Below are 72089 nucleotides of genomic sequence, written 5' to 3'. Positions count from 1 at the left end.
CTTTCCAGAGGGGTAAAAGTCCTCGCCTCCCTCGTCATTAACCCACATCTTCATCCGCAAACACCATACCACTGTGACTCCACCCACGGGTCACACTCTAACCATGGGCTATATACCCAATTAACGCTTCTGATAATATCCTCTGACTTGACCAGTGCTAAGGTACGAACTTATCACATTCAATCCAAATAAAGAAATTTGAAAACTTAGGGAGACATCCATTATACTACAGCCCGAGGTATAGTACCAGCTACTCACAACACATCGCTCCCGATACAACAATCACAACCTTATATAGGGACTGACATCCCTTCACTTGAAACGGCCAATCAGTACACCTGCAATCTTGACAACGTTACTTACCACGAAGGTACGAGTCCAACCTTGACAAAATTATGTGCCATGCCCCCGCAGGACACCATATTAAATACGTGTTACATCTAGTATTAATCGTACACTTCACATCCTCTCAAGTTCACCCGACAGTGGATCAAAAGCTATACCACGCACAAAACTTTAAATGGGTAGTACTCATGTAATTCCACACACTCGGCAAGTAAAACAGTTCTCGCTCCAATATTACTTTGGCTAGGACACGTACCCCTCAGTGGTTCTTCCAAATTTTGAAAACATGGCTCTCTAGCCCTCATCCTCCCCAAATCAAGTCACAAGCAAAATTTTTTTTTTATAGCAACTTTATACATTAATAAAATTTTAGAGCTACGACATGCTCCAATTCACCCACTCTAGGGAAATTAACAAACAAAGCATATATGTATATATATATAGATAAACAAACAGTTTAGATGTTTCAACCTTCCCAAAACACATTGGTTACACAACGGAACCCAATGATCACAAAACAATAATCCACTGATTACAAAACGGATTAGTCAAAACAAAACCATCCCATCAGTATTACTACTACTACCGTCCCTTGTTGGACCGCCGAAGTTGGTCATCCCCGAACATAAGGCAACCTACGAGCTTACAAGTCACGGACAAGAACCACTGGTATGCCCCCTCTGCCCACACCTGGAACAACTACAAACTTCCCTAGCTGGGGCTTGGGAACTCGACTCTACTGAGGCCCTCGCAATCTGGCCTGCTAGTTCCCCAAAACGATACTGTTCCTGCCCAGTCGAAAGAAACTGAGCCTGGTTAGGTTGCAAAACCCCTAAAGAAGCTCCCGGCTGAGTACAAGAACGTCGAATATGACCCGGCTGATTACACACCCAACAGGTAGGCGGTGCCTGAGCACGAGATTGGTTCAGAATCTGGGCTGATGAAGACCCCAACAACTGCCTCCCCACTGAGCATTTAATCGGTCCAAAACCCGACTGGTTGGATGATCCTGGTGGTACAACTACTGGTTGAACTGCTAACCCCACCCCTTTCTTCTGTGGGCAAACCGAAACCCTGTGGCCCAGCAGACCGCATCTGAAACAAATGATGCCCCTCTGCTTACTTTCCCCCGAACCCAAATCTGACACTAGAAGGGCAGTTCTAGCCCGTCCTCCCTGTTGCGAGTTTAAAACCCTCTGCCTCTTAAAAGGCCTACCAACACCCTGAGTCACAGGAGTCGCCGAGATGGGTTCCTCCCCACTCTGCCCCATTGCTAGCACTGCAGCCTCTACATGGGCGGCCGCCTCAACAAGCGCCCTATATCTTTTATGCCAAGACCCCGCTATCCTTACACGGATGTCGTCACGCAGCTTACTCTCAAACTCAAAACAACGTAAGTCCTCTGTCTCCACCAATTCTGGAGCAAACCTCGACAGATTAGCAAACCATCTTTCGAACCGTACCAAAGGTGTAGTACCTTGGCGTAATTCCACAAATTGTTTCCGCAGCTCTTCCCGAGCGGAAGGAGGGAAATCGCAACTTCCTCGCCTAGGCATCCTAGTAAAAGTAACGGAGACACGTTAGCACACTCATACATGTGCCGAAGCTAAACACTTACATCCTAACACATGGACAACTGTAATTCACTCCACATAAGCACATAATCATGTAAGCACTTACGAATTTCATTTCCAGATAATGATAGTCCCGAGGCGTTACTAGAGTTCCGATCAGAAACAGCATTGATCAAGTGCCTTTCCAACTGGACTCCCAGAAACCCAAGGATCCAATCAACATCCAAGAAACTACATTCCATACCCAAATAGTCACATAAACATGTTATCACAAAAGTACGTAACATTACGTCTAAGTCTCTAACAAGCGAGAGAAACCCATTGTGATACTAATCACTTCCCACGTACCCAAAGTATTCGAACCAGGTACGCTCTGATACCAAGTTGTAACGCCCTCAAAATAATAACTTTAAACCCATTAAATAAGACATGCATTGATATTCAAAAGCTTCACGTTTTTTCATTTATCAGAGTTTCATTACAAAAAGTATTACATGTTAACAACAAAAGCAAATGCCCTATGGGCTTACAGCTTTCCAAGTTAACACTTGGTTACAACAAAAGAGTACTAACTCAAACACGTTAAGCCCTTGGCTTGAATTTGGATGTAATACATCAAAAGTAAAACAACAAAAAGTCCGCCTCTGGCCTCCCAAGCTACGTCCTTGGAGGTGGCATGCTACCTGTACCTGGAAATGATATTCCCATATAGGGTGAGCCACAGCCCAGTAGAAATACACTAAACCAACCATGAACAATGACTAAAAGATTAGCAACTGATAGACGGTCAACACTGACACTTCCATTTACATCTCCCTACGTTACCATGACAGCCAAGTCTATGTTACAATTCACTTTTCATTTTTGTTCAACTTTGAGTTTGAAAACAAGGCTCAGTACTCTGGCCAGAACGTTTGATGAGATTATAGTTCATCACTAGAACACTTTCGAAATCCAAGGTGGATACACATTATTTTGTTGTATCAATAACACATAAACTACTCCCATACTTCGCAAACAATGATGATATACATTTTAGTGCTATATCAAATCAAACAAACTTTTTAATAGATAAGCATATGAGCTATATCACTACTACAACAGATAAGCATATGAGCTGTATCAACATTCCGATAGATAAGCATATGAGCTGTATCAACACTTCAACCGATAAGCATATGAGCTGTATCAACACTTCAACCGATAAGCATATGAGCTATATCAACATTCCAACAACCGGTTTAGAGGTACATCCCCCATCTTCCCCTAAACCATTAACCGGTTTAGAGGTACATCCCCCATCTTCCCCTAAACCGTGGAGTACATCCCCTATCTCCTCCCATACACAAGTAATGCATATAAACACAGAATCACATATGCAATCAATCAATACATAAAATTAATGTATTCTATCAACCGACATGCTCTATGACACATCCAATTGATTAGTTTTAGTTTGCCTAATCATCAAGCATTGTCTACAACAATCAACACTACCCTCCACCGGTAGCCCAAAGCAATTATTTCTAAGCAGGAAATAAATGCACAATGGATATTCAATCGACATTTCAATTCGGTGAGTAATAAATAATTCAACTACACCCTTTAACCCCATGCACTCCCAATCTCGGCAATTCCATTTCATTTCCTCATTTCCCACAATTAATTATCTCAATTAATTAAACAATGTAATTAGGTCATTTTCCATAATTACCATTACCACCCTTAGGTCCCATTTTCATCAATGATTCAACATTTATTCCATTTCTCTATACCAAACATGCATCTAGGTTTATTACAAATAAAACCCCAACTTTTGTAAAATAACACAAATGGCCCAAACTTTCACAAAATTACCAAACCAACCCCAACCTCTCAAATTACCAAAATTTAAAGACAAAATCCATAGAGAGGAGTAGGATATCCCTACCTCAAACTCAGAGCTCCAAGGGAGAAGATGAGTAAAACTCAGAAGTGCTCCAAATCCCAAATTTCTCAGATCTCAACAAAGCCCTCGACGATCAACACACTTCTTACAAAGGCCCAAGGTGAGGAAAACACTCTAGGTAGATCAATCCTAAGAGAGAAGTTCGGTTTTAGAGTGAGGTGCTCTCCAATGGAGGTTTTGAAAAAGTAAGAGAGAGAAAGGAAATCAAAAAGTGATCAAAAAGGTGGTTTCACGAACTGATATAAAAGCAGGTCCGCTCGAGCGTACAACACCCCGCTCGAGCGTACAGACACAGGTTCACGCTCGAGCGTACAACGATCCGCTCGAGCGCCGGGTGCACTCTCCCAGAATTTTCTGCAAACGACCAAAATGCTGAGAGAAGGAAATTCACGCTCGAGCGTCCAAACTGCCGCTCGAGCGGAGAGACCAAAACCTGGGCAAAATTTCAAAGCTTTAAAACACAACCAACTAATTCCCAACTTGCCCAACACAACCCAAAATTAATTAAAAGAGTAAGGGATAGAAATGAGGATAAGATAACAACGAATCTACGGAACTGAGTCCGGTTTATAGTTAAACAACAACAGGAAATATCGGGACCGCTATAACAAGAGAGAGGTCACCCCTCTCTGATTTAGGCTCTCAAAACCACATTCTAAACACTGAAAATCTGCTAGATTTCAGTGGTCAAAAGGCCAAGCAAAGATTAAATCAAAGGCCTTATAGCATGGCACAAACAAGGCTAAAACAAGCATGCAAGAGGGTGAATGAACTTTAACACCAAAATAGTCTTAAAAAAACATCACAAGGACTTTAAAACAAGACTTTTTTCAGTTGACAACAAAGCTTAAATATGCATGCAAGTATGGCTTATAGAATGATCAAGATAGAGCTTAAAAAGGGGGAAAGGGAGTTACCCTTGTAGCTCAGCAAAACCAGCAGCCTTCTAGACCAAAAACTCAACCTTTGAGACCTCTCAAGACACTCCAAGAACTCAGTAACAATGATGGAGGTGGTAGGCTATGAGGTGTGGTGCAAAAGGGTCAAGAACAACACACACTATGAGCCAAAATATAGAGATATAGAGAGAGAGAGATATATATATATATATATATTTTGCCTTAAACAAATTTTTTGGAACCTGGTATAAGGAGAGGGACGCCCTCTCTTATAGAGGAGCAAAGGTTCAAGCTTCCTCAAGAAGCTAAAGCAAGGGTGCAAATCCTCCATACATGTTCCAATGTATGGAGGATACAGTCTGTGCCTTCCAACTAGCATAGCTGGCAACAACTCACAGAGACAAAACTGGAGGGAGCAGGCCGACCAGTTAAGGTGGTCGGCCGACCACTTTTCCTAGTCGGTCGACCAGTTCAAAAGGTTCAACTCAATGAAAGGTGGTCGACAGCCCCATTTGATGGTCTCCACATTGAATGCAAGCTAGTGGTATGGTGGGAGACCAGTAAATGTGGCTCAAAGACCAAGGAGACCAGCTTCCTGACAAGAAAACCGGCTGGCAGGAGAAAAGTGGTCTCCAAGGAGAAAAGGTGGTCTCCCATCCTTGTACGACCTCCCAAACAATGAAAACAAGGTCCATGCCAAAAATGAACCAAGACGAATGCAAAACGAGGGTTCGGGGGTCAAAACGCACAGCCGGATGCCCCGAAAATAGGCTGTTAAGCAACGAAAGTGGCGTACGACCACAAAGTTGGTCTCCCGGGCCACAGTGTCCCTCTAGACAGAGGAAACATGGTGTGTTCCAAAAACCGGGACAAACAGAGAATGTTAAGCAGTCCCGAGCCAAGGCGCACGGCCGACGGCCCCAAAAATCAGAAACTAGTCTCCAAATGGGAACAGTGGCCTACGACCATGAAAAAGTAGCCTACGACCACAGAGAGATGGTCTACAAGACCTCTCCCTCCCTCCGGGAAGAGAAGACAAGGTTCGGTCTATAGACCGATCCGAAGCACAAAGAGTTCGGAGGCCCGGAGGCAAGGCTCTCAGCCAAAACTCCAGAGACTCGAAACGAGCACAATATGCACCATCACCGAGGGCTTAATCGATGACGTCTGAGTCTTAAGGTTGGTCAAAATGGGGTGTCTACAGATGTAGCAAGCCCGCGGAGGGGGCCTCGCCACAGCTCGGACTCGACTTTTGCTGTCATGGTTCTAAGTCTGAACCAAAGAGTCCAAATCCGACAAATCGTTTTGAGAAAAACTGATTTTCGAAAGAAGTGCCAAACATGGACTGCTTTGCCAGATACAGAGTCGCCACCTAAATATTTTATTTTGGGAAATTTAGGAAATCCTGACTCGGTGCCAAAAGGCCACGTGTCCGTCATCACCAAAGTTGCCTCGGCTCGGGAACTTGGGTACGATTGGGGAAGGTCACTTCGTGAGCACCCCCGCTCGCCCGGTCATAGACCGGCCTCTACTAACCATGATATCAATTTTTGAAAACATTGTGAGTTCTTATTCCGGTTTATTAGCCTAGGTTACTATGTGATGCGCACAGCATACAAGTATAGACCGGATCGCCTGAATTGGAACCAAAACATTTCATGTTCGTTTTTTTGAAAGAGGTTTTGCTACCCGCAGGTAGGCTTGAAACATTTGATGATTTATTCCAATTCAGATAACCCAACCTTCACCCACAGGCATTCAGGTAGTTATATCACATAAGCAATTAGCCTCATGGTAAGCATGCTATTCATGGCATTCACTCACACACATGCAAGGATGCTAAAGCATAAAACTCACCGGGTACTCCGAGCCAAAACAAAAAACTGTATTAGAAATCATGCATGATCCTAATTATACAGAAATGCCTAATGCAACACATGCAAAGATGCAACTATAGCAGGCTCGGCTATTCTAAGATGGTATATGAAATGCTACAACTATCATGTATTCAATTTAGAATTGAAAGTACAATGCAGTTAGTATGATGCGCCGAGCCCGGTGCGTGCAAAACAGATGAATGATGCAAACATGCTATCATACTGTATGCTAATCAAAATATGCCCTAATCTAACCATCATAAGCGGATAAATAAAAGGGAGAAAGACGTGGGGTTGGAAGACATACATCACACCCACGCACACTTATTACAGTTGTGCCCTCGCGCAGAGGGTCCGAATAAATAATACAGTCCGAATATTACAGCCCTGAATAAAGGAATATTACAGTCCAAAATGTTACAAAATCCTAATTAATTAACGAATTAACTAAGAAAATAAATAAAACTGGCATGCAAGCCAGGGACTGCCTTGCTTCTGATGGATGATGCATGTCCGGGTTGTCTTGCGCGGAAATCCATCGGAATGCCCCAATTAGCCTCTGTTTACATCTGTTCTTGAAATGCGTGCCAAGCCCCAAAAGGTTGCTGATTCTTCGTTTTGCTGCAACAGAGAGCAGGAAAGGGGCATAGCAATGTATTTGCACAGATATATGCATGTCTCGATCCTCGTGCCACCAATCACGCATACCGAGGCATGATGGCCGAGGGGTCGAAATGCACAACTCAATATAGGATGAATGCACATGAAACTACAGCTAAAACCTAACTCCATCATGGATAATCCGGAGTGTCGGTGACTGGGAAATTGAGACACATTCCGTCACTCGGAGTACGAAATGTACCTCGTTTCCCGTGCTCGGGCTAACTCCTATTCCGGACACGATGCAATATGCATGATATGCATGAAATGCAACTAAGATACAATCCTAACATACACAATGCTATGGAATGACATGCCTCGAAATGCGTGCACACAGGCACGCAAACTGAGAAAATGGCAGAATGTGATCTAAGATACAACCTAGTATGCACTATGCTATGAAAATGAGATGCCTCGAAGTGCGTGCACACGGGCACGCAAACCGAGGCAATGGTAGAATGCAATCTAATGACATGAAAACATGATATGGGCTTATACCAACATGAGTGAGCCTCAGCCACACTCACATAGGATGCCGGCGGATAAAATTGAAGTGCCTCGAAATGCGTGCACACGGGCACGCAAACCGAGGCAACGGTAGAATGCAATCTAATGACATGAAAACATGATATGGGCTTATACCAACATGAGTGAGCCTCAGCCACACTCACATAGGATGCCGGCGGATAAAAATGAAGTGCCTCGAAATGCGTACACACGGGCACGCAAACCGAGGCAATGACAGAATGCGATGAAATGACATGAAAACATGATATGGACTTATACCAACATGAGTGAGCCTCAGCCACACTCACATAGGATGCCGGCGGATAAAAAAAAAGTGTCTCGAAATGCGTGCACACGGGCACGCAAACCGAGGTGATGACAAAATGCGATGCAATGACATGAAAACATGATATGGACTTATACCAACATGAGTGAGCCTCGGCCACACTCACATAGGATGCCGGCGGATAAAAATGAAGTGCCTCGAAATACGTGCACACGGGCACGCAAACCGAGGCAATGACAGAATGCGATGAAATGACATGAAAACATGATATGGACTTATACCAACATGAGTGAGCCTCAGCCGCACTCACATAGGATGCCGGCGGATAAAAAAGAAGTGCCTCGAAATGCGTGCACACGGGCACGCAAACCGAGGCGATGACAAAATGCGATGCAATGACATGAAAACATGATATGGACTTATACCAACATGAGTGAGCCTCAGCCACACTCACATAGGATGCCGACGCATAAAAAAGAAGTGCCTCGAAATGCGTGCACACGAGCACGCAAACCGAGGTGATGACAGAATGCGATGCAATGACATGAAAACATGATATGGACTTATGCCAACATGAGTGAGCCTCAGTCGCACTCACATAGGATGCCGGCGGATAAAAAAGAAGTGCCTCAAAATGCGTGCACACGGGCACGCAAACCGAGGCAATGACAGAATGCGATGAAATGACATGAAAACATGATATGGACTTATACCAACATGAGTGAGCCTCAGCCGCACTCACATAGGATGCCGGCGGATAAAAAAGAAGTGCCTCGAAATGTGTGCACACGGGCACGCAAACCGAGGCGATGACAAAATGCGATGCAATGACATGAAAACATGATATGGACTTATACCAACATGAGTGAGCCTCAGCCACACTCACATAGGATGCCGGCGGATAAAAAAGAAGTGCCTCGAAATGCGTGCACACGGGCACGCAAACCGAGGCGATGACAAAATGCGATGCAATGACATGAAAACATGATATGGACTTATACCAACATGAGTGAGCCTCAGCCACACTCACATAGGATGCCGGCGGATAAAAAAGATGTGCCTCGAAATGCGTGCACACGGGCACGCAAACCGAGGCGATCCAAAAATGCGATGAAATGACATGAAAACAGAAAGCAATCATTCTAATAGAATTTCAGCACTAAAATATGGGGGAAAACAGTCCCGAAATGAGGCGAAATGACACCAAATGCATGGAATTGTCCCGAAATGCAACATTGGGCACCCGAAATGGCCTATAGCTATGCCAAACATGCACAATATGGACATGCAATGCAAAGACAGAAGCTAGACAGTCCCAAAATAGGTATTTTCACAGTTATAAACATGGCCAAACAGCAAGCATAGGTAGGGCAAAAATGGCATGCAAGAATAGGGGCCAAGAGAGGAGTAATGAAGCAAGTGATATAAGAAAAATCCAAACTGAAAAATTTCCTTCTACAACATTGAAGAGGGACCAAAAATATGAATTTTTACAGTATATGACAAGCCTCAAATCAATATACAAATATGCTAAAAAAAAGGCACAAGATTGAGGCTCAAAAGGTGCTATAACATGAAGTATACAAAATAATCACCAAACAGAAAAAAAATGTTAATGAAACATGAATTATAGGCCAAAATAAGGCCACTTTCAGTTCGGACCAAGGTCCAAAAACAGAAGCAAAGGGGGCTGCCGATTTATGCAAAAATGGGATCAAAAGGGGAGTATAAAGGTAAGTACAACATGGAAGTCCCAAATGGTGTTGAGCCCTTCTTCAATGTTGAAGAGGGGCTCAAAATAAGCCTAATATCAGTTTACAACATGCTCAAAAACAGATTACTCATGGGCCAAAAATAGCATGCAAGGCTATGACATATAAGACGATCAATGAAGCAAGTGCATCATGGAGGGCTCAAACAGGGTTGAGCCCTTAATGAAAAGTGAAGATGACCTCAAAAGAGGGCCCCTTTAAGTTAGGGCCGGAGCTTGAAACAAAAAGCATGTGGGGCTTACAAATAGATCAAGAAAAAGGGTCAAAGAGGAGAAATATTACTCACCCTTCAAGACCAAAGCTTTTGTTGCTTCTTGGATCAATTTGCAGCTCCTTTAGCCTTTGAGAAGCCTTCCTTGTTGCTGGAAATGAGGTGGTGATGGTAGAGCTTGGTGGTGTAGAAGAAATGGTGCTTAGGGACTTAGAGATTTTCAAGGAAATGAGAGGTATAGAGATGGAGTTGTGTATGGAAGCTTGAAGGTGAAGTTTTCTAACCCTTGAATGTGATATAGCTTGCTTGTTGTAAAGGCCAAGACGGGGGTGTAAAGGTGGGGGAAAAGGAGAGCAACTTTCCCCCACAAAATATCCCCCGGATAAAGATCTTTTCTGGGGGATAAAGCTCCACAGCTGTAAAGTGCACAGTGCAAGGAACACGGCCGGCCAGTTACTTTTGCTCCAGGTGGCCGGCTGGCCACACCCCCTAGCCGGCCGGCTAGGGGTCAAAAGGGTCAATCTGATTTAGTGGCCGGCCACCAACTGATGGTGTCCTCCTATTTGTGTAAAACACAACCCTGTGGTTAAAAGTCCAAGAAAGTGGGTCCAAGGGGTTCAACATTAGCTCGGAAAGAGGGGTTCAAAAGGGTCAAGCAACATTAATGGCCGGCCACCACTTTTTAGGATCCTCTCATGTGTGTACATCACAAAAAAGTGGTTCAAAGTTCAAGAATATGGGTCCAAGGGGTTCAACATTAGCCCGGAAGGAGGGGGTCAAAAGGGTCAAGTAGCATTAATGGCCGGCCACCAACTTTTAGGGTCCTCCCATGTGTGTACATCACAAATATGTGGTTCAAAGTTCGAGAAAATTGGCCCAAGGTGTTCAACATTAGCCCGGAAGTGTGAAAAACGGGCGCCGGAGGGCGTCGGAGGATGTATAACTGGTTGCTGCAACAATTACTGGCCTCCCACCCTTCAGTGACCTCCCCGGTGATGAAACAGAGGTACCTGCCAAAAATGAACGAAAACCGTTGCAAAACGAATGCTCGGGGACCAAAACACGCAGTTCGAGGTCCCGAAAATGGGCTGTTAAGCACCGAAAGTGGCATTCGGCCACGAAGTGGGTTTCTCAGACCCCAGTGTCCCTCAAAAGGGAGTAAATAAGGAGTATACCAAAAATCAGAGCAAACGGAGATGGTTAAGCGGTCCCGAACCGAGGCACACGGCCTGACGGCTCCGAAAACCGGAAACCGGACTCCGAAATGGGAAAAATGGCCTACGGCCACCAAATGTAGCCTACGGACATTGAGAGATGGTCTACGGGACCTCTCCCTTCCCTCAGGAAAAGAAACAAAGAAAATCGAGCCTGGTTCGCCAACCGAGACAAGGTACAAAAGAGGGTTCAGAAGTCCGGAGGCAGGGCTCACGGCCGCGACTCTGAAACTTCTGAACGAGCACATTATGCAACATCACCAAGTGCTCAATCAGTGACGTCTGAGTCTTAGGGTCGGTCAAAAATGGGGTGTCTACAGTTGCCCCTCTTTGACAGAACTCGAAAGTCATAAGTGACGGGAGTGAATGTCAAAGCCCAGAGACGACCCATTTTTGACAAGGCCGAAGACTTAGACAAACATACAAGGTAAGCAGAGATGTGCCCGCAGGAGTGCCCGCAGGCAGGGGCAAAATGCAAATGATATGCAAAAAGCCGGAGGTAACCCAATGATCATGCAAATGCAGCAAGCTGTAATGAGGCAAGTATTCGCAAACAGATGCAACAGTTTTAAGCAAGAATGCAAAGCAACAACTACATTTCATGTAGTTAAGAATGCGGAGGATTATTCAATCCCCGCCACGTCTCACACGGAGAAGATACGATACCTGCGCGATTCGTCTGGTCGCACCAGCCTCAATTGAACCGTACATACAATATCGTGCCTGCAAAAGAGAGAAACTCAACGAGCACAATATGCTAACAACATATATTTAATGTGATTCCGAAAGTTCGACACACGCAGTGCCGGTGAGTGAATGCATCGCAATGCAAAAGTGGAACATGCGTGACAACGTATGCTCAAACACAGAAGTATGGAAATATCAAGAAATGTGCACGGAAATGCAAGTGTGATCATGAGAATGCAAGATAACGTGACACGAGCATGAATCAGGGTGTCCGTTTGTCATGAAACAACGAGTACGGAAACGCGTGTTTCGGCGAAGGCGACTCGATCACGGCCTCCGATCCGCTCCCCTGAAAGGTTACAACTCATTCAAAAAGGATACACTTTGATTTCGATGAATGATGATGAGACATATGTCAGATCTCGAAGCCGAAGTTCCGACGGAGCAATTTCGCGACCGGAAGTGTACTTTTCTTGAACTTTTTCAGGTCCCGGGAACTCCAATCTTCCTCAAAATTTGCAGGGAGCTAGGTGGGCATGTGGGGAACATGGCCGGCCGTTTATCTTCCCAAGGGGAGGTGGCCAACCGATTTTCCATAAAGTAAATAGCTGGTCGGCCAGTTTTCCAAAAAGCAGATAGCTGGCCGGCTAGAAAAGAGGGCCGGCCGGCCATATGCCCAAATCCGGGGGCATTTTGGTATTTTCACCTCCTTTTTGATGCTCCTTCAATCCAAGACTTGGGGCCTATATAAGGCAGCCGAGGCCCCTTCCTTTCTTGCCTCCTACAACACTTTCTTCTCCAGATCTGAGTTTTATGCGCGTTTTCCAACGCCCCGTGCAAATTATTTTCGCAAAAATATTCAGTTTCAAGCACTTTGAAGCGATTAAATTTCGGTTTCGGAACTTCTTTTCGCATTTTGGCCACTTGAGGTAAGTTTGTCTCAATATTTGGAAGATTTTCTCGGGAGTTGACTTTTGTTGACTTTTTCATTTCCCGAGAGTTGACTTTTGTTGACTTTTTCCAATTTTGGCTCATTTTGGCTCCCTTTTGCAGATTCTTTGAACATGGCGGGCAATTCTCCCCACGGTGGAGGTTTTCCAGGTGCCGGAGATGATTTTGATCCCATGACCCTACCCCCGAGGACCCGGCCTTTTATTCCTGGGAGGTACAATCCGCCAGCACATGTTCTTCTGCGTGCCGTCTTCCGTCACTTCACTAGCTTTGACGAGCGAGCACCCGGGGATCTACTTCTCCGAGAGCCGGAGCATCACCTCTCTCATGAGGCCTGAGAGGTATTTACTTCATTTTCTGTATTTTTCGTACATTTCGCACCTTTGCCATGCTCGAACACGCAGTTTAGCTTATGACATAGTACTTTGCTTGCATCCTGAACATGTAGTTTCAACACTCGAATTTCTGAACACTCGGCTCATTAATTAATTGCGAACTCACAGTACACATTAGTTAAGAGGCGAACATACGACTCAAACACTGATTTGTCGAACACACAGCCCGAATTCGAAAGTGAACACACAGCCCACACTTTAAATTTTCTGAACACGCAGCCCACACTGATTGAAAGTTGAACACGCAGCCCAAACTTTAAATTTTCTGAACACGCAGCCCAGATTAGATAGTGAACACGCAGCCCACAATTTAACTGAAAGTTGAACACGCAGCCCAAATTTCAAATTTTCTAAACACGCAGCCCAGATAGATAGTGAACACGCAGCCCACAATTTAACTGAAAGTTGAACACGCAGCCCAAACTTCAAATTTTCTGAACACGCAGCCCAGATGGATAGTGAACACGCAGCCCACAATTTAACTGAAAGTTGAACACGCAGCCCAAACTTCAAATTTTCTGAACACGCAGCCCAGATAGATAGTGAACACGCAGCCCACAATTTAACTGAAAGTTGAACACGCAGCCCAAACTTCAAATTTTCTGAACACGCAGCCCAGATAGATAGTGAACATGCAGCCCATAATTTAACTGAAAGTTGAACACGCAGCCCAAACTTCAAATTTTCTGAACACGCAGCCCAGATAGATAGTGAACACGCAGCCCACAATTTAACTGAAAGTTGAACACGCAGCCCAAACTTCAAATTTTCTGAACACGAAGCCCAGATGGATAGTGAACACGCAGCCCACAATTTAACTGAAAGTTGAACACGCAGCCCAAACTTCAAATTTTCTGAACACGCAGCCTACAATTTAACTGAAAGTTGAACACGCAGCCCAAACTTCAAATTTTCTGAACACGCAGCCCAGATAGATAGTGAACACGCAGCCCACAATTTAACTGAAAGTTGAACACGCAGCCCAAACTTCAAATTTTCTGAACACGCAGCCCAGATAGATAGTAAACACGCAGCCCACAATTTAACTGAAAGTTGAACACGCAGCCCAAACTTCAAATTTTCTGAACACGCAGCCCAGATAGATAGTGAACACGCAGCCCACAATTTAACTGAAAGTTGAACACGCAGCCCAAACTTCAAATTTTCTGAACACGCAGCCCAGATAGATAGTGAACACGCAGCCCACAATTTAACTGAAAGTTGAACACGCAGCCCAAACTTCAAATTTTCTGAACACGCAGCCCAGATGAATTTGCCTATAGCTTATTTCACTTCATCGGCATACAGCCCATTTCATCTCATCGGCACACAGCCCATTCATTTCATTATTGACACATGTATTCATTCTGAATGCAGGTTGGTTCCCGCAGCGTGCGGGGGTATGGTTCCACCATCGCGCGGGACTGGTACGCTGAGCTCCCGGAGGGTGTCCGAGACTTAGTAGACTTGGCAGGGTTTGGGCCCTTCTGCGTCGGGCTGTCACGTTGTCCTGCCAGGAGGACACTGATGGCAGCCTTGGTAGAGAGATGGTGGGACACCACCAACTCCTTTCATTTCTCTGCCACTGGAGACATGACCATGACGCCCCTAGACTTCGCTGTGTTGACTGGCTTCGACATAGGAGGTTGGCCCATCCCCTATGATGAGGATATGGGCGAGTGGGAGGCCGCTTGGACATACCTATTGGGGGCTCGCCCGCCTGTTGATAGGGTTTCTGGGAGGGTCCGATACACTTGGTTCTCTTCCCACTTCCGGCGGGCGGAGATGGTGCCTGAGACTCCCGAGGAGACGGAGCAGTATGCCCGTGGTTTCCTTGTGTTCCTCTTCGGGACTACCCTGTTTGCCGATAGAGGGAACACAGTCGAGCTATACCTGCTGAGCGCTCTGGTTGACCTATCACAGGTCCATCGATATGACTGGGGTGGCGCCGGCCTGGCTACCCTTTACTTTTATATGAGCGCGACCTCCCGCGGGCGGGGCGATTTACTTGGCGGCTACTGGAGAGCCTGGGAGGTACTTTTCTGTCCCCTTGATTTACATTTCTGCTTTTCATTACTTGTACATTGCACACACAGCGCACTTTTACAGTCTGTATTTTGCTCTCAGCATTTCGTACTTACATTCTGCACTGTTTTTCTCAGCTATGGGTCTATGTATACTTCCCATCATTAGCCCCAGAGCTGGAGGTGGCAGGGATTCCCATGACCCCATATTCGTTGGTGTTCGAGGGCCCGCACCGGCCGAGACCTCGAGAGACCCTCCTTTACCTGCGACAGTACTTTGACACTGTGCGACATTCAGAGGTACCTCAGAACTTTCAGTTCCTTTCATTTTCATCTTTGATTTGCTCTGTATATTCCCGATTCCTGATTGGTTTATGCATTTATCATCCGCAGATCACATGGCAGCCCTGGGTGTCCCTGGGTGACGGTCTCCGACTTCAGTATACCGGAGGGTCAGACATCTCCCAGTATAGATTCCTGCTTGAAGGGCCGGTTGGCAGGGTATGGTTCCTGGGGGAACGCTTTCTGCGCCAGGTATGGGGGTATCTTTCTCAGGATCCTCCCGCAGTACCCCCAGCCAGTATGCGGACTGCTGACAGGCTCTCTTACTCGGAGGTAGTCGGCGCCATGCTGGGTAGTGATGCTTTACTATATATTGAGGAGGGGGACTACGCCACTTACCGTCACATATATTTGATGCCTCCATTGACAGGAGCTCGTATCCCGATGATGAGGCCTGCTGGTATGTCATCCTCGGGCCAGGCTCGGGCTCGGGCTGCAGACGCCCCTTCTACTAGCAGGGCTGGTACATCTAGAGGTGGGAGTAGACCGGTTCCTCCGACTCCGTCGGCTTATCCTCATCCTGGATGGCCAGATATGCCGACTGAGTTGATGGCGTGGCAGTATGGGGCTATCTCTCCGACCCGATCCCACTAGAGCCTCCGATGCCCAGTGATCGATACGCCATTGATCCTGACTCACCGCTGGTATGCTCCACTGTTTTTCATTCATCATTCAGATGTTTAGACATTCTTTTGTTCACTGATGATTATGAGCTCATATTTGCAGCCACCGCGAGGGTACATGGAGGAGGTGGTTGGACTGGTGGCCACACTCGAGGGTATGGTCCTGCGTAGGGAGGCACAGTTGTCTGTTGCGGGCATTCAGGTACCCTTCAGTTTTCTGACATTTATCATACTTCTGATGACATGCTGATTTCTACTGCATCGATAGACTACTTGTGTAGAGCACATCTGACACACACCCCACTTGTACACTGTATTTACATGCACCCACTTCACGTAGCCTTTGCTTGTATCTGCATCTGATGTATATATTTGGACTGATGTACTTTGAATTGAACTTTTGTTTTCAGATGCCTTCATGGTCCAGTCATCCGCAGGCCAGGCCACCTGGGCCTCCTTGGGGAGCTGGGCCATCTGGGCCTTTTCAGGGAGTTGGGTAACCCGGGCCTTTTCAGGGGCGGGGCCGTCTCGGCCTTCCCGAGGAGCCGGGCCATCTAGGCCTTTTCGAGGAGCTCGAGGAGGGCCTGTCCGCAGACGCAGGGCTCACGTTGTAGAGGTGGAGCCTGATGAGGAGGAGGAGGATGCTGAGGAGGAGGAGGAGGCTACAGACCGTCAGTCAGAGACATCTGCTGAGGAGGGGGGCTCCGGTTTTGGTTCGGGGAACAGAGGCGGGGCTGAGGGGGATCCTGAGGATGACAGCTCCGACTCCGATGATGATGATGGTGCGGAGGTTGTCCCGCAGAAGAGGATGAGGAGTGCTTCTCGTTCCCGCTCCCGAGGACATTGATGCTGCTGTTTCCTGCTTTATTTTTCTTTTTGCTAGTAGTTTGTAGCACTTTGCACATTGTTAGGCAATTTTATTTTTTGTAAAACTTGTACCTTTGTTTGTTGTAAAGCATGATGGAATGAAATAGCCTTTGAAAAGATGTTTGTATTTTAAACTTTTAGTATCGTATCGCGTCAATTTATTTCGCACAAGAATGAAATTGAATGGGAATGCGCATTGTGTAATCACCAAGTCAGGTAGTGAACCGACGCGACAAACTAAGCAACTCAACTTACTAAGATATAACAGATCCTTAGGAAGTTTACAACTCGATAAGCAAAATGCAATAATGTTGACAACGCAAATAAACAGGACTTTAAACAAAGATTGTTAAAACAGAGCGCAATGGCTCAAAAACACGAAACACGTCCGCTCGACAAACAACTCGATAAGCAAAACAACAACTCGATAATCAAAACTACAACTCGATAATCAAAGCTCAGCAATAACAGAGTGTACTTCGGACGATCTGGGCACCGGAACGCATCCGAAACGGAGGGAGATAAAGGCCTTTAACTCTCCCGTTGCATGGAAATGTTTGAAACTTTCCTCAAAGGGTAAAACAGGGCCAGGGGAATACACCGCAGCATTGCCGGCCACCTTTGGGAGCCGGCCGGCCATTTTTGTGGAGAGAGACAGCTGGCCAGCCAGTTTTGTAAAAAGTAAATGGCTGGCCAGCCAGAAAAGGTGGCCGGCCGGCCACTTAGTCCTGCAGCCACCAGATTTTTGACATGTGTCCCCGTGAATAGTGTTTTTCCCTCTATAAAAGCCCCAACTTCGGGAACATTCATTTCATCTTAGTTTTAGCCAAAGATGGAGGCGTTTCTCGCAGAAAATGTCACATCTTGGATCTCTTCTCTAGATGGCTTGGAAAAGCTGAATTTCCGGGGTTTCGGCTTGAATGCACTATTCACGCTGAGCCGTACTCCGCTACATCTCCCTTTTCTCCATGCCGCGGCAAGGTTCTGGAATCCAGTGACGCATGTTTTTAGCTTTGGCGGCCAAGAGATGTGTCCTACTTTCGAAGATTTTCAGGTTTTGATGGAGTCTGAATGCTCTGAAGTGATCTTGCCCCAGCTCCGTTTTGGCCATGCTCAGGCTTTAGGGCGGGTGTGTGGGCTCACGGCGCATGATGCTCGATCTCTGATCTGCAGTGGGGAACTGGACATCCACGGCCTGATCCATCGTTTTTCCGACGCCGGTGACCGCAGCAACCATTATTGGCAGGGTTTCCGGCAACACGCCCTCTGCTTATGTTTGTTGTCTCACTTTCTGCTTTCCTCGGGCTTCGGCGGGGCTAGCATTCGCCTGATTGAAGTCGCCCAAGGTTTGAGAGAAGGAAAGAGTGGCCGGGACACTGATGGGCTTAGATTCTGTCTATCGCCGGGAGGCGACTAGGTTTGCTGGGAGTCCACTGCTGTTGCAGGTAATGTTTCCCACCCGACCTTACATATATATTTGCTCACATCACTCGACCCTCAGGCTCGTTTTTTTTTTTCACAAAACCCTTGTCTTACTTTTCTCTCATCGTACATCTCTCTGTTCTTTATTCTCTCATTTTCCATCCCTCCCCCAGGTATGGTTAATGGACAAGTTGCAGGTTGTGGACTCTTGCCCGGCCTATTCAGCTCGAGGCTACTTCTTTCGACAGCGCCTAGTCAATGCTCTTGACGAAAGGTGGTGGTTCGATTGGATGTGCAATTTGTCCGCAGACGGCATTGCTTGGCGTTGCCCTTGGCTTAACCTCCCGACAATGAGCTATAGTATGTCCCGGCTGATTGGGATCCAATTGATTGGTCTAACCCACTGCGTATTCTATTTTCCGTTCCGGTTCCTGCGTCAGTTTGGTCATGATCAGACCTGCCCACCGGAGGGGATTGAGTATCCAGCCGCTTTCCCGGTCCGGGGTGCACAGCTTGCCCGATATGCCACAGCATGGAGGACGAGAGAGCTCCTGGCCCCTGCTTCCACTTTCAGTTGCACTTTGTCCGATGAGTGCTTGGATTGGCTCAATGAGGAGGCACAGGTTGGGCCTAGCTTGGCATCAGATGCTTCGTCCAGCTCTGGGAGGGGACGCAGAGATACTTGATTCAACTATGCCCCAAATTTATTGCTTATTTAGCATTTTCAAGTTTTCTTTATGAATGTACTAAAAAAAGCAACCTCGATTGTAATGCAAGAGCAGGAGAACTCAGTTTTGAAATCAATGAAATTGAAAGTTATGGTACTGAAAATTTTCCGCTCAGGGTCCAAAAATGGTCTTAGTCGTAAAAAGATTAATTTGAACAAAGTCAACTTTTATTAAAAATTTTCAAAACTATTTTCGATGTGGATCAGAATTGGACACGCCGAAAATCTATCACTGAGATGCACAACCCCAGATCCCCGCAACTGGAAAGTTGCCCCTAGTCTGAAGAACAATGCGGCACTGCAAAGCAACGAAAAGTTGCCCCTTGTTTGAGTAACTTTGCACCGTCGCGGCAACGGAAAGTTGCCCCTAGTTTGAACAGCACTGTACCGGAGATCACGATAAATGCTGATGGACAAAGATGACTGAGATGATCAAGATGGACGGAGTTGATCGGGGAAAAGTTATGGCTGAACTTCAAGGTGAAGTTGCCTACGTATCCCAAAGATGGGAATCAAGCCTTACGTAGTTCAGGCTAAGGTTCACTCGAGTATTTTCACTCTCCTTTTGCGCTCTAACTTTTGCCAAGGCCGCCCTTTGCGGGTTTTCAACCTTGCGAGCTCAGTTTTTATATTTTCTAATTTTTTGTGCTCTGACTTTTGCCTAGGTCGCCCTTTCGGGTTTTCGGCCTAGCGAGCCTCTCAAGGATAGTATTTCTTCAACTTGTCCATATTGATCGGTTGTGAGAACTCCAAGCCATCTAGATCCATCAGAACCACAGCTCCACCTGACCAGATAGCTTTGATGATGTAAGGACCAGTCCAATTGGGTTTGAACTTGCCCCTTGGGTCGTGGATGGGAGCTCGGTTGTCTTTGAGCACCAAATCTCCTTCTTTCAGATTCCTGGACTTAACCTTCTTGTTGAAAGCCCGGGCAATTCTGCGTTGATAGCCTTGGATGTGGTACAGTGCTTTCAGTCTTCTTTCATCAAAGAGCATGAGTTCTTCGAATCTGCTTTGCTGCCAATCTACTTCGGCTATCTGGCATTCAGCCAATACTCATAACGACGGAACCTCAATCTCAATGGGTAGAACAGCCTCCATTCCATAGACCAATGAATATGGAGTTGCTCCAGTAGAAGTTCTGATTGAAGTCCTGTAGCCCCACAGAGCAAATGGCAGCTTGTCTGGCCAATCCCGATAGGTTCCCACCATCTTCTGCAGTATATGCTTGATGTTCTTGTTGGCGGCCTCAACCGCTCCGTTAGTCTACGGCCGGTATGTAGATGACTTATGGAAAGCCACATTGTATTTCTCCAACAAGTCTATCACTTCTTTCTTGAAGTGGGAACCATTATCTGAAATTATCTCGTTTGGCACCCCGTAGCGACAGATGATGTTGTTCCTGATGAACTTTGCGACGTGCGACGCCTTCAACACCGCGTATGATTGGGCCTCGACCCACCTTGTGAAATAATCTATCGCTACCAGGATAAACTCATGCCCGTTTGACCCCTTCGGGGTAACAGCTCCGATCACATCAATTCCCCAGACTGAAAAAGGCCATGGCGAAGTCATGTTGTACAGTTTTGACGGCGGGATGTTCATGCGGTTTGCATGGATTTGACATTTGTGGCATCGTCGAACAAAACTAATACAATCCTCCTCCATGGTTGACCAGTAGTAGCCCTGTCTGAGGATCTTTCTGGCCAGCATTACTCCATTCATGTGTGCACCGCACTCCCCCCCATGGATGGCTTCCATCAGGCGTTTCGACTCTTCAGCTTCTACACAGAGCTTATGCATTCCCAGATGACCCCTTTTGTACAGCTTACCCCCGCAGATGATAAACTGAGCAGCCATTCTTCTGATGGCCCTCTTATTCTTGGCATTTGCCCCTAGTGGATGTGTCTCCTTTTCCAAGAAGTTCCAGATGTCGTAATACCAGGGGTTGTCGTCTTGAACCTCATCTATGGCGGAAATCGACTCGTATGCTGGCACAAACTTCTGATCAATAATGACTGGACACATCCGGACTCCGGACGGGATGTCTATCATAGAAGATAGAGTTGCTAGTGAATCTGTAAACCTGTTGTTCTCTCTTACGAGGTGGGTGAAATTTAGCTTCTCAAACCGAGGAATTAGCAGATCCAAGGTTTGGTGGTAAATTATCATCCTTTCCTCCTTGACTTTCCAATCTCCTTTTGCTTGAGACACAACAAGGTTTGAGTCCCCAATGACGTCCAACCGTCTCGCCCCTAGTTCCAGGGCTGCTTCAAGGCCAGCAATACATGCCTCATACTCTGCTTCATTGTTGGAAACTTTGAACTGGAGCTTGAATGCTAGAGGGATACGGGAATCATCAGGCGCTATCAGCAACACCCCTATTCCATACCCATACTGGTTTGACGCTCCGTCAAAGTACATCGTCCAAGTTTCATCTTCGACGTGCAGAATGGCTTCATCTGGGAATAGATACTCAACCGCTTCATCCCCCTCAACCGGGTGGTCGGCAAGGAACTCCGCTACCGCTCTCCCTTTTACTGACTTGCGCGTTACATACTTCAAATCAAATTTGGAGAGCAACAGCAGCCAGCGAGCCAGCCTACCCGTAAGTGCTGGTTTCTCGAAGAGATATTTGACGGGATCCAAACGCGAAACCAACATTACAGAGTGAGCTAACAGGTAGTGCCGCAGCTTCCTGGTTGCCCATACCAAGGCCAAACAAGCCTTCTCCAGCGGTGTATAGCGGGTCTCGTAATCCAGCATCTTTTTGCTCAGATAGTAGATGGCTCTTTCCACTTTGTCTTCTGACTCCTGCGCAAGCATGCAGCCCATGGTAGTCTCAGTTACCGAAAGGTACAATATCAACGGTCTCCCCGGCTCTGGTGGTGACAACACGGGTGGGTTCTGTAGATACTCTTTGATCTGCTCAAAAGCTGCTTGACATCGGCCGTCCCATTGGAATTTCTTTCCTTTCTTCAGAAGACCAAAAAGTGGTTCACAAGTCAAGGTTAATTTAGAAATAAACCGTCTTATGAATTGCACTTTACCCAGAAAGCCTCGCACCTCCTTTTCAGTCCTTGGTGGTGGCATTTCTAAGATGGCCTTGATTTTGGAAGGGTTGACCTCGATGCCCCTTTGTGTAATCAGAAACCCTAGCATCTTCCCTGCTGTAACACCAAACGTGCATTTCTGGGGATTCAGTCGCAGCCGAAACTCTTTGATCCTTTGAAAGAATTTTTGTAAGGCGGTGTAGTGGCCCTCTCTATCTTTGGACTTGACAATCATGTCGTCCACATACACCTCGACCTCTTTATGGATCATATCATGCAATATTGTAGTCGCTGCCCGTTGATACGTAGCTCCAGCATTTTTCAACCCAAATGGCATCACTCTATAACAATATGTACCCCACGGGGTAGTGAACGCAGTCTTCTCCCGGTCTTCGGGTGCCATGACTATCTGATTATAGCCTGAGAAACCATCCATAAACGAAAGCAAGGCGTGTCCTGCCGTGAAATCCACCAATTCATCAATGTGTGGCAAGGGGAAATCGTCCTTCGGACTGACCCTGTTCAAATCTCTAAAGTCTACACAGACCCGAATTCTGCCATCCTTCTTTGGCACCGGAACAATGTTGGCCAACCAAGTTGGGTATTTAGATACCAGCAGGAACCTTGCGTCAATTTGTTTGGTGACCTCTTCCTTAATTTTGAGGGCCCAGTCCGGGCGAATCCTTCTGAGTTTCTGTTTGACAGGGCGGGCCTCGGGATCAAGAGGGATCCGGTGCTGTACAATCTCAAGATCGATTCTAGGCATGTCTTCGTAGGACCACGCGAAAACATCTTTGAAATCTTTTAATAAAGCGACTAAGCGCTCGTGCTCCTCCGAAGACAACGTGGACCCGATCTGGACCAGCCGCGGGTCCTTCTCAGTACCAACATTCACAGTAGTGATTTCATCCATTAAAGGTTTAACAAAACTTTCCTGCTCTTGATCAATTAATCGTTGCAAAACTGGGGGAATTTCTCCCTCGTTGTTTTCATCAAAATTTTGAAAATCCTGATTTAAGCAATAAATCAAAGGCACAGAAAAATACTCAGAAACCACATCCACATCATTCTCATTAAATATTTCCAAGCCGTCAGATTCCTCTGTTACAACAGACTCAAAAGAAAATGAAAATGACGACCTAGACAGGACTGTGGCATCCGGGTTATCACCCCCGGGAATACCGGACTCAGACTCAGTCGAGCTGGAATCTGATTTCGACGCACAAGATTCGGTAGAATTAGATTCCGGCTCACTACCTGACCCGGAACTGCTAGATAAAAAGCCTTCTTCATATTGCCAGATTAGGGAAGGTGCGATAGATGCATCCAAGATCGGCGCTGGAAAGCCCGCAGCTATTTCATCTCCAATCACAGAAACCGAAGAGTTATCCCCCAAGCACTCTTGGCCGATCAGAGGATCTGATAGTAGACTCGCCAGTGCTACCCCCATTTCAAGCTCTGTGCCCTCAGGATCCACTACTTCACATTGCTCAACCTCAGTTGGTGGGTCTCTCTGCGCTTCGGCAACGTCATCCCCAGATAATTGTATGTTGAAGAAGATTTCAAAACCAGGCACGCGCGTCCCCTCCGTGTTTAGCCATGGCTCCGGGAAGCCGCAGAATGGAAAATCTTCCACCTCCCGGACGAAACGTCCGTTTAGGGTACCCCAGATGGGCCTGTGCATTAACTCAAATGGCTTCCCGGCCTTCTTTGCTCTGGCCCTTCCAGCCATTTCTTTTCCTTTCCTCACCCAGTCTTCCTTGGTGGGCAGATAACCCAGTCCAAAGGCGTGAGGGTTGTGTGGCACTTCGGCCAACACTGAGACGCCCTTCCGGCCACTTCTCCCTAATCCCATCCCGGGAGTATGTTTTAGCTTGTTCATGAGGTAGATAGATTGAGCACTAACATACATGCCCTCATTCACAGCCATGACATTCTGCACCACTTGAGCCTCGGCCAAAGTGAACCCCGACAAAAACACATCCTCTGTGCCGTGCTCGATCTCCAAGACAGGTGTGGACACTTCCGGCGGCGGATGGATGGATGAATTCCCAAAAACGATCGCTACCCCTTTCCCGTGAGGGTACTTTAGCATCTGATGTAGAGTGGAAGAGACTGCTTTGACTTGGTGCAACCACGGTCGCCCCAAAAGTAGGTTAAAGGTTGCGGGAACGTCCAAGATATGAAATTCAATACCTGGTTGTCCTGGACCAACCTTGGTTTGAATTTTAACAGTCCCCATCACTTCTCTGCTGGTATTGTCGTATGCTCTGATCACTTGGGTAGTTGGGACGAAGTCCACGGGCTTTAACCCGATTGCATATGCTGTTCTGGTCGGGCAGACATTAATCGCAGACCCGGTATCAACAAGTACCACCGGTATCCACTTATCTCTACATTCCACAGAAATATAGAGAGGTTTGTTATGACTTGTGCCCTCAGGCGGTAGTTCCTTGTCCGAAAAGGTTAATGCCGGGGAACCTCCTCCCGGAAAAACCAGCCCAACCAGCTGTTCAGGCGTGGTGTCTATGGAGAGTTTGGACTTGTCCATAGCAGATAGGACAGCTTCTCTATGTACTCGTGATGCCATTCGCAGTCCCCAGATGGAGATGTCTGCTTGTATCTTCTTTAACTGTTTCAGCACAGCTTCCTCTTCAATCTGCTTCTCCTTCTGTTTCTCCGCTTCTCTATCCTTCCCGGATGCCTCGGGTTGGTCCAGGTGTGGGGGTTTGAAGTACCGCCCACTTCTCGTCATGTGGTCAACCTCATCGAGGTACCAAGTGTCATCCGGTTGATTATTTCCCCAGTCTTCATCCGTGTGGGCAAGACATAAGTCATCGTCTTCCCACCACATTCCATCGGCAGCCAATAGACACCTGTCTGGCTCCGGTTTAGTTGTACTCACAGTATTCCTTGTCCACATGCTCGCAGCATTCTCCATCTCTGTGCACACAGCATTTTCAGTCCCCTCAGGGCCTTTAGCTTTCCTAATTCTCTCAGCCTCCTCAAACTTTTCTCGTTCTAGCTGCATCAGTACAGCTGTTTGTTCAACAATTCCCGTATCCTTAATGCCCAAATCTCGAGCGGAATTCTTAGCACCGGCGCTCTCCGGCGATACAACTTGACTTTCGGCCATTCCGGCCATAACTGATACTTCCGCCCCTGTCGGGCTCTGTTCTGGTTGGGCTTCCCCCACTGCATCTGGTTGATCCTCGAGCCATCCAGTGGCCTCCGCTGATCCCTCATAATCGTACCAGTTGATTGACGCATCCCCCAGTTCCTGGTCATCGAAAAATTGCAGGTTGGCAAAGTCCTCCTCTACGGCTGTCAGATCGTCTGCCCATAGCCCAGATCCATCCCCCCGGATCATGCATAGCTCTCCTGTCTCTGGCAATTCTATACCTAGCCCAATTCGGCTCGTTGATAGGATGTACTCGCTTGGATCATAGGCTCCCTCAGCAAAACTCTGTCTAGTCCCAGATTCAACAATCTCATTCTCTCCCAAAATCTGCCTTGCCCCGTCTTCGACGGTAACCACCATCGGTTCTGGTTGGGTTTTGGAGATGTCCACCATGCACAAGAAGTCAGTGCAATCGGGGAGGAGCACCTCCGGCTTGGGTAGGTGGGTGGGAGTAATATAGATGCTAGGATCGTAAGACGCGACCCCAGTCTGGATAAAATTAATTCTTTTGGGAGGGGGAGGTTGGTTATGTGGTGGGAGAGGGTTGGTTGTGACATTGGGTTTATCAGGAGGCGCGATCACCTGTTTGTCAATAAGATCTTGGCTCTCATGACGCAATCTGTAACAACGGTCAGTGTCATGACCGTGTTGTTGGTGGTACGCACAGTATTTTGCTGGGTCGTAAGAGGGGGGGAGTGGATTCGGTAGTGGCTTTGGCTCTAGGGGTTTTAAATGATTTTTTCTAATCAATATTCCCAGAACTTTGGTCAGGGGCATATATAGTGGGGTAAAGGTTCTTTGGCCTCGCGGTTGAAATCTGTTGGTTTGTGTGTTGCTTCCGGACGCGCCGGAGAAGGGTGTGGCAGTCATGGGCCTTGGAGGGGGAGGGGGAGTGGTGGTGACCATACTAACTTCCGAGGCTCTTGTATTTGTAGCGCCACTCGGGCCCGCATTGTTGTTACGGTTGAACGTCCTCCTCGGTTGTTCTCTGTCATGGTCAAACAGACCTTGTTTCATTGCGTCTTCGATTTGCACCCCCATCTCATGTAAATCTGCGAAAGTAGGGAAGGGGACTACAATCATTCTCTGCATCAACTTTGGGTGGAGATTGCGCACAATCATCCGGATTTGATCTTTGTCAGTGGGCCTTAAAGTCATCATTGACGCCTTTGCCCTCCAACGGATCACAAAGTCCGAGAAAGTTTCCTTGGGCTCTTGCCTTGTCATTTCGAGATCACGAGTTGTGATCTCGATCTGAGTGTTGTATGAATATTGCGCGACAAAGGCCTCAGCCATTTCATCCCAATTCTTCTTCACTTCATCTTGTAACTTTGCGTACCAATGGGAGGCCACACCCGACAGGGTTTGGCCGAATAGTGAGAGCTTCTGTGGTCGTGTTAGGCCCATTGGCCGCAAGATGTCTGCAAACAGTCGGATATGGACCATGGGGTCGCTGGTCCCGTCAAAGCGGTCGATTTGTGGCATTTTGAACCTATCGGGGAGTGTTACGGCCTCCTCGGTATATCCGTCTTCGATATCTGGCATAGCCTTGACCCCTTGGGATTTCTTGAAGAGCTTCTCTAATTTGCTCAATTTCAGAGCGGTGTGATCAACCTCGACCTCGAAGGGAGAGTCCGGGTGATTGGATGTATGGACCTTGGACAATTGTGGCGGAAGCGGGGGCGGAGCTGGCCCCGTTGGAAGATTCGTGTCCTCTTGTAAATTTTGGACATTCGGCAGGGTATTCTGGGCATTTGGTGGGGCGTTCTGAACAGTAGGTGCCTGCTCAGGTAATGGAGCCCCTGCCGGAGGAGGGATTTGGTGTGAAGCAGATGCTGTATTCTGTTGTTGCAGTCTGGTAATCAGCTCAGCTTGCTGGGTCATAATTTCGGCCTGCTGCTTAGCGAGTTTATCTCGGCGAACGGCATCCTGCTGCATGGCCCGCATGGTTTCCTGCATTTGGCGCATCATTTCCTCAACTCCTGTTGGCGTTGTCATACTGTTTCGATTTGTCTGAACTACTGGCAGATCTGTCTCAATGGGGATCTCAATCCAACTGTCCACTAATAGGGGAAGCCACTGTTCTGGTGATCTCTGTTCAGATACACTGCGCTTTTTCTGCTTCCTTCTGGTAACAGGGGGTAGAGAATGGAACACCGGCTGTCCGTCGATTAGATCCTCAGATCGATGGAGTCGACGACCTCGTGTCCAAAGTGCTTGGGGAATGCCTGCTGGGTTGGAAGCAATTGTGCTAAAAACTGACCTAGCAAAAGATAAATAAAGCGAAATGGAAATAAATAAACAGATAAACGGACAACATAACAGCTTAAAATAAAATGCATGACACACAATCGGGCATAATCAACACACAGTTGATAAGCTGAAAACACACTGTCCTCAAACACTGATTATTATCCCTGTATCACTGTCCCCTAAAACAGAATCTGATACCCGCAGATAGCTGATTCTCAAATACTGGTTGATGCCCGCGGGCCTGATACCCATAATACCGAACTGATGCCCGCAGGCCTGATGCTAACAATACTGAACTGATGCTCGCAGGCTTGATATCCAAACTCACGTACTGAACTAATGCCCGCAGGCCTGATACTGACAATACTGAACTGAAGCCCGCAGGCTTGATGCCCAAACTCATATACTGATACATGCATTCCTGTAGAGACGCACTCTAAAGCACATAACAGATAAGTGAGAGCCAAAACACCCCTATGTTGGGGTAGGGTTTCCCTGTCCTATTTTGTCAGGAGCTAGGGTTTCACTATGCACGCAGCGGTTTCAAACAACCTATAAACGGGTAAGCAACCTGTCCTAGTTTGGAATAGTCACTATGGATCCGAATATGCACTAGGTCGAATGGTCAAAGAGGGTGCCCCGGTAAAACCGGGGTTTGTGTTCCCATACTGGCAGAGCCCACAACCGGTCAGCCTTATGGTCATGCCTTGACAAGACAAGCCTCCGGCAAACCGTTCAGGAATAGCAGATGGCAAACACGGTGTCCTAGGCGCACCAATGCAAATGCAATGCAAAGAAACACACAAGTGTAGTCAAAAACAGATATCATGAGTTCGAGTCAAGTTCTCTTAATCCCCAGCAGAGTCGCCAGAAACTGTAGCAAGCCCGCGGAGGGGGCCTCGCCACAGCTCGGACTCGACTTTTGCTGTCACGGTTCTAAGTCTGAACCAAAGAGTCCAAATCCGGCAAATCGTTTTGAGAAAAACTGATTTTCAAAAGAAGTGCCAAACATGGACTGCTTTTCCAGATACAGAGTCGCGACCTAAATATTTTATTTTGGAAAATTTAGGAAACCCTGACTCGGTGCCAAAAGGCCACGTGTCCGTCATCACCAAAGTTGCCTCGGCTCGGGAACTTGGGTACGATTGGGGAAGGTCACTTCGTGAGCACCCCCGCTCGCCCGGTCATAGACCGGCCTCTACTAACCATGATATCAATTTTTGAAAACATTGTGAGTTCTTATTCCGGTTTATTAGCCTAGGTTACTATGTGATGCGCACAGCATACAAGTATAGACTGGATCGCCTGAATTGGAACCAAAACATTTCATGTTCGTTTTTTTGAAAGAGGTTTTGCTACCCGCAGGTAGGCTTGAAACATTTGATGATTTATTCCAATTCAGATAACCCAACCTTCACCCACAGGCATTCAGGCAGTTATATCACATAAGCAATTAGCCTCATGGTAAGCATGCTATTCATGGCATTCACTCACACACATGCAAGGATGCTAAAGCATAAAACTCACCGGGTACTCCGAGCCAAAACAAAAAACTGTATTAGAAATCATGCATGATCCTAATTATACAGAAATGCCTAATGCAACACATGCAAAGATGCAACTATAGCAGGCTCAGCTATTCTAAGATGGTATATGAAATGCTACAACTATCATGTATTCAATTTAGAATTGAAAGTACAATGCAGTTTGTATGATGCGCCGAGCCCGGTGCGTGCAAAACAGATGAATGATGCAAACATGCTATCATACTGTATGCTAATCGAAATATGCCCTAATCTAACCATCATAAGCGGATAAATAAAAGGGAGAAAGACGTGGGGTTGGAAGACATACATCACACCCACGCACACTTATTACAGCTGTGCCCTCGCGCAGAGGGTCCGAATAAATAATACAGTCCGAATATTACAGTCCAGAATAAAGGAATATTACAGTCCAAAATGTTACAAAATCCTAATTAATTAACGAATTAACTAAGAAAATAAATAAAACTGGCATGCAAGCCAGGGACTGCCTTGCTTCTGATGGATGATGCATGTCCGGGTTGTCTTGCGCGGAAATCCACTGGAATGCCCCAATTAGCCTCTGTTTACATCTGTTCTTGAAATGCGTGCCAGGCCCCAAAAGGTTGCTGATTCTTCGTTTTGCTGCAACAGAGAGCAGGAAAGGGGCATAGCAATGTATTTGCACAGATATATGCATGTCTCGATCCTCGTGCCACCAATCACGCATACCGAGGCATGATGGCCGAGGGGTCGAAATGCACAACTCAATATAGGGTGAATGCACATGAAACTACAGCTAAAACCTAACTCCATCATGGATAATCCGGAGTGTCGGTGACTGGGAAATTGAGACACATTCCGTCACTCGGAGTACGAAATGTACCTCGTTTCCCGTGCCCGGGCTAACTCCTATTCCGGACACGATGCAATATGCATGATATGCATGAAATGCAACTAAGATACAATCCTAACATACACAATGCTATGGAATGACATGCCTCGAAATGCGTGCACACAGGCACGCAAACCGAGAAAATGGCAGAATGTGATCTAAGATACAACCTAGTATGCACTATGCTATGAAAATGAGATGCCTCGAAGTGCGTGCACACGGGCACGCAAACCGAGGCAATGGTAGAATGCAATCTAATGACATGAAAACATGATATGGGCTTATACCAATATGAGTGAGCCTCAGCCACACTCACATAGGATGTCGGCGGATAAAAATGAAGTGCCTCGAAATGCGTGCACACAGGCACGCAAACCGAGGCAATGACAGAATGCAATGAAATGACATGAAAACATGATATGGACTTATACCAACATGAGTGAGCCTCAACCACACTCACATAGGATGCCGGCGGATAAAAAAGAAGTGCCTCGAAATGCGTGCACACGGGCACGAAAACCGAGGCGATGACAAAATGCGATGCAATGACATGAAAACATGATATGGACTTATACCAACATGACTGAGCCTCAGCCACACTCACATAGGATGCCGACGGATAAAAAAGAAGTGCCTCGAAATGCGTGCACACGGGCACGCAAACCGAGGCAATGACAGAATGCGATGAAATGACATGAAAACATGATATGGACTTATACCAACATGAGTGAGCCTCAGCCGCACTCACATAGGATTCTGGCGGATAAAAAAGAAGTGCCTCGAAATGCGTGCACACGGCCACGCAAACCGAGGCGATGACAAAATGCGATGCAATGACATGAAAACATGATATGGACTTATACCAACATGAGTGAGCCTCAGCCGCACTCACATAGGATGCCGGCGGATAAAAAAGAAGTGCCTCGAAATGCGTGCACACGGGCACGCAAACCGAGGCAATGACAGAATGCGATGAAATGACATGAAAACATGATATGGACTTATACCAACATGAGTGACCCTCAACCGCACTCACATAGGATGCCGGCGGATAAAAAAGAAGTGCCTCGAAATGCGTGCACATGGGTACGCAAACCGAGGCGATGACAAAATGCGATGCAATGACATGAAAACATGATATGGACTTATACCAACATGAGTGAGCCTCAGCCGCACTCACATAGGATGCCGGCGGATAAAAAAGAAATGCCTCGAAATGCGTGCACACGGGCACGCAAACTGAGGCAATGATAGAATGCGATGAAATGACATGAAAACATGATATGGACTTATACCAACATGAGTGAGCCTCAGCCGCACTCACATAGAATGCCGGCGGATAAAAAAGAAGTGCCTCGAAATGCGTGCACACGGGCACGCAAACCGAGGCAATGACAGAATGCGATGAAATGACATGAAAACATGATATGGACTTATACCAACATGAGTGAGCCTCAGCCGCACTCACATAGGATGTCGGCGGATAAAAAAGAAGTGCCTCGAAATGCGTGCACACGGGCACGCAAACCGAGGCGATGACAAAATGCGATGCAATGACATGAAAACATGATATGGACTTATACCAACATGAGTGAGCCTCAGCCGCACTCACATAGGATGCCGGCGGATAAAAAAGAAGTGCCTCGAAATGCGTGCACACGGGCACGCAAACCGAGGCAATGACAGAATGCGATGAAATGACATGAAAACATGATATGGACTTATACCAACACGAGTGAGCCTCAGCCGCACTCACATAGGATGCCGGCGGATAAAAAAGAAGTGCCTCGAAATGCGTGCAGACGGGCACGCAAACCGAGGCGATGACAAAATGCGATGCAATGACATGAAAACATGATATGGACTTATATCAACATGAGTGAGCCTCAGCCGCACTCACATAGGATGCCGGCGGATAAAAAAGAAATGCCTCGAAATGCGTGCACACGGGCACGCAAACCGAGGCAATGACAGAATGCGATGAAATGACATGAAAACATGATATGGACTTATACCAACATGAGTGAGCCTCAACCGCACTCACATAGGATGCCGGCGGATAAAAAAGAAGTGCCTCGAAATGCGTGCACACGAGCACGCAAACCGAGGCGATGACAAAATGCGATGCAATGACCTGAAAACATGATATGGACTTATACCAACATGAGTGAGCCTCAGGCACACTCACATAGGATGCCGGCGGATAAAAAAGAAGTGCCTCGAAATGCGTGCACACGGGCACGCAAACCGAGGCGATGACAAAATGCGATGCAATGACCTGAAAACATGATATGGACTTATACCAACATGAGTGAGCCTCAGGCACACTCACATAGGATGCCGGCGGATAAAAAAGAAGTGCCTCGAAATGCGTGCACACGGGCACGCAAACCGAGGCGATGACAAAATGCGATGCAATGACATGAAAACATGATATGGACTTATACCAACATGAGTGAGCCTCAGCCACACTCACATAGGATGCCGGCGGATAAAAAAGAAGTGCCTCGAAATGCGTGCACACGGGCACGCAAACCGAGACGATGCAAAAATGCGATGAAATGACATGAAAACAGAAAGAAATCATTCTAATAGAATTTTAGCACTAAAATATGGGGGAAAACAGCCCCGAAATGAGGCGAAATGACACCAAATGCATGGAATTGTCCCGAAATGCAACATTAGGCACCCGAAATGGCCTATAGCTATGCCAAACATGCACAATATGGACATGAAATGCAAAGACAGAAACTATACAGTCCCAAAAAAGGTATTTTCACAGTTATAAACATGGCCAAAAAGCAAGCATAGGTAGGGCAAAAATGGCATGCAAAAATAGGGGCCAAGAGAGGAGTAATGAAGCAAGTGATATAAGCAAAACCCAAACTGAAAAATTTCCTTCTACAACATTGAAGAGGGACCAAAAATATGAATGTTTACAGTATATGACAAGCCTCAAATCAATATACAAATATGCTAAAAAAAGGCACAAGATTGAGGCTCAAAAGGTGCTATAACATGAAGTATACAAAATAATCACCAAACAGAAAAAAAATGTTAATGAAACATGAAGTATAGGCCAAAATAAGGCCACTTTCAGTTCGGACCAAGGTCCAAAAACAGAAGCAAAGGGGGCTGCCGATTTATGCAAAAATGGGATCAAAAGGGGAGTATAAAGGTAAGTACAACATGGAAGTCCCAAATGGTGTTGAGCCCTTCTTCAATGTTGAAGAGGGGCTCAAAATAAGCCTAATATCAGTTTACAACATGCTCAAAAACAGATTACTCATGGGCCAAAAATAGCATGCAAGGCAATGACATATAAGAGGATCAATGAAGCAAGTGCATCATGGAGGGCTCAAACAGGGTTGAGCCCTTAATGAAAAGTGAATATGAGCTCAAAAGAGGGCCCCTTTCAGTTAGCGCCGGAGCTTGAAACAAAAAGCATGTGGGGCTTACAAATAGATCAAGAAAAAGGGTCAAAGAGGAGAAATATTACTCACCCTTGAAGACCAAAGCTTTTGTTGCTTCTTGGATCAATTTGCAGCTCCTTTAGCCTTTGAGAAGCCTTCCTTGTTGCTGGAAATGAGGTGGTGATGGTAGAGCTTGGTGGTGTAGAAGAAATGGTGCTTAGGGACTTAGAGATTTTCAAGGAAATGAGAGGTATAGAGATGGAGTTGTGTATGGAAGCTTGAAGGTGAAGTTTTCTAACCCTTGAATGTGATATAGCTTGCTTGTTATAAAGGCCAAGAAGGGGGTGTAAAGGTGGGGGAAAAGGAGAGCAACTTTCCCCCACAAAATATCCCCCGGATAAAGATCTTTTCTGGGGGATAAAGCTCCACAGCTGTAAAGTGCACAGTGCAAGGAACACGGCCGACCAGTTACTTTTGCTCCAGGTGGCCGGCCGGCCACACCCCCTAGCCGGCCGGCTAGGGGTCAAAAGGGTCAATCTGATTTAGTGGTCGGCCACCAACTGATGGTGTCCTCCTATTTGTGTAAAACACAACCCTGTGGTTAAAAGTCCAAGAAAGTGGGTCCAAGGGGTTCAACATTAGCTCGGAAAGAGGGGTTCAAAAGGGTCAAGCAACATTAATGGTCGGCCACCACTTTTTAGGATCCTCTCATGTGTGTACATCACAAAAAAAGTGGTTCAAAGTTCAAGAATATGGGTCCAAGGGGTTCAACATTAGCCCGGAAGGAGGGGGTCAAAAGGGTCAAGTAGCATTAATGGCCGGTCACCAACTTTTAGGGTCCTCCCATGTGTGTACATCACAAATATGTGGTTCAAAGTTCGAGAAAATGGGCCCAAGGTGTTCAACATTAGCCCGGAAGTGTGAAAAACGGGCGCCGGAGGGCGTCGGAGGATGTATAACTGGTTGCTGCAACAATTACTGGCCTCCCACCCTTCAGTGACCTCCCCGGTGATGAAACAGAGGTACCTGCCAAAAATGAACAAAAACCGTTGCAAAACGAATGCTCGGGGACCAAAACACGCAGTTCGAGGTCCCGAAAATGGGCTGTTAAGCACCGAAAGTGGCATTCGGCCACGAAGTGGGTTTCTCAGACCCCAGTGTCCCTCAAAAGGGAGTAAATAAGGAGTATGCCAAAAATCAGAGCAAACGGAGATGGTTAAGCGGTTCCGAACCGAGGCACACGGCCTGACGACTCCGAAAACCGGAAACCGGACTCCGAAATGGGAAAAATGGCCTACGGCCACCAAATGTAGCCTACGGACATTGAGAGATGGTCTACGGGACCTCTCCCTTCCCTCAGGAAAAGAAACAAAGAAAACCGAGCCTGGTTCGTAAACCGAGACAGGTACAAAAGAGGGTTCGGAAGTCCGGAGGCAGGGCTCACGGCCGCGACTCTGAAACTTCTGAACGAGCACATTATGCAACATCACCAAGCGCTCAATCAGTGACGTCTGAGTCTTAGGGTCGGTTAAAAATGGGGTGTCTACAACAGATTGATACAACAATTATGTGTATCTATTGTGAAGTATGAAGTGATTAATATGAATTGTTATCCCAATTGAAATGGAAGTACTGGTTATATGAGATGTAATCTCATTTAAATTATCTGGCCAGGTTCTGAGCCACGTTTATGAAACGAGTTAATAAGTAAAGGAAAGTGAAATGTAACATGGACATGATTGTCATAGAACTGTAATGTGATATAAATTTGTTATAAGTGTTGACCATCTATCAACTGCTATTATTTTAGTCATTGCTTATAGTTGGTTTAGTATATTTCTACTAGGCTGTGGCTTACCCTATATGGGACATCATAATCAGGTACAGATGGTATGCCACCTCCAAGGACGTAGCTTGGGAGGCTAGAGGCTGAAAGACTCTTTTGTTGTTTTGTTATCTTTTGATGTATTACATGTAAATTCAAGCCAAGGGCTTAATATGTATTTGGGTTAGTACCCTCTTCTTGTGACCAAGTGTTGGCTTGGAAAGTTGTAAGCCCATAGGGCATTTACTTTTGTTGTCAACATGTAATACCTTTGTTTGAACTACTCTGATGAATAGAAAGATGTTTACTTCTCTTATATCAATGCATGTCAAGAATGTTGGGTTTTATGTATTATTTTTGAGGGCGTTACAACTTGGTATCAGAGCGTATCGGGTTCGAACTAAAGGACGTAACGGGGTGTTAACAGTGACCTTGGCATCTTTCCAACTAAAGGAGGATACGGGTCAGTGGTGGAAGTTCATGAGGGGCTGTATTGGTGGCACTTGGGAAGCCTTTGTAGATGCTTTCCAGGAGAAGTTTCTGTCTCCCGCAGTCAGGGAGAAGTTGAGAGATCAGTTCTGCCAGCTTAAGTAGTTGAGTTCTTTAGTGGCCGAGTTTGAGGCCGCGTTTACTAGTTTATCCAGGTTTGCACCTGAGCTTGTGGCGTCTGAGGAACGCCGTTGTCTGGAATTTGAGAAGAAGTTGAGGCACGAGCTCAAGATGAGGGTTGGAGGGTCTATGACCCGAGAGTATGGGCGTCTTGTAGATGCTGCAGTCCATATGGAGATTATGATGCATGAGGAGGAGGAGAGATTGAGGGGCTCCAAGAGGAGTCAAGATGGCCAGGCCGATGGCAGGAGACAGAGGGGTTCTAACCCTCAGCAGTCTCAGGGTGGTTTCGCTAGATCTACCTTTCCAGTGCCAAGTGCAGGCTCTGGGAGAGGCAGCCAAGGAGACGTGACTTGTTACAAATGTGGTCAGCCGGGCCACAAGTCTCCATCTTGCCCGCAGAGGGGCGGAGGTCAAAGAGCTGCTTCATCTTCGGCTCGACCTCAAAGCTAGAGTCAGGGCAGGGGTCAGCCACTGTCTTGTTATCAGTGTGGTCAAGCGGGGCACCTGAGGAGGTTCTGCCTGCAGTTGAGTGCCACATCGGGTGCGTCTGGTTCGAGGCAGACGCAGAGTTTTCAGCTAGCACAGTTAGTTCAGGCCTCGAAGGCCAATCAGGGAGCTTCGTCGTCCCAGTCTGTACAGCAGTCTTTTGCTCCTAAGGATAAGCAGGTAGAGCAGAGACCTTCAGGGCGCGTGTATGCTGTTACTGCGCAGGATCTTGTACCGGCTCCATCAGTTGTGAGAGGTACCTTTTTGTTTTGCAACTCGGTTGCCAATCTGTTGATTGATACGGGTGCATCCCATTCCTTTATATCTGCTGCATTTGCATCTATTTTGGGGTTGGAGTTGGCACAGTTAGCATCTCCTATATGTGTTGTATCACCTGTTGGGGGTGAATTGATTCTGAAACAAGGATGTCGAGGCTGTGATATAGAGGTCACCGACCGCCGGCTTCCATTTTCTTTTGTAGTTATGGCTATGTTGGGTTTTGATGTTATTTTGGGTATGGACTGGCTATCGTCATACCGGGCTGTTATCAATTGTTACCACCAAAGGGTCATTGTATGTACCTTGAGCGGGGATTGTTTCCATTTCTTGGGGGATCGGGTTGGTAGGATGTTGCCACCGGTGTATGATCCGCGAGGGCGGAGTGAGCTTAGTGGTCTTCTCGCTAGCCTTATGAGCGGTGAGTGTGACGAGACCCAGACTGTATTGCCGAGAGTGGTTTGCGAGTATTCGAATGTCTTTCCTGAGGACCTTGTTAGCTTACCACCGTATCGAGAGATTGAGTTCTCTATTGATTTAGTGCCCGACACGGCGCCGATTTCTATGGCACCTTATCGTTTTTCCCCAACCGAGTTCAGTGAGTTGAAGATTCAGCTCCAGGAGTTGCTGGATAAGGGCTTTATTCACCCTGGTGTTTCGCCGTGGGGAGCACCAGCCCTCTTTGCTAAAAAGAAAGATGGTGCCTTAAGGCTTTGTATTGATTACCGGAAATTGAATCGGGCTACGGTCAAGAATAAGTACCCTATGCCTCGTATTGATGATTTGTTTGACCAGTTGAAGGGTTCCCGTTGTTTCTCTAAGATAGACTTGAGATTGGGTTACCATCAGTTGAGGGTCAGGGAGGAAGATATTCCGAAGACGGCATTCCCTACGCGGTATGGCCATTATGAGTTTCTGGTGATGCCTTTTGGGCTCACCAATGCACCGGCAGTGTTTATGGATTTGATGAACCGGATATTCTGGGAATTTTTAGATCGTTTTGTAGTCGTCTTCGTGGACGACATTCTGATTTATTCACCTTCTGAGGAGGAGTACGAGGAACACTTGAGAGTGGTGCTGGAGTTGTTTAGAGCCCATAGGCTGTATGCCAAATTCGGGAAGTGAGAGTTCTGGCTAGGGAAGGTCAAGTTCTTAGGCCATGTGGTTTCCGGGGAAGGAGTGTCTGTCGATACATCCAAGATTGAGGCAGTGCAGGATTGGGCACAGCCTAAGAGTGTTTTTGAGATCTGCAGTTTTCTGGGATTAGCTGGGTATTACCGCCGATTTGTAAAAGATTTCTCCAAGCTAGCTTCGTCGTTGACTAGATTGACGCGGAAAGGGATCAAATTTGTGTGGAGTAAGACTTGTAAAAAGTCGTTCCAAGAGTTGAAAGTTAGATTGACCACCGCTCCGGTTTTGATTATTCCGGAGAGAGGGTTGCGTTATGTAGTTTATTGTGATGCCTCACGAGAGGGTTTGGGTTGTGTGTTGATGCAAGACGGGAAAGTGGTGGCCTATGGCTCACGTCAGTTGAAAATACACGAGAGGAATTCCCTACACATGATCTAGAGCTAGCAGCTGTGATCTTTGCCTTGAAGATTTGGAGGCACTACCTTTATGGTGAGAGATTCGAGGTATTCTCGGATCATAAGAGTCTGAAATATCTCTTTACACAGAAGGACTTAAACCTAAGGCAGATGAGGTGGATGGAGTTTATTGAGGATTACGACTTCGAGTTACACTACCATCCGGGGAAGGCCAATGTTGTGGCCGATGCCCTTAGCAGGAAATCCATTAGTGATGTAGCTTGTATAGCCATCCGGGAGTGGGAGATGTTGGGTGAACTTGGCGAGTTTGATTTGCTTCTGGGCGAATCCGTTGAGGCTGCAACTTTGTTTTCTGTTGTTGCCCAGCCTACACTTGTGACTCGAGTGTTAGAGGCACAGAGAGGTGACCTTGAGGTGGAATCCCTCTGAGAGAAATTCTCCAGTGGGAAGGTTGAGAAGGGTTTGACGGTGTATCCCGACCTGAGTGTGAGATATCGAGGTCGTTTGTTTGTGCTGGATTCTTGCCGAGAGGAGGTACTCTGAGAGTTTCACCATTCACGCCTTGCGGTGCATCCGAGAGGCACTAAGACGTATCGTGATTTGGGCAGTGAGGAATGAAGAGGGATATTGCGGTGTTTGTGTCTAAGTGCCTTACTTGTCAGCAAGTGAATGCCGAACATCAGAGGCCAGCGGGTTTGTTACAACCCTTGCCTATTGCCGAGTGGAAGTGGGAGCATGTCACTATGGACTTCGTTGTAGGTCTTCCGAGGACTCAGCGGGGTAGTGATGCTATTTGGGTGGTTGTAGACCGGTTGACAAAGTCGGCGCACTTTATCCCTATGCGCGTGAGAGATTCGGTAGATCATCTTGCCAACTTGTATATTCAGGACATAGTGAGGTTACACGGGGTCCCAGTGTCGATCGTCTCAGATAGAGATCCACGCTTTACTGCTAGATTGTGGCAGAGTTTGTAGAGTGTCTTGGGCACTAGATTGACCTTTAGCACGACTTATCATCCTCAGACTGACGGGCAGTCCGAGCGTACTATTCAGATCCTTGAGGATATGCTTCGAAGTTGTGTTCTTGACTTTAGTGGGTCGTGGGAGAGGCACTTGCCCTTGGTGAAGTTTGCCTACAACAACAGTTTTCAGTCGAGTATCGGTATGGCACCGTTTGAGGCCTTGTATGGCCGACCTTGTAGGTCTCCAGTTTGTTGGGCCGAGGTGGGTGATGCACCTTTGTTGGGCCCGGAGTTGGTTCGGGAAATGACAGAGAAGGTTGAGCTTATCCGTAGAAGGCTTGTTACAGCCCAAAGTCGTTAGAAATGTTATGCCGATCGTAGGAGGAGGCCTTTAGTATTTGAGATGGATGATCACGTTTTTCTGAAAATATCACCTAGGCGGGGATTGATGAGATTTGGTAAGAGTGGGAAGTTATCCCCTCGGTTTATTGGCCATTTTGAGATCCTTAAGAGGATTGGCGAGGTTGCTTATCGTTTAGCTTTGCCGCTGCAGTTGTCTGGAGTTCATGACGTGTTTCATGTTAGTATGCTTTGGAAGTACGAGCCAGATCCATCGCATGTATTGGATTGGACTGACTTAGAGGTAGATGAGGATGCCTCGTATGAGGAGAGACCGGTTCAGGTCTTGGATAGGCGGGATCAAGTCTTACGAGACAAAACCATTCCCTTGGTAAAAGTTTTGTGGAAACATCACGGGGTGGAGAAAGCCACTTAGGAATGTGAGTTAGAGGTCCGAGAGAAATATCCGGATCTATTTGTGGATGTTTGAGCACTTGTTGCATATTTTGTTGTATTGATGAACTTTAAGAGTATTGAATATGTCTTAAGTTGTAAAACATTGTATATATTCAGGTTTATGGAAATATTGTAAAACTTGCATTGAAATGGAAGTTTATTATGACATTGCATATGTTGAATGTGTTGTAGAAATGGAAATATATCATGAACATTGAATATGATATGGAATTGTGAATCTTGTATATTGGAAATTATAGCGATCCCGGGTTTACCCTTGTTGAACAGTAATCCGGACATGTGTCCGTGGATGTTGGTAGTTGTTTATTATCTTGTTTGCATCCTCTTTACTTCATATTTGAGTTATAGGATGTGTTGGGCAGGTTTGTTACAGGTTGGTTGTGTTTGGGAGCCTAGTGTTGCTGCCCAGATTTTTGGCCATTCGCTTGAGCGAGTAGTTGGTCGCTCGAGCGAGAGTCGAGTTTGTGTCTGGTGGGTCGAGCCAGAGTGGCTTCGCTCGAGCGAGCGATGGCGTCTGGTTCTGGACCTGAGAGTTGCGTTCTTGCCTCGAGCGAGCTTTTCTTGGCTCGAGCGGTCTGGTTTGTTCTTCGCTCGAGCGAGAGGTCTGTCGCTCGAGCGTGCTTCTAGTTACAGACCTGAGGGTTTGAGTTGTTGGCTCGAGCGGGCATTCTTTCGCTCGAGCGCACTTTTGAGTTTTTGGCTCGAGCGAGGACTTCTTGGCTCGAGCGATAGTTTTCTGTGTCTGGTCGCTCGAGCGACAAAGGCTTCGCTCGAGCGAGCGTTTTTATATCAGCGGACAGTAGCGTTTTAAACATCACTTTTTCACTTTCTTTTGTTGATCAAACCCTAGATCCGAGACTCTCTCTCTCTAAACTTATATTCTCTCTAAGAATTGATCTCCCTAGAGTGTGAATCTAGCCTAGGGCCTTTGTTAAAAAGATAGAGGGCGTTGAGAGCTTTGTTTTAATCTGGAAAAGTTGGGATTTGGAGCACGTTGGTCTTCGAGTCTTCATCTCCTTTTTTGCTCAAACTTCGAGGTAGGGATATCCTACTCCTCTCTATGGATTTTGTCTTTAAATTTTGGTATTTTGAGATGTTGGGGTTGGTTTGGTTATTTTGTGAAAGTTTGGGACTTTTGTGCAATTTTACTAAAGTTGGGGTTTTATTTATAATAAACCTAGATGCATGTTTGTCATAGAGAAAGGGAATGAATGTTGAATTATTGATGAAAATGGGACCTAAGGGCTGAAATGTTAATTATGGGAATTGACCTAATTACATTGTTTAATTAATTGGGATAATTAATTGAAAAAAATGAGGAAATGAAATGTTGATTGAATATCCATTGTGCATTTATTTTCTGTTTAGAAATAACTGCTTTGGGCTATCGGTGGAGGATAGTCGTGATTGTTGTAGACAATGCATGATGATTAGGCAAACTGAAACTAATCAATGAAGTGTGTCATGGAACTTGACGGTTGATAGAATACATTAACTATATGTATTGAGTGATTGTATATAGAACCAATGTGTTTGTATACGTTATGTGTAGAGGAGGAGATGGGGGATGTACTCCGCGGTTTAGGGGAAGATAGGGGATGTACCTCTAAACCGGATAGTGTTGGGAGAAGATAGGGGATGAACTCCGTAGATACAGCTCATATGCTTGTCTAGAGAAATGAAGATAGAGCTTATATGCTTATCTTTGTGAAGTGTGGATATAGCTTATATGCTTATCTGTGGATATTGTGGTTATACATATCTGTTGTAGAATGTGGATATAGCTTATTTGCTTATCTGAGAATGTGGATATTGTTGTTATACATATCTGTTGAGAATGTGGGTAGAGCTTATATGCCTATCTGTTGAAAAAGGGAAAATGAAAAGTAATTTGGACTCATAAGTCGTATGACATAAATATGTGATTTATGTGAATGTATCAGTGTTGCCCATCTATCAATTGCTAATCTTTTAGTCATTGTTCATGGTTGGTTTAGTATATTTCTACTGGGCTGTGGCTCACCCTATATGGGAATATCATTTTCAGGTACAGGAAGCATGCCACCTCCAACGACATAGCTTGGGAGGCTAGAGGCGGACATAATTTTGTCGTTTTACCTTTTTGATGTATTACATGTAAATTCAAGCCAAGGGCTTAATTTGTTTGAGTTAGTACTCTTTGGTTGTAACCAAGTGTTAACTTGGAAAGCTGTAAGCCCGTAGGGCATTTGCTTTTGTTGTTAACATGTAATACTTTTTGTAATGAAACTCTGATAAATGAAAGAATGTGAGCTTTTGTATATCAATGCATGTCTTATTTGTTGGGTTTAATGTTATTATTTTGGGGGCGTAACAGAAATTGTTGGAATTGAAGGAAATGCATGTTGATAATGCATGTTGTAAAATATATTGTGAAATGCCTCTTGGTAAGAGATGGAATGACTAGTAATGGGTTAAGTTATTGAATATGCTTGGAAATTGAGAAAAACTTGTTTTTGAAAACTTCTGCCTAATTTCGGGGACGAAATTCTTTAAGGGGGGGAGGTTATAGCGATCCTGGGTTTTACCCCATTATGTACAATGTTCCAGACTTATGTTTCGTAGTATTGGCTGTTGTTATATCTTGTTTCCGCCCTTCAATACTTTGTCCTTGAGTTATAGGATGTGTTGGGCAGGTTTGTAACAGGTTTGGTGAGTTTTGCAACAAATGGTTGCTACCCAGATTTTGGTGTCTTCGCTCGAGCGAGGACTTTGTCGCTCGAGCGAGCTCCTTATTTTAGATCCTTCGCTCGAGCTAGGGTTTCTTCGCTCAAGCGAGAGTTGATTTTTGTGTCTGGTGGCTCGAGCTAGTGTTTCTTCGCTCGAGCGTGCATCTGCATCTGAGTTTGGACTTGAGAATTGCATTTCTTGGCTCAAGCGAGCGAGGTGTATGTTTTGAGTTTCTTCGCTCGAGCGAGCATTCTGTCGCTCGAGCGTGCTTCTGGGTTGCAAACCTGAAGCTTAGAACTGTTGGCTCGAGCGAAACTTTCTTTACTCGAGCGAGGGTTCTTTGTATCTGGTCGCTTGAGCGACCACTTCTTCGCTCGAGCGAGCCTGTGTTATATCAGTAGATAGCAGCGGGTAAACACCTCATTTTTTCATCTCTTTTGATTTCAAAACCCTAGATCCGAGCTCTCTCTCTCTCTAAACACCTTCTCTCTAGGGATTAATCTAGTTCTTGAGTGTTCCTACCCTAAGTTCTTTGTAAGAAAGGTAGAGGGTGGTGTGAGCTTCGTTTTAATCTGAAAATTTGTGGATTTGGAGCACTTTGGATTTTGGTCATCTTCTCCTTTGAGCTTCTAATTTCGAGGTAAGGATACCCTACTCCATCTTATGAGTTTTGTCTTTAATTTTGGTCATTTTGATTAGTTGGTAATGTTGGGTGATATTGAGAAAGTTAGGGTTTGTTGTGTAATTTCTAAAAGAGGGGTTTTCCATGTTTGAGTCATATTTATGTTATAGACTTGAAATGGAGGTTGTTTATGGATTATGGGTGAAAAATGAGCCTTAGGGCTATTGTCGGAAAAAGGGGAAAAATGCCCTAATTATATTGAATAATTAATTTGTATTATTAATTTGGGGAAATGTGAAATTGAGTTGAGAATAATGAAATTGGAAAATTATGGGATTAAATGGTGTAGTTGGATTAATTTATCACTCACCTATGAAAATGTTGATATTATATCAGTTTGATGCATTTATTTTCTGTTTAGAAATAACTGCTTTGGGCTATCGGTTGAAGATAGTTTTGATTGTTGTAGACAATGCATGATGATTAAGCGAACTAAAACTAATCAATTGAATATGCCACCTAATATGGCGGTTGGAATAATACATCAAATTTATGTATTGATTAATCTTGTATATGATATGCGTTTGTATGCATTGTGTTGTGTGGGAGGAGATAGGGGATGTACTCCACGGTTCAAGGGAAGATAGGGGATGGACTCCTAAACCGAACATTGTTTGGGAGGAGATAGGGGATGTACTCCATTGATACAACAAATAAGTGTATCTATTGAAGTATTGATATAGCAAATCTGTATATCATATATGAAGTATGGAAGTGTTTTATTTGCGATTGATACAACAATTATGTGTATCTATTGTGAAGTATGAAGTGATTAATATGAATTGTTATCCCAATTGAAATGGAAGTACTAGTGATATGAGATGTAATCTCATTTAAATTATCTGGCCAGGTTCTGAGCCACGTTTATGAAACGAGCTGATAAGTAAAGGAAAGTGAAATGTAACATGGACATGATTATCATGGAACTGTAATGTGATATAAATTTGTTATAAGTGTTGACCATCTATCAAATGCTATCATTTTAGTCATTATTTATAGTTGGTTTAGTATATTTCTACAGGGCTGTGGCTCACCTTATATGGGACATCATTTTCAGGTACAGATGGTATGCCACCCCCAAGGACGTAGCTTGGAAGGCTAGAGGCTGAAAGACTCTTTTGTTGTTTTGTTATCTTTTGATGTATTACATGTAAACTCAAGCCAATGGCTTAATATATATTTGGGTTAGTACCCTCTTCTTGTGACCAAGTGTTGGCTTGGAAAGTTGTAAGCCCATAGGGCATTTACTTTTGTTGTCAACATGCAATACCTTTGTTTGAACTACTCTGATGAATAGAAAGATGTTTACTTCTCTTATATCAATGCATGTCAAGAATGTTGGATTTTATGTATTATTTTTTAGGGCGTTACAGTTAATAAATGGAAGAACAAAACAATTTCATACCAAAAGAGTTCATTTTTTGAAACAAAAAATTTGGTTCAAAAAATATCTTAATTAACCACTAGATATCCAATTTTGTTGTTAAAAATACAACGACGACATTATTAATGATTAAAATATTTTTATTCTTAAATTTTTGTGTTGCGATTGTTTCACTAAATTAGAGAAAAATGGACAAGTTGAATGATATTCCTCGCAAAGTAGACATGTTATTTAGAACTAATAAAATATTGAATAACCATTTTTAGTAAATAACACCTTACCATCCATACATATATAATAAAAAAACAACTTACCAAATTATTGTACCAGAACTATTTAAGCGTGAAAAATAAAAAAATAAAAAATTGAATAATGTGTTTTACATTGCGCAAATTTGATTTCACACGTAGATGTTAACTTTTGAACTACAGGATTAGTTTACTAATTGAAAATGCGAAGTTTTTCCTTAGATTGTTTCACTAAATTAGAAAAATAAAATGGACAAGTTGAATGGTATATTCCACACATAGTGGACGTGGCATTTAGAATTGATAAAAACTAAATGACAATTGGTTACTAAATAACACCTTCCCAAATTGTACCGTAAAGGGGACAATTGGACTTCTTATTAAGAATAAAAAAAAAATGATCGATGTCTTGTATATTGTGTAGATTTGATTTCATAGGGAGATGGTGACTCTTGAACGGAAGGATTAGCTACTAATTGAAAATGAAAATAAATTTATTTTTTCTCCTAGATTGTTTCACTAAATTAGTTTAAAATGGACAAGTTGAATGGTATTCCTCACAAAGTGGGCATGTTTAGAATTAATAAAAGTGACATTTGAATAAATAAGTGATATTTGAATACATAAATAAGTTTTGAACAAATATATCATTTTGAAGAAATAATTATGTCTTTTTTGTCCAAAAAGATTTAAATTTTGGTTTATTGGCTCAAAAGTTTTACAAATGGACCTCTGACTTGAGTGTTTTTTTCAAAATACAAATTTAAAATTGAAGTTGTATTTTTAAAATCTAATTTTAATTAAAAAAATTGTTGAAAGAAAAATACCACATCATGAATTGGTGGTAAATCAACCAACCAAAAGTTTCTCTGCACTGCACTTTAGGGGCATTTCCCAATATAAGCCATTTTTGTATCGTATTTCCAAAACTAGGCCAACTTCTGACGGAATTCCAAAACTAAGTTAAAACGCTATTACTATTCGCGCTTTCACTGTTAGGAGCGGAAAAGTAGGTGAACAGTAAAATCGCTATTACAAATAGCGACTTTGATTAATAAGTCGCTATTACAAATAGCGCTTCTAGGGTTATTTTTTTCCCAATAAAAAACGCTGTTCTTAACAGCGCTTTTCACACAAATTTTTGTTGCAAAAAAACGCTATTATCAATAGCGATTTTAACAAAAACAAATTCCCCAAAAAACGCTGTTTATAGTAGCGATTTTAACATAATTTTTTTTGCAGAAAAAACGCTATTCATAATAGCGATTTCAGTTAAAATTTTGTTCCAAAAAACGCTATTCCTAATAGCGATTTTAACAGAAATTTTTTTTTTACCATAAACTTTGTTGGAATAAAACGCTATTTTCAAGATAAAACAAAAGGAAAAAACATAAAGCAATTATCATGTTAAAATATGTTTTTTTTTTCTTTTTTTTGTTTAGAATGTGTAATTCATAAATTTTACATAATATGAAAAAAAACCTCTTCTCATATATTAATTTTACATACTATTTTTCATATATATAATTTCAAAATCATATTCATGTAGATTATTGAATTTTTTTTGGGAAAATTTTACATAGCGATTTAGCTATTATAAAAAATGTAATTAAAGCTCATTTAGCTATTATCAATAGTATATTAATTTTACATAGCGATTTTTCATTATTTCATAGCGAATTGTTTCAAGTTAAATGAGCTTTAATTACATTTTTTTAATTACATTTTTTTGGGAAAATTTTTTTTGTTAAAATCGCTATTGTTTTACAAAATGTAATTAAAAAAAAATTTTCGTCTTCACTAAAGTTGTTTTCATGTAAAATATTTTTTTGCTTATTGTTTTGTGTAATTAATTATTATTTTTTCGCTTTACTAAAGTCGTTTTCATGTAAATTTTTTTTTTCTTTTGTCTTTATTTTGGGTTGGAATGTGTTATTTTGAAAATTATTTTGGCTTTACGAAAGCCGTTTTCATTTAAACATAAATATATATTTATTCTTTTGTTTTGGGTTAGAAGGTGAGAATGTAATTCAGAAAATCAGTTTAGTAAACCAGTTTAGTAAAACCGTTTTGTACCCGTTTTCATTTAAATTTATTTTGTTATGGGTTAGAATGTGATATGCATGCTGTACAGTTCGAAGCACACCCACACATTGTGCAACTCGACGAGCAACGACGAAGGGTGAGACGCGAAGACCACCGCGGAGTAGGCCAAGAAGACAAAGGCCACAGCGAGAGCTCCTAAAATAAATTTTCTCAACATTTTTGTAATAATACTTAATACATAATATACGAAGTCAGTACTTTACAAAATACTCTTACGGGTATGAAAACAACATAACTGAAGTTGCAAATGTAATAGTTTTCAGTTACGTAGGTAGTACAGACATAATTCTCCCACAAAAATACATTATGGACACCATGAACTGAACACACATTACATACATCCTGGACACTCTTAACTGAACACACAATACATAAACATAACAGTTAGATAGAGAAACACCTAATTCATGACCTAATATTGCATATTAGTAGCCGTAACATTTGACAGACACAATACATATACATAAACATAAACTTAAACATAAACATAACATAACATAACAGTTATACTTACTCTAACACAGACATTACATATTAATGGAAGTTGTTATATTGCCGAAGTGTAGACATTAACACCTAATTCGCGCTTAAATCGGCAGGTGGCTCAGAATCTGAACAATCCGAAAGCTCAGCGTCAGAGACAAGTTCAGGATCCTCCATGATAGCCTTGATAGCCGCAACATTTGGTTCTGTTTTGTTCTTCTGGGCATCCTTCTTAAGTATGAGTAGCTGCATATCGCGGGCCAATCTACGACCCATTTGAGAAATCTCACGTTCTAGTGTTTGACATAGTCGATCAACATTATCAGGATCTTCCTTTTGGATCTCAACAGAACGTGCTTTTGGCACCTTCAGTCCTCTTTCCCGACATAATCTTTCGTTTTGCACTCGCTCTATAAATAGTGCGGGCCACTTAAGAAGTCTAGCCTTTGCATAACCATATCCTGTTTGATTTTCTGATGGATCCTCCACCAAACCACATGGATCTCGATAGTACTTGGGCATGACGAAATGTCGCTTCCCAAACCTATCATGATAAGCACAAGAGGCATCCAAGAAAGGAAATGGTGTTTCATCTTCAGCATCGCCACTTCCCCTTCCCCCTCCTCGTCGTGAACTTTCACCCCTTTGCAAGTTCCTACCACCTCTGCGACCCCCACTCCCTCCTATGAACCATGTAGCCATGCTAATTTTTTAAAACAAATGAATAATAATTTCGTAGGGCGAAATGAGTTGTAAGGTTGTGTCTTCACCTTGAGTTGTAAGGTTGTGTCTTCACCTTTACTCGTTTATATAGTTGATTATGAACGGATAAATGAGAATCCCACATATATGCATGCTGACTGGAAGGTAAATCAGTAGATTCACTGTTGCCATGTGACTTTCTAAATTGAGAATCCCACATATATCAATACGAGATGAGTTATCACTGTAACAAAAAAGTCGAGCAAAAAATGGAGAAAACCAAAGCATGTGGACCAAGTCACATCACTTCACAATCCATCTGCATATACGAACAAAATAAGGGCATGGTGACTGTAAGGTAATTCAGTGAATTCACTGTTGCCATGTGACTTTCTAAGTTGAGAATCCCACATATATCAATAATAGATGAGTTGTCACTGTAATAAAAAAAATCGAGCAACAAATCGAGGAAACCAAAGCCTGTGCACCAATTCACATGACAAAGACCATCCATCTGCATATAAGGACAAAATAAAGGCATGCTGTTGTTAACAGATGACAAAGAATCTCACATATATCAATAACAGATGCGTTGTAATAAAAAAAATCGAGCAAAAAATCGAGAAAACCAAAGACTCTGCACCAAGTCACATGACTTCACAATCCATCTGCATATACAGACAAAATAAAGGCAGGCTGACAATAAGGTAAATCAATGAATTCACTGTTGCCATGTGACTTTCTGAGTTGAGAATCCCACATATGTAAATAAGAGATGAGTTGTGACTGTAATAAACAAATCAATAAAACCGAAGACTGTGCACCAGGTCACATGACTTCACAATCTATCTGCATATACTGACAAGTCTCTCCACGATTTGACTACTCAATGTGTGAAAAAATGAAGGTCATGAAGCTTACGACCCGCTATTTGTATTTCATTGAAAAGTATGACTATTTTAATTGTTCTTGTCATTTGGGAAGCTATTCACCGACCTACCTGTTATGTTTTATGTGTTGTTGAAGGCGGTAGTTCGATTCACCGAGTTTAGTTTTTTGTCAACCCCTCATTCATTACCGGAGTCATAATTTTTACTGGACTTTCAATAATTGTAAGGTGACTCTTTCTTCTTTCCTGATGGAGATTGAAATTCGTTGTGATTTCATCCCTATTTCAGCAGCCCCAGTTAAGGGAACCTTTTCTCCGAGTTGCCTGATCTATTTTATGTGTTTTAAGTATTCACATAATTGAACATACATTAATCCATTAATTAATCCAGAACATTCATGAACAAATTGCAATTCAATAAAGAAAGTCATGAACTCATAAATGTGTACTTATAAATGTAGGTATTTCATAAACTTCAGGTGCATAACAAAAATACTTGAAATACATCCGTACGTTACACCAACAACAACGTTGTCTTACACTCCAGGAACGAACATATGAAAGATAACGGTGTTTGATTTCTTATTCATCATCTGACATGTAGTAGTCAGAGAGATATTTTTCATTGTTGAAGACATTATTTCGCTCAACCATTGTCAAATCTCTGTTGCTTGCTTCTGCCATTTCAGTGGCTAGCTGAAGCATGAAATGTCGACATCTCCGCATCAACATCCTGTTGTTCTCCTTCTTAATTCTGCTAACTGCTTTTTCATAGTCACTCACATTTCGTCTAGCCATGGTCAATGAACGACGATGAGGTACCGGTGCCCCAAAGTTACGTAGATCATTATACAATCCTTCTTGCTCCGTTACCCTGAACGCCCATTCTGCTCGGATACCAGCATAATAATCCTTCGGACTTGAGTACTTTTCGCTCTTGTAGTCATACATAAATGGAGGTAGCAGCCACACTTTCGGATTTCTTTGCTGGCGTGAACTTCCTGCACCTCTTGAAGACATTGTTAATAAAATTAAAAATAATAATAATAATAGTAATTGTATATCTATTACTATTGTTATGCCTTCAACAAACATCATACTGGGGTATTTATAGACATGATAGTGGTGCTAGGGCACTATGGAATAAGTGATACACGTGATATTATTTGATGTTGTTCATTTCATGTAATTTTGATTACCCGTGACTTTGTGTACCTGTGATGTAGTCACGGATGTGGTTGTAAGATAAAATAATAATTGTAGGCTATAGAATCACAATGCTATCCCTTCATATTCGAGCAGTGTGTTGTCAAATAAAACAAAATGCAGTGAGTTGTCACATCTGCACATGAAACTATTTTGTCATGCTTACTTTTGTAATACAATAAGTACTCACTTGGAATTGACGATTTCAGTACGTATAAGTGTTTTCGAGAAATTATAAATCAAATCGAAAAATGAAATTTTCTTTGTATTCAAGTAATATTGTTCATAAACTATCATTGTTTTTCTCACCAACATAACAAAATGGTCACCTGCTAGGTAAACACGATTGGAACGTTGGTGCCTATATTTTATCTTATTTTCAGTTAAAGAACTTCACAGTCATCCGATTTTTATTGTCATTACACAATCGTCCATCATATTTTTTTACCAACATAATAGCATTTCTGCTTCTTTTCACAGTCATAATAATGTGACTTAGATGAATTCTGAAATGTGCGGAAAAAACAAAGCATGTAAGTTGCACTGCAGAAGTCACATGCATCACGTAATGTCAAGAAACAAGTCACAACGTATACAAGCATGGCAAAGTAAGAAAGTCACATGCATTACTGCATCACTGCATAAAGTGACATGCAGCATTGCATCACTGCACAAAGTCACATGCCTCCTACGTACTGTGCCCATTGCAATTATGCACAAAGTCACAGGCATCGCTGCATCTTCGGCACAATAGCCGATGCTACAGGCCGTTGATTCGTTCATGACTGCACAAAGTCGAGTCCTGACAGCCGTATCCACTGGATAAGGTCAGTGGCATGCATGTGATCGAACAGGAAATTGCATACACACAGGTACCATGTGTGTATATGGTATAAATATCGTAGCATACCACAACAAAAGTTTTACAGCTATTTCTACCGATATGATCATGACATATACGGTGGTTGATCTATATTCAGCAATGGGTCGCTATTGGGTTGCAGATGGAGATGAATTTCAATACCCATTAAATCCAAATTTGCGTTACTCACGTGCCACCGTCAATACCATGAGAGCTGAGTGGGAATTTCGCAAAACTCGAGCAAACGTTCTCGTTGAGCTATGCCGTGAAGTTAATCTTAAATTTCCTCGCCGGTTAGCCATGCGTATGCCAACTGACACTCCACAGTTGTTGCAAAGGGCATTGCATCGTATCCGCGACGAGGTTAATCGCATGACACAACGTTTGCAGAGGTCTGAACTAATGAAGACCGCAAATGAGCGTGCCGAAGATGGGTTAATGGATGATGCACACCAGTACTACGCCTGGAGCATGGATGTTATGTATGAATCTGATATTGAGATGTCAGATGATGATGATAATGAATGAAATTGTTTGGATGAACGCCCAGGGCATTTCTGTAATGCATGCAATTTGTAATGCTTATCCATGACTTATCAATAAAACGAGATATTTCAATTATTTTTAGCCTTCAACGAACATTTTTTTTTATAGCTTCTTTACACATTTTGTTCAAACCAAACGCGTTTGTAATTTATGTTCTCCTAAATTACGGATAATGAGAGAGGGGTAGAGATGTGAAACAGATTTGTGTGATTCATCAATATAAATAAGAATAAAAAATTGTGAAATGATAATTGCGAATAAATAAGTATGACACTTACATCAGCTGTACAAGTTTGACACATACAAACAAAAAAGAAAAAAATAAAAAAACCTATATAGTCCATATCGCAACCGCTAATGCCCTAACCTGCCCCCAGTCCCACAACCCCGACCGTGGATCTCCCTCCTCGGTCTCCTACGGTAGACTCTCTGAATATCTGGCACTCTCTCCCCTGCATGCTGCCCTCCACTGACTGCCTGCGGAGCCTGTGAGTGTGAGTGTGACCCCCCCTCTCCTGCATCTGATGCCCCTGATCCTGCCTGTGCCTGTAGATCATATACTGCTGTGAGCTGTGAAACTCCCACTCCCTCGTCTGGTGCAACTGTATCACGATCTGCAGCTCGACCACGACCTCTGCCTCTGCCCGCACCCCGACCTCGGCCGCGACGTCCCCCACGACCATAACCTCTCCCTCGCGCTCTGGGGGGGGCTCAATATGGCCCTCATCATCAATGTGTGAGATGTCAGTGAGAACTGCATCATGTGTACTCCTGGGCGCGGTCGAAGTAGTCCCCATAAAAGCAGGTGATAACTGGGTGGGTGGGGTAGCAACATCATGCATGAACGGGGGGGCGGTCGAAGTACTCCCCAGAAAAGTAGGATGTAACTGGGTGGGTGGGGTAATAACATCATGTATGAAGCGGGGCGGTGACCAATCAGGGTCAGGGTCAGCATGCTGGGTAAGATGTACGTGTGGGGAATATGGAGAAATGTATGGGGTATCATGTGGTGGGGTGCCTGAAGTCGAAGGACCTGCTGTGGCTGGCGCTGAACTGGAAGGCACTGACGTGGACGGGACTGATGTGTCTGGAGACTCTTATCTTTTCAACGTGAATGTTCTTTGTTGTCATTGCTCTATTGTCTTCATCTAAAAAACACATAACAAGAAGTATACATGTTGTCTTAATTCTTTCGAATTAGTGGCGAAAAATAAAATAGGTTGACAGATATTTAGTAGAGGGTGACGCGATTGATTTGGACAATATAAAATACAGGGTGCAAACATTGAGAGAGATTTTTTTAACCTGGTGATGTAATTGTTCAGATTTATGGAAAATATAAGTTAATTTGATTTGCTCCAACTTGTGCCATTACGGACCTTAATGACAAAGTTATTTCCTATGTGAACTAGTAACCCTCGTCCATTTTGTAGAGGGCATAGAGGCTTTCTTATAAAATTAAAACAACAAACTGATTTTGGATCATTTTGGATTGTTCTGAAAAGTAAGAAAAAAATTAAATTTATTTACTCCTTTTTTTTCTTACACATACAAAAACAACAAAATTATTACAGAGATAATTTATAATGGCCAAAAATTAGAGATAATTAAATTGAAGTTGGTGGTTAAATGTATGGACTACATTTTGGACAGTTATCCATGTGAATCTATCGGGCCATCCGTACCAATTATTTGGTATTACAAAATACATGCTTACCCATCAACGTGCCAATTTTTTTTTTTCCCTTCTTACGTACGAAATTGCTACGGACTATTAATTAAAATAATTTATTACTCTTTTCATGCATATATGTCTGCACACCTCTATGGACAGAATAATTATGATATTTGCTTCCGCCAACCCCTAATTTTGTAAATCTATTTAAGTGGCCTTCGGTAATCTTAGGATTACTGGCCGGTCATACCTATAGTAGCGAGTTTGGGTCGTGATAGAGTGGTATCAGAGCACGAGTTGATTATTTGAAGTGTTTCCATGTTGGATCATTTTGGATCGTTCTGAAAAGTAAGAAAACTTGATTTTGGATCATTTTGGATCGTTCTGAAAAGTAAGAAAAAAATTATATTTATTTACTCCTTTTTTTTCTTACACATACAAAAACAAAAAAATAATTACAGATAATTCAATTGAAGTTGGTGGTTAAATGTATGGACTACATTTTGGATAGTTATCCATGTGAATCTATCGGGCCATCCGTACCAATTATTTGGTATTACAAAACACATGCTTACCCATCAAAGTGCCAATTTTTTTTTTTTTTCCCTTCTTACGTACGAAATTGCTATGGACTATTAATTAAAATAATTTATTACTCTTTTCATGCATATATTGTAACTACTCTAAAATAGCAGCCAAAGTAGATTTTCATTTTCAATGGTAGTGGACAATCACAAAGTGAAAAAGACGATAAGTCAGTTCGTTCAATACCCATTTCAAAAACTTTCTCAAATTTTCTTCAGTTTTATCATAAAATTTTAATTTGTACTAGAATACTATTATATGTATTACAAATTCAGCTCATTAAATGTTTTAATCATATTTTGGCTGCTTCACCCCAAATATGACCCCAAATATAGTGAAATAAACCAAACGAAATTAAACCAAATTTTTTTTTTTAAATCAAATACAGTCAAATTTAAATATTTTCAGAAACCAATAAAAATATTTCTTTTCAATAAAATAGAGTCAAAATTAAATATTTTGATAAACCAATAAAAATATTTCTTTTTAATAAAATAGAGTCAAAATTAAATATTTTGAGAAACCAATAAAAATATTTCTTTTTAATAAAATATAGTCAAAATTAAATATATGAATTTCGGATTTTTTAATCGCAATTCTTAATTAAAAAAAATTACTTTTAAAACCCTAATTTCCTTTTAATTCCTCTTCACAAGAAAAAAAAAACAATTTCCAATTCAACAAATGTACGTTGGTTTATTCAATATTCAAAATATAGACATTTTCATTCACAAACAAAATTTAAAAATTCTAATTCCTGATTTGAAATTTAAAAATATAAACATTCAAAATATTCAAATTTATTCAATATTCAAAATATTTTTCTTTTGGGTCCAATGCCAGTGGTGCAATACATAGTAATTCATGGGTGGACATTGGAGATTCTTCTTTCTACTAATAAACCCACTTCGCAAAAGTATGAAACAAAGAACTAGCTTGTTGGTCAAGAGTCTTTTTATAGCTATTTTAGCCCAAACATGACATGCCAAACGAAACCTAAGATTCACAAAATTTAAATTTAGAAGGCATAACACTATTTACATACATCCTAAAATTATATATATTACAGCTAAATTAGCTAATTGCCCAATAGAAATCCAGTCTATGATTTTGCATAATGATGAGTAGCTCTTTCACTTGTTCATGAATTCCCTTCATTTGACTTGATTATGATTGTGTTTGAATCATAACTTTGAACACAGATTAAAAATAAAATAAAATAAGAAAAAAAAAAAGAAAAGAAAAGAAAATAAAATAAAAGAAAATAGAAGAACAAATTAGATTTTATTTTACTCACATTTTTCTTTCTCTTAATTCAAACTCAGTTTTAAGAGATTGATTGACTTGACAAATGAGATACTTTCTTAATCAAAGTTGTATTAGATTTATCATTGCAGAATTGATTGTAAAAAGAGAAAAAAATACTCTCTTTTTTTCTTTTTTTTCGGCTGAAGGTTAGATTTGATTTCAAGTTTTTGGTACACCTATTAAAAGACTTGTGAATTAAGTTAATGTGGTCATTTAATGTTGTACCCGAGCCTTGGATTTACCAAGAGAAATAAATAAATTCACCTCATTTTCTTTTTGTCAAGATAAAGAAACATAATCTTAGGGTGTTGTCATTTACTGCATTCCAACAAAAAAATCAAGATTGAGATCTGAGTCGATTTTTTGATATGAGTCGATTTTTTGACAAAAAGGGTTTGTTTGGATATGAGTCGATTTTTTTACTATTTAATTTGGGGCTAAAAAATGTCGTTAGTGATATGTTTTTTTGACTTTTATGAGAGAAAAAATAAAATATTTATGATTTAGATATAACATTTTGTCTTATATGAATAAAATAACTTATTTTATCTTATATGACTATTTCTTTGACTTGAAACCTTGAAATTTGTTTATGTTCATTTTATTTTTTATTTTATTTTTGGGTAGCCCTATTAATATTTTGGTTTTGTTGTAACGGTCCATGAAATTTTGGGATGATCAAATTATATTAAATCTAGCATTTAGTGAATCTTATCACGTTTTCAAGAGATGAGGATATGTAAAATATTTTGATCCTCCATGTAATTCTCTCTCCCTTAAATTAATCAGAGTATACATATGTGACAAAACTTTCCTATTTTTTTTTTTTAAATTTTAATTTAATTTGTTTTTTGGGGTAGGTCATCCATATGTGATCCTAACACATTCAAAACCCAATAAACAAAACCCCTAAATAGTCCCAAAGAAACATGGATCCTTTGTCTCTTGGGTATCACAATGCAGGTCTCGAGTCTTGACCTCTACACTTTCTCCCAAATTAATGACATTTACATGCTTTGATTTCTATTTTAACTATCTTCATTTGTATAGGAGAATGTAAAACATAAATATAAATAAATATGATGAAACTTAGATATTTTTGTACATAGACAAAAATGTTCTCACATTTGAAATAATGAAATTAACTAATTTATAAAAAAAAACATAACAAAATAAAATGATAGTATCCTCTTGAATAAAAAAACAAAAAACATTAATATTTCATTATAAATAAAATATAAATTTATAAATCATTTAAATAATATTACTTTCTTTATTTGGAAGCTCATTTAACTTGAAACAATTCTTTGAAATAGATTATTGAATTTCACTTACAATTAGATTTTAATCTATTAATTTTATAATATTAGAACCAAAAGAAAATAAAATCCATTCATGCTATAATATTACAAAAAAAATAAAGCATTTCAATTTATTCCAAAAAATAAAAAACCAAATAAATAAAAATACTTTATTTACAAATTATATAATGACAGTATATGTTTCAAATTAAAAATACTTTATTTTGATAAACCAATAAAAATTTCAGAAAAATTCAAAAACTAACCATGATTCCAAAAAATTCAATTTCATTTCAAAACCCTAACATTGACAGAAAAACCCTAACCCGTATGCCAAAAAATTCCAAACCCTAATTTCATAACCACAATGATAAAAACCCTAACACATTTAATAATTCACAAGTAAAACCCTAACATTGACAAAAAAATACAACACAAAACAAACACAAAAAGTAAATACATAAAATTAGGGTTAATGTCATACCACGGAGAGAGACAGACAGCAGAGACAGAGAGCGAGAGCGAGCTGAGATGGAGCGAGAGCAGAGAGAGAGAGAGCGAGCGAGAGCAGAGAGAGGGAGAGCGAGCGAGAGCAGAGAGCAGAGAGAGCCAAAAACCTAAGTCGTATGCAAATGAGGGGGGGGTGAGGGGGGGGGGTTTGTTCGTATATATGAGGAGTTTGAAAACGCTGATACAAAAAGCGATTTCATTTAAATGAAATCGCTATTACAAATAGCGTTTTTTGGCAAAAAAAATTTGTACTGAAATCGCTATTAGAGATAGCGTTTTTTCCGGGGAAAATTTTTTCTTAAAATAGCTATTACGAATAGCGTTTTTATTTTAAAAAAAGCGCTGTTAGGAAAAGCGTTTTTAACAAACCCTAGAAGCGCTATTTGTAATAGCGACTTATTAATCAAAGTCGCTATTTGTAAACGCGATTTTACTGTTCACCTACTTTTACGCTCCTAACAGTGAAAGCGCGAATAGTAATAGCGTTTTAACCTAGTTTTGGAATTCCGTCAGAAGTTGGCCTAGTTTTGGAAATACGATACAAAAATGGCTTATATTGGGAAATGGCCCCTGCACTTTATCTTCTTCTTACTCCTACGACTTCTCGTTTCATAATTCCAAAATACATTTTTTTATATTAAAATTTGATTTTTTGATTTTAAAGTAATGTTTGTTTTGTGGAAAAAAATAATACAATATACCTTGTATATTTATATAACATCATTTTATTTCACCTATAATATTTTTTTATGAACTCTTATATTATATTCGGTTAATTAGAATGAGATGAAATAGAATGATTGTGTGCTTTTATTGCAACTTTAGATTTGTTTTAGCTGATGGGTATTTAATTCTACAAAAATTGAAGATACAATAGTCACAAGTTAAGAGTATAACAACCATACAAATAATCACTCTAATATCACTTCTTCTTCTTTTTTCTTATAAAAAGGGATAAATTATAAATACACTCTTGAAATTTGCTTAAAACACGGCTTGCCCCTTGTGGTTTGCAAAATTACAAATACCTCCTTATTAGAATATTTTATTTAACAGAATTAATTGAAAAAATAAATTTTCTAAGTACTCTCATATACAATAATAAAATTACATAAATTATTATTGAAATAAATTTCTGACATTACTAAAAGCTTTTTACACTATAAAAAGAAAAAAAAAATTGCAATCAATCTGTTTGTTTCCAGTTTTTAGAATTCACTTTTCAGAAAATTCTACTTTTTTGTTTTCTGTATTTTTTTTGTTTTCACTGAATTTTTTTAATATTTTAAGCAATTTTTTAAAATTTTTAGACACACCTAACATAAATACACTTAGAAAGTATAATATTTGTGAAAAAAATCTTTAAAAAATTCACTAAGTACCAAAAAAAAAAAGTAGTACATTTTTGTATTTTTATGTATTTATTAATTTTTTAAAGTTTTTCACAAATAATTTACTATTTAGATATATCTAAGTAAGGTACATCTAAAAAAGTAAAAAAAAAAATTAAATTTAAAAAATATTCATTAAAAACAAAAAAAAAATACAAAAAATAAAAAATTTAATTTTTAGAAAATTAAAACCAAACACATCGAATACTTTTTACACTATGAAATTACTTTCTGTCGATTTAGACCATAAGACACTACAGGAAATATATGATTTAACGGCGTTTATTTAACGGCGTTTTTTTAAACGCCACTACTTTTAATATTTAAAGGCGTTTTATAAACGTCACATTTTATTTTTATTAAAACGGTACCGTTTAATTAAAGGAGTCGTTTGAAAAGCGCCTTCAAATGTGTTACAGTGTCTCTCTCTCTCTTCAAACCCTCAAATCTCTCACAACTTATTTGAATCTGAGAAACCCTAGAGCCTCAGAGAAATCGGTCCCTCAAATCTCTCACTCGCTCTCTGTCTCTCTCTCTCTCTAAACCCTTCAGTTCCTTCAACTTGATTCAAACTTCTTCAGCTCGGTGATTCATCATTCGGTCAATCCAATCTCAGAATGATTTTGATTTCAAAGCTCCACCGCCACCGCCACCGCCATCACCATCTGCATCTGCATCTGCATCGTCTACTAACCATATGCACGATTTCGATTTCGATTTCAATCTAATCTCAGTTTCGTCGATTCTTCTCTCTCTCGATCTCTGTCTCTGTCTCCCTCTCTCTCGATCTCTCAATCTCTCTGGATCTCTCGCACAATTTTATTCTCTACGTACACATTATTTGTACTTTTTTTTGGAAATTTTTTTTCTCCTAAAATCTCTCTATACAAGTATATATATGAATTTATATATGTATCTCTATGTATTGATTGAATAATCATCCTTATCTGGACCTATTCCAGACAGTGGCTCGTTTTCACTATTCACTCCCATCAGGTTTCTTGTTAGAGAGATTGTTGTTCTGTAGTGTCCTTGAATGATTGATGTAAAATGCTATGCTAATTTTTTGTGTACCTTCTGCAGTTTTGCTAATAACATAAATCTATGTGGACCGGTTACTGGGAAACCCTGTCCTGGATCTCCACCATTTGCCCCTTCTCCATTTGTTCCACCATCAACAATCTCTTCTCCAAGTAATGTCTGTTATTGTGGCTGATACTGCTATTCATTGTTTGGCTCAATGAATTTTACTTTGGTTTTTCTTCCCATTTGGTCATCATGGACAAAGAAAACTTTTCTATGCTACTGTTATTTTCTGGAAGCAGTCTATTAACTGCACAGATCCATAATTAAGAATTTAGTTTGCCGGTGTTACCCCAAAAGTTGTGTGAGTTAATGCCTACTAGCTTTATTTGAAGTACCTAATAGTTAATAGGATTTAAAGTATGAGGTCCAATGTTTGGCTTGACTGGTAAGTTGAACCTTCTACCTCAAAGAATTCATTGCTTTCAATGTCTTATGAAAACTGATACTGCATTGACATTCTTACTTGATAAGGGAAAGGACAGCTTTTTTATTTTTATATTTGTAGTTTTCCTAACTTGATGTGAAATGTTAGTAGATAGCTATTTTAGATTAATTGCTTGACTCTGTGGCTGTTGATAAGTGTGTATTGAGATTGATTTGTTAGCTTTCTTAGTGAAGGGATTAGTTTTGTTGGTCATCCTGACAAAACCCGTAAACTTACTATCAAGAGGACCTTGACTTTTTGTTCTTGTTCTTGAACTAGGACAGCCCACGTTTATAGAAAATGAGTGTATGTGCCAGTGTCAGGTTTGGGAAAGTACATTTATATAATAATTACACCAGAAACTGGGGCATTTATGCTGTATGTGCCAGTGTAGAATCACGGGTAAAGATGCTTTCAGCTGCTGCTTTCTTCATCATCTGCCTCCTCTTTCTTCTTTTTTGTTGGTTTGAATTTTAAGGTGTTAAAATATATCAGTGCATTCTTTTAATTGGTTTGTATGAATTTGTGATAATCAATATATTATACATGGGTTCGTTTAATTGGATTGTCAAATCCCCTCTGGTTGGGCATCCAGCAATATTGACTTGTGATACACTGATACAGTATTGTTGTTCAAGCCTGCCATGGCTCTCATTATAATCAGAGAGTTGTGCTGTGTGACAGAACAAGAACAAATAATCAATGCATTCTTTTTGATGCACCAGTGATATTATATCTCTGAACTGTGATACAAAATAGGACTTCTATTAGATTTTGCTGACTTCTGTCCAACATCAGCTTGAATTACACTACTACAGTCATGCTAGGCGGTTCTGGATTTAGAGTGAAGGCATATGGATGTCACTACCTAAGAAATTGTAACTATCACAAAATGTTGACTGATTGAATAGTTTAAAAAAAATGGACTTTGTAATCTAATGTAATAACAGGCTGGCTTACGCTATTGTCTCCCCTGTCCTAGAATTATGACCCAGTGATTTCTGTTTTGAGTTTTTATCCAAGCTTATTTGTTTTAACTTCTTTTTTTTTTTCACTGTTACATTGTTCATTTAATTTTATTTTTTTTTCATGGTTTTGCTCTCTCTATTTTTTTTCCCTTCTAGGTACCCAAAGGATGGGACAAGCTTTATGTCTCTTTTCTCTCCATAGAAACGGGGAAAGCTGTCAGCAAATCAGGGAAAGCATCAGTACGGAATGGGACGTGTCGATGGACAGAGACTTTGTCAGAGTCTGTCTGGATTTCACAGGATGAAGCTCCAAAGGAATTTGAGCAATACTTATTCAAGCTAGTCGTTTCGATGGTTGATGCCTATGTTGATTACCATTGTGTCTTTCAATATCGTTTTAATTAAGATTTGACAAGCTGTGTGCCAACCATCATTTTTTCTCACTGGGTTCCTCTTCATGGTCTTAGCAATTGATAACATCAAAAGCATAACGGTTGGATTTTTGTATGAGGAAGTTTGATGCTTTTTTACTTTTCACAAAATCTTTTGTAGCTTAATTTCGATACTATATTCTTTTCTTCTCCTTCATTTTTTTTTTCCATTTATTTTATGGAACTATTTGTCAATTCACCACATTGGTTTTCTAGGTGCACTGTGGAATGAGGGGCAGTCTTCAACCTCCTTGTAATGCTGTTGGTTTTATTTAGCATGCTTTTGCAGCCTAAATTGCTTCTCAAGTGTATTTATTAAATTCGATACATGTCAAGGTGCAATCACATGATCGATCTTTTGTTGATTTGTGTTATATTACTACAATTTGTTGCTTGCCTACATTTTGTAGGGCCACAGGCAAAGGGTATTTTGGTGGTCCATATCATCCTTCCCTCTACTAATTTCAGGCTATGTTTTAAAGGTGTTAGGTATGCTGTCTAACTTTAGCATCTGATTTGCAATCCTAATACTTTAAGTACTCCATTGTTCTCCTCTAACTGCAAGGTATGCTTGATTCTTCCAGGTATTTCTTTTTCTAAACCACTTTACACTTTGAGCTATATGTGCATTACTGCAGGAGCATCAGGATTCCTCTTAACCATCATCTTTTACATAGTAAGTCGATTCTATGTTCATTTATATACATATATTATATTTGTATTTGTAATTATATATATATATATATATATATATATATATATATTCAGCGGATGGGAATGAATGCTCTCATTATTTATGCTTTGGGTGCTTGTGACCTCTTTCCGGCAGCTTTGTAAGGTTTCTATTGGCATTCACCAGAAAACAATCTTTTAATCATATTTTGGAGCAGTGTGGCAGGTCTGTAAATCTCCTTTGTTAGAAAAATATTCTTCAGTGCTTAGTGCAATGACTGAGATGAGTTTCTTCATTTATTTATTGGTTGTTGTCCCTTGTTATTTGTTTATTTTTTAAATTAATTCCTTGCTGTCTATGCTCATGGGGCCACCTTTTTTTTTTTGGGGGGGGGGGGGGGGTGACCTTCATATTAATATTCTTTGGTTGTCTTTGTACCCAAGAAAAAGGAAAAAAAAAATTTTAATTGTTGTCACATGTTGAGTGCATTCTTCTCTTTTCCCTAAATTTTCGTGCCTCCTCATTTTCATCTCCTTCATTAAAACAGCTATTTCTTATCTTTCTCTGCTGGCAAAAAAAATAATTTTATTCTGTACCAGAAAAGAAAAGGAAAGAAAAAATAAAATCATTTGTCAGTTTGATCTATTGCTCTTGTGGGTCTGCGTAACTGATTAGAAATTTCAGTCACCAGTTTGATTTATTGCTCACGGGGAAGCACAGATGATATCTAATAATGTGTAATAACTCTTTGTTCCTTGTTTTGTTGCCTTTTTTAAGACCATTTCGACTGGGTAGTTGGTTCTTACTGGGGGCTCTGTTTTTCATTGCTTGTGTAGATGGCAATCCGCGCTGATTTGATGGATGCTCATTTGTATGCGTACAAGAGGTTTGAGGTTTTGTTCTTTTCTTCAAAGTGATCTTTTAATTCATTCATTCTAAAATCTATCTATTATTTACTCAAGTTTGCTTGTTTCTCTAAAAGGTCTGTTCTGCAAGAAATACTTGATCAAAAAGAAACTTTTCAAAGCTTAAGACAGGACTTGAACTTTATCTTTTCTTTGATCAATGCCACCAATTTACATCGTTTGGAAGTGAACATCAACAATTTTGGCTGCAAGTTTCCAGAATACATCGGTAATCTCTCAAGAAACCTTGAATATTTGAATCTAGACCACAATCATATATTCGAAAGCATTCCACCCGGGATTGTACACAGGGAATACTAGTCATTTAGTATCACCAAGTCTGATAGGTTGCTTTTTTTTTCGTCAATATAATGAGGTTTTGTATAGATAACATCACCTTACTGTATTTTTCCTTTATTTTTATTTATTTTTTATTTTCATCTCTCTTTTGGGTAGGTTAAGTGTTTTATACTATTGTTGCAGTTAATTTTATACTTCTTTTCACTATTATTTTGTTATAGGTTAAGGTATGATTTTGTTTTGTACACAGGGATTCTACTATTGTTGCAGTTAATTTTATACTTCTTTTCACTATTATTTTGTTATAGGTCTTTTTTCTGTTCATGTTTTGCATGGTACAAACTTTAGTTGAAGAAGTTTGAATTAGTGATGTTTTCTTGTATCAAAAAAGAATCTTGTGTCTTAACTTGTGCTATATCTTGATATGTTTCTTTCATGTAGACGGTTGGAGCTGAAGCATTGAGGATTGGTGTAAATGGGCCATGGGTCACTAAATCATACCTTGAAATGATTCTTGAAAGTAGAGGTTGAGAAACGGCATAATTTCGTTATTGTTTTTACCCCATCTGTATTCCATACAATTGTTTGGTTCCTTTTGCCTTTCGTCTTTCATATCAGTTATTCTCTTTTCAATTAATCCCCATCTGTATTCCATACAATTGTTTGGTTCCTTTTGCCTTTCGTCTTTCATATCAGTTATTCTCTTTTCATATCAGTTATTGGTATGTTTTCTCAACCAGTAGAAAGTAAAATTTCTCATGCCAGCATTATTGTTAAGTGAACTTTGCCTTGGGTGTGTTATCTATTCTTCATTTATCTTGACTCCTTTCATGAAACAGCTACAGATCCTTCTTCTTTCAGGGATAGCCTGCAGCTTGTTCCAATGCCTGATTCATATGACTTGGATAGGGGATTGCTTCTTGCTGTTCAAGCAATACAGGTAACGGTTATTAGATAAGTAGGGAGGAAAACTTTTAGACTTTGGAGCTTCAAGTCTATGGGAGTCTTTTGTCTTTTAGTCAGATCCAAACTTCAGGACTGTCTTTTATTTCAGGCTTTGTTGGAGAATAAAGGTCTTCCAGTTATAGTTGGAATTGGTAATCTCTCTCTCTCTCTCTCTCTCTCAAACTGGTCTGAATGCGATTGCCAAAAAAGCCGACTGTTTTTGACTTTTTAGCTAAGACTTGAGAAGAAAAATTATATAGTGCTCTTGGGACAAATATATATGGTGTCCTAATTTGTTTTACTAGATTAAAATAAGGGGGAATTACTTGACAGTGGGGTAGAGAAAAAAAAATTGCAAAAATATGAAAGGTGAATCTGTGGTAGGGTGCAAGCGAAAAACTGTGGAGGTGCAAACTTGCACCCCTCTATATTTGTGTATTTTCTTTTTATCTATCTAACTGTTAAGTAATTCCCCTCTATATTTGGGTTGGGGAGCCTCAGGTTTATCTACACTTGATACTATTTGGTATTTACAATCCCAATTAGTTACATATGTTTAATGGTTGGTTTGTTACTTCTTTTTTTTTTCTTTTTTTTTTTTATCACTTTTTTGAATTTGCAGTCACTTCTGATACAAGGAAAAGGACAGTTCAATTGCTCTACTCCTGGTATACAAGCCGATCTTTGTAATGCTACAAATCCTGAATGCTCTCCTTATGTTCTCAGGGTTATTCCTGGAAAAACATACTGACTACGGATTGGTAGCTTAACTGCTTTAGCAGCTCTCAGTTTCGAAATAGAGGTAATTTATTTTTTTAACATAGATTTGAACAACCACATTCTAAACCATTTCTTTTTTGCCGATCTTTGTTTCCTTGTTTTGCAATATCATAGATTTGACTTCTTTTTTATATTTTTGGCAGGCCACACCTTTACTTCTGACAGTGGCAGTTGTTGAGCTCAGTGATATTGCATTCACAGTGGGTTCCCTTTGTCCCTGTCCATGTTAGGTGTATACATTCAAAGAGCTTGAGGATTTTGTAGTTAGTATTTTAGTGATAATTTGATGCCCATTTTCGGATTGACTCTATACCAGCAGTTTTTGGTGTTACTCGAGACCCTTCCGTAGTTTTCACATCTAATTTCTTTGCCATCTTAGGTAACTCTTGGTCTTCATTCTTCTGATATCTCTCAAAAGTAATTATAACTCTTGCGTGTACACCACTTAGCTACTTTCTACCTGTGAGCATGCTTTACTTTTGACATTATTCTACAAAATCTGGAAACCTTTTGAAACTGGTTTTTTCAATTCTATTTCACCAATTTATATTTATTTGCTTTTGTCTTCAATTATATGTTACTATTGGGGAAAACATGTTTGTTATTTTCTTGTTTTCGGTGATAAATGTGGTTACTTGCATGTATGTAAATAAATATATCTGTTAAGACCTTAAGTGAGGTAACTAGTGTTCAAAGGGTGTTGTCTATTTAATTGCAGTAGATGTCTGTAGAACCTGTTGGTACACTTCAGAAATGTGTGATCTTTTCTTTTAGTGGGCTTGAAATTTATTTTGCTAGTTTTTTCTTTTGTTCATGCGATGACAGATGGCTTGTTAAGCTTTTTGTAGCAAGCTATGCTATTACGTATGAGTGGCTATGTAGTGTCAGTGTCAATGTATTGCTTCTTATCAGTCCCTACCTCTCATGAGGGAAATTATTCAGCTTCTCTTATTTTCTTTTCTACGCCCTTGAATTGTCAGAGCAGAAATTGAAGGACTGAGGAGAGTTATATAGATAAATAACAAAATTATATCTTCACTTCAGCTTCATTATACAATACAATATGCTCGACCTATGTTACCTGGAACACAATCATTTCTGTACAAGGACTGGGAACCATAACACAATACACTACATGCTTTAAAATATGGTACAATAGATAAATCTGTTTGGTTGCTACCTCCTTGAACAAGACTGAAGATCTGCAAACCGTTGCCACTCCCCCCTTCTTCCTTTCCTCATGTGCGACTCTCTCTCTCGCTCTCTCTCTCTCTCGTGGGGTTGAAGAGCGAGAAGAAAGAATGATGATGACCGGATTGCACACTGTTGCTGATGTTTTTTGCATTGGGTGGGATCAATTTTGGGATGGAAATACGTAAGAGCATAAGGCAGAGTTCTTGAGATTATGGTTTACACGTGTTTAGTTGACTGTGGTGCTTAATTAATTTAGGTTTTTATTTTCAGGAGACTGCCCATGAAAAGAGCCAAAAGTACAAGGAATGAAAATCTGTCATCATAAGGCAGAGTTCTTTTGAACTTTTCAACAAATGGTTGGTTGGGCCCATATAAGATAATTGTGGCATTTTCTCAGAATGATGCTTGTCCTTCAGCTTTTCAACATTTCTCTTAACCTTATTTGCCCATCCACACCGTGTTATCTGATTGTTAAATAAGTATTTTATTTATTTATTATTATTATTATTTTTAAAACTCTGTTTGTGCTTGTGTGCATGTTTGTGTGGCTCAGGAAAAAAATTGCAGAAAGGGAAGGTTTTCCCCTTCTAAACTGAAAGGAAAACGTGTTATTGAACTTGGGGCAGGATGTGGAGTGGCTGGTTTTGGTGAGTGTCTTCTGTTTTTGCATAATTTCTGATATGAATGTTATGTAGGGATGGCTCTAGTTTACTGTGATCTATTGCGAGGGGAATAGCTTAGTGTTTAGTGGTGTGGTTTTCAGGCATGGCATTGCTAGGATGCGACGTAGTCTCCACAGACCAAACTGAGGTTTTGCCATTGCTAATGAGAAATTGTGAGCGTAATGCATCAAGGATCATGCAAATGAATCCTGGTTCAGGTGTGCTTACAAGTTTCTGGTCTTTCCTTTTTCCTTACTTCTCTCTGAATTCAATTTCTTATCTAAATGACCATCATATATAATTGGTGTTCAACTGATATCGGCAAAGTTGTCAAATGTCATTGCTTTCTTACCTACTGTGGTAAAAAAAAATTTACCGTTCTCTTACGTGAAAATTTTGTTTCATGTAGATTCCTTTGGTTCCATCCAGGTTGCAGAGTTGAGCTGGGGTAATGTGGATCAAATAAAGGCTGTTGATCCACCGTTTGACTACATCATTGGCACTGATGTTGTAAGTTTCGTTAAATAGGATTTGCTTATGCTTTTGTCATATCCTTTGCAGATGTCGAAATTAAGTCATTCAGACTTCAAATTTCTTAACGTAGGTTAGATAAATGAATGTATTACATGTTTGCATTATTCATCAATAACATTTCAACTAAGCAAAAGGATTTCAAAATTTTGTACTAGGTTTATGCAGAGCATCTCTTGGAACCACTTTTGCAGACAATGGTTGCGTTGTCCGGACCAAAAACCACTATTCTGGTAACTGTTCTCCAGCTACAAGTACCTTTTTGCTTCTTAATCTTTTTATCTGTTTCAAAACCATTTAACAGCTGAACTCATTTGTTTAGCCAAATTTTCATGTAGTTGGGGTACGAGATTCGTTCTACAAATTTGTTTAGCCAAATTATCTGTTTCAAAACCATTTAACAGCTGAACTCATTTGTTTAACAGCGAAGTCTATAAATTGAATAGAATGTTTTGTGGGACGTAATAGATACTAATATAAGTTGCAACATGAAAAGAGATAAAATAAAGTACGTTTAGAACCTGTACGTAACACATTTGTTATAATTTCTTCTAAAAAGCTCTTCCATGCCTTTGCTTTATGGAGAAATCTACACAACTTTGATATCACAATATCAACTGGGTTAATTAATTAGACCGGCTAATAAATTGTTTTAATCGTGTGGTTGTAGGTTCAGTATCTTAGCAGCAGCAGCAGCAGCAATGGAGGTCAAATTGGAGCCACCACCGAAGGCAATCACCTCTCCCTGTCAATGAGCAACAATCAGCAAAGGCCGTTCATCAATCCTCCGCAACTGTTTGCAACTGCTGCAGCATCATCAGGATTCCCACAGCAGATAACTACCCGACCCCAAAATTGGCTACACCAGAAAAATTGATTTTACTCTCTGATGAGACCCTCTTGACCCAACTTTTTGTTTTTTGTTTTTTGTTTTTTAAATCTTTATGTAACAAGGCCTTTGGAGTTTGTAAGCATGTAAAGATTAATGCTTTGAGCTTATATTTCTTCATTTGTGTGTTTCTAAAACCGTACATATGCATTATTATTTAGGCTGCCTTCTTATTTATTATTACATCAATAGGTCCTTGTTCATATTAAATTTAAAATTTAAGAAAATTAAAAAAAGGGGATATCACGGCGTTTCTGAAAACGCCACCTAAAACTCTAAAAAGCTAACAGTAAGTTTTTTAAAAAGATATGGCGGCGTTTTGAAAACGTCGTTAAAATGATAGTGACGTTATAGTAGCTTTGGTGGGATATTTCGCGGCGTTTTTAAAAACGCCGCCTATAGTCATATAACGACGTTTTTTTAAACGTCATAAAGCTATAGCGACGGCCGCAGCATCGGCGTTTGACATTAAACGTCACAAAAAGAATTAACGACGTTTGTTGTACCTATAGCGGCGTTTTGTAAACGCCGCTAAAAGCAGATTTTCCAGCAGTGAGAGATTATATGACCACACCTATTATTATTTTTATTATTATTATTTGTATTATTAGTGCATGATATTTGGCACACTCTTGGTCACTTGTACGAAGTTGTTAAGATAAATTTTAAAGGTTCATGAAGGTTAAGTGGCAATATAAAAAAATAAAAGTTATACGAGTGGTTGGGTGATAGTAGAAGTTTTTTCCTATATATATATATATTGTGTAAATTGCCATTGATGGCTTTATTATAATGATTCCAACAAATGAAATATATGACTTGATTTTCATTTCCTTTTTATTCTAGGAGTACATTTAACCTACATATGAGTAGTTTTAATTTTCCTTTCTATCCTAGGAGTACATTTAACCTACATACGAGTAGTTTTAATGTACTTTACTTATAATTTGATTGTTCATTTATTCATTATACTTCCCCTTCTTTTTCTCTCTATCTCTTTTTTAGTTTATGTTTGCATTGTTTGAACAATTTTCTGTATAGAGAAAAGAAACTGAAATAACAAAAATAAATTACTTATAGAAATATTCTTGTATCGGAAATTAGAACAGCAACCTTTGATCAAGTCGAGTGTGTGACACTTTGTCCTTAAGACAGATTCACTGCCACACAGGTGCTTACGGGGTATAGGCGTCTATCTCCCAAGATACAATGATCAAAAAACACAAATTGTAGCAGCACTACAAACAATCTACCAAGCAAATCAAACCTGTGTACTGCAACTCTCTGAAATCTCTATGAACTAATATAAAGAATATATGCAAGAAAGGAGAAAAATGAAAGCACAAATGAATTAATTGGATGATAGAAACTGCTGGGAAGGGTTTGTATTTATAGGCAGTGAGGTGCCTGTTTGGAAGGTCCGGACATGTCCGAATTTGAACTGAACAAGTTCGAATTTGAACTGGTGCAAGATTAAATCTGTTGAAACAGTTTGAATCTGCTGGGAAAAAGAAGAGAATTTCGGATTGGTGTGAAAGGTCACATTGGTTGGAGTTTGAATTTTCAATTTTAAATTTAAAAGAAAATTTCGGTCAGAAATTTTGAAAAAAATTTAAATGAATTTTGTCCTAAAAATTAAAGTTAGAACCCGACTTGAGCCACGCACATGTGCCCGACACGGCTCGGCCAGCTGCCGGCAACAATGAGCGTATGGTGGTTTGGGCCAAAGCCTACTGTATCTATAACTCTCCTCCTTACAAAACTTGGAGTGCCCCTTGGGGCTCAACCCAAGTAAGTTAACCTAAAGCTTATGTATTCACAGAAGCTCTCTTAAAGTTTCAATGTGGGACAGCCAATTTAAGGAAACCCACATTTGACTCTTTAACTTCCCATTTCACGAACCCAAAAATTGTTGAAAAATAATGACTTTTCGGCAACTTTAATTCGAAATTAAAGTGGGATCCAACTGCCGGTTGGGGTGGGTCTGAGTGGTTTGGTATTATCTTAAGTGAGAAGATTGTAATACAAAAATAATGAGTCGAAACCATTGAGTTGTGAATGAGAATTGTCTCATAAAGTGGGCATCAATTAAAATGGGATCCAACTGCCGGTTGGGATGGGTCTGAGTGGTTTTGTATTATCTTAAGTGAGAAGATTGCAATACAAAAATAATGAACCGAAACCATTGAGTTGTAAATAAGAGTGTCTCATAAAGTGGGTATCAATAGAAGTTGGGCTTGGGCCTAGGCTTGGACTTGAACTTAGTTTTAGTCTTGGTCTAGATTAGCCTAGGCTTGTGTATGCATGTGTTGGACTTAGTCTTGGGCATGGGTTATGTGCTATGCTGGACTGGGCTTGTCTTGTGCATATGTTTTAGGCTGAGTGTGGATCGGGTTGTGACCCAATATCCGTATCCATTTTGTGACCCATCTAGTTGGATTATTTAAATAGCATTATATATATATATATATATATATATATATATTTATTCAACCTTTGTAACTCTCATCTTTTGATGATAGAGTTGATGATCATTATGCATATGAGAGTTTTGCACCTTTGTATCTTTAGGCCTGAAGGCTAGAGTTGATGGCTATTGATGCTAGGTTTTATGGTTGCCTTCATGGCTAAGTCCTCTTCCCTACAAGTATAAAAAAGGCCTTTTCCCTCCAACTTAGAAGAAGAGTTTAAGATAGATTTTTGATGGAAAATGGAGATGTTGTTTTGAAATAAAAAAAAGTTTGAGATGTTTTTTACACCAAAGAAAAATTTTCTACCTTCTTTTGCTAGTCTTTTCTTTGGTTCTTGTTAGAGAGAGTGCAACCATTATCAAGTTCGTCGAAACTATTCAGAAGATGCTTCTGCATTATTTGGTTTTGACCATCGTATCCTTGGGAGACAGACACTAGCGTACCTTCAGCATCCATCGGGAGGCGGTGAATCTGTTTTAAGGACATTGTGATATCACACAGGTTTCGGTTTGCTTCCTTTTACAAGTTTTATTTTATTATGAATTTCTGTAAATTCCAGCATATTCTTGTTTATGAAATTCCAATTGTTTGTTCCATATGAATCTATTTGTTTTATGTTATCACACAATTCATATATCAAAAACGACGCCAACTTTCCATTAACTTATAAATGATTTTGACGAATCGTTTTTACCGTGTGACTTGTTATGCGGCAAGAAACACGTTATCTCTTGGACTCATCCCAAAAGACGTGTGGGCTCTATTTAAATTTGGACTCAAAGTTGGCTCAAAATAAGCCTATAAAACAAAATTTTCAACATGTATTGCTATTATTTTTATTCCAAGAAAGTTCTTAAAATTTTCAAAATATAGAATATCAACACAATTACTTGATCATTGTATTATTTGATGAAATTTATGTTAAGACTATGTAGATTTAAGCCTAATGAAAAAATTTCCTAACAAAGACATAGGTATAAAATAAATGAACTCGATCAACAATGACATTGCGATAAAAGAATAAAAATAAAAAACAGAGATGGGTCCTATGTCATGATTAGTTTCTAAGTA

At 41.2% G+C, this 72089-nt stretch overlaps 2 protein-coding genes across 12 annotated transcripts; both read left to right on the top strand.

The window, feature by feature from the left end:
- The first annotated feature begins 61373 nt into the window (after window positions 1–61373).
- On the top strand, window positions 61374–64144 carry LOC145790123 (uncharacterized). 8 transcript variants are annotated; one of them, XR_014328775.1, is made up of 7 exons: window positions 61374–61921; window positions 62079–62157; window positions 62253–62344; window positions 63026–63078; window positions 63178–63234; window positions 63324–63475; window positions 63988–64144. XR_014328775.1 is itself a non-coding variant. In XM_082867959.1 (7 exons), the coding sequence occupies exons 2-7, from the start codon at window positions 61997–61999 to the stop codon at window positions 63999–64001; spliced, it is 387 nt and encodes a 128-aa protein (XP_082724085.1). In that variant the 5' UTR covers window positions 61377–61591; window positions 61885–61996; the 3' UTR covers window positions 64002–64096. The 8 variants fall into 8 exon arrangements, 3 of the variants coding, with proteins under 3 accessions (XP_082724085.1, XP_082724083.1, XP_082724084.1); XR_014328774.1 differs by lacking the exon at window positions 63026–63078 and adding an exon at window positions 62437–62566; XR_014328771.1 differs by lacking the exon at window positions 63026–63078 and adding an exon at window positions 62437–62566 and having other exon boundaries at window positions 61375–61921; window positions 63178–63227; window positions 63988–64127.
- A 240-nt stretch (window positions 64145–64384) lies between these two features.
- On the top strand, window positions 64385–68730 carry LOC145790690 (uncharacterized). Of its 4 annotated transcripts, XM_082869064.1 has the most exons (10): window positions 64385–64486; window positions 64601–64643; window positions 65218–65293; window positions 65415–65650; window positions 66736–66821; window positions 67019–67112; window positions 67229–67345; window positions 67537–67637; window positions 67817–67891; window positions 68329–68730. In XM_082869064.1, the coding sequence occupies exons 5-10, from the start codon at window positions 66819–66821 to the stop codon at window positions 68533–68535; spliced, it is 597 nt and encodes a 198-aa protein (XP_082725190.1). In that variant the 5' UTR covers window positions 64385–64486; window positions 64601–64643; window positions 65218–65293; window positions 65415–65650; window positions 66736–66818; the 3' UTR covers window positions 68536–68730. The 4 variants fall into 4 exon arrangements, with proteins under 4 accessions (XP_082725190.1, XP_082725192.1, XP_082725191.1 ...); XM_082869066.1 differs by lacking the exon at window positions 66736–66821 and having other exon boundaries at window positions 65415–65471; XM_082869065.1 differs by lacking the exon at window positions 66736–66821.
- The last annotated feature ends 3359 nt before the right edge of the window (window positions 68731–72089 follow it).

The sequence above is a fragment of the Camellia sinensis genome, chromosome 5 (assembly GCF_055761805.1).
Source record: "Camellia sinensis isolate YWXY chromosome 5, ASM5576180v1, whole genome shotgun sequence".
In the NCBI taxonomy this organism is placed as follows: Eukaryota; Viridiplantae; Streptophyta; class Magnoliopsida; order Ericales; family Theaceae; genus Camellia; species Camellia sinensis.
The sequence above is the reverse complement of the archived record's forward strand: the minus strand, read 5'-3'. Positions and strand labels throughout refer to the sequence as shown.

What these genes read in the sequence shown, in the direction of transcription:
- LOC145790123 (XM_082867957.1), top strand. An exon ending in TAACCATCATCTTTTACATA is followed by an intron (nt 62,345 to 63,177) that starts GTAAGTCGATTC and finishes TTGCTTGTGTAG; the next exon opens with ATGGCAATCCGCGCTGATTT. An exon ending in CATTTGTATGCGTACAAGAG is followed by an intron (nt 63,228 to 63,323) that starts GTTTGAGGTTTT and finishes TTTCTCTAAAAG; the next exon opens with GTCTGTTCTGCAAGAAATAC.
- LOC145790690 (XM_082869064.1), top strand. An exon ending in ACATCATTGGCACTGATGTT is followed by an intron (nt 67,638 to 67,816) that starts GTAAGTTTCGTT and finishes ATTTTGTACTAG; the next exon opens with GTTTATGCAGAGCATCTCTT. An exon ending in GACCAAAAACCACTATTCTG is followed by an intron (nt 67,892 to 68,328) that starts GTAACTGTTCTC and finishes GTGTGGTTGTAG; the next exon opens with GTTCAGTATCTTAGCAGCAG.